This window comes from Petromyzon marinus, chromosome 75 (assembly GCF_048934315.1).
Source record: "Petromyzon marinus isolate PM22_M1 ecotype Great Lakes invasive population chromosome 75, UKy_Petmar_22M1.pri1.0, whole genome shotgun sequence".
Taxonomy (NCBI): Eukaryota; Metazoa; Chordata; class Hyperoartia; order Petromyzontiformes; family Petromyzontidae; genus Petromyzon; species Petromyzon marinus.
Genome location: NC_133741.1, coordinates 2,275,581 through 2,347,669, shown reverse-complemented (window position 1 = coordinate 2,347,669; position 72,089 = coordinate 2,275,581). Strand labels below are relative to the sequence as shown.

Below are 72,089 nucleotides of genomic sequence, written 5' to 3'. Positions count from 1 at the left end.
TTAGAAATCAGGTTAGCTTTACATTTGAATGACAGTGAATCAGCAGAAGAAGCAGTCATGTTGTCTACGTGATTCCAACCAGAAGGTAACATTTTTTGTGTTAACATTAAATGGGCTTGTAGGAAAGTCCTGTCTAAAGTATCGAGTTCAAATCGGAGTAGCCTTATCCTCTCTGAGATTAAAGATAGGTTGGCCTAAAGCAGAATCTGTTTAGAATTCGGAGAAGATACAGCAGCAGAAGTGAGTGTGAAAGCGATCGGTATTACCTTGTGATCGCGGCATCTTTTGAGGAAGGTCAGCGGCTCGATGAGCTGTGACTTCTTGTCCCGTTGTCTGTTAAAAGCTCTGACAGATAGGTGAAAGCCCTCCCCGTAGAGGTTATCAATTCTAGATTTAAAGCTTTCGTGACTGCAAAGATCCATACTCTTTGGACATTTAAGCTGTGTGAGAGGAAACAGAGCGCCTTTACAAAGGAATTAGCATAAAAATTAGCATTTAATTGGCGGACTTAGCATGATGAACGGTGTAGATGTGCAGGTCGGTGAGGGGGGGAGGGGAGTGGGGAGTTTACATATTGATGGTGTGAAAAGGGAATTTAAGCAGCTGTGAAAGTTTGGGATACCACTACTTGAAAAAATATACTGTACCATTGAAAATTAGTTTAATCTTTGGTTTGATTCAGAACATCTTTCCAATGGTTGCTTAATTTGAAACCATCCTCTCGGTTGAAATTGTGTCTGTGTTTGTAATTCGTCATTAATCAGAATAGCACCCCGATTTCAGACAATCTGAAAACAGTACTGGCTAGGGGGCTGAATTTTGCTGTCACCCCAAAACATATACCAGATGATATAATCTCTCAGGTCGATGTAGCCCTCAAAGGCGTAGGACACATCCAAGCAGACGTTGCGAGAGCTGAAATAGCCACTATTCTTAAGAATGCTAAGAAACCCATTAGTAATATCAGCAAAAATGAACGCTCTGAACTCGCGAATTTAAAAAACAGAAGTGATATAGTCATCCTTTCAACCGATAAAGGCAAGGCTACTGTAATTATGGATAAAGATTCATACAACAAAAAAATCCAGAATCCGCTCAACGATGGAAGTTACTCAAAAAGAAAAAAAATGACCCTACTAATAGCCTAGCAATAAAAACCAACAAGATCATCACAAGTTCGACCTCCCTAATCGACCCAACTAAACGTCCCTCCCTAAAACCTTCTGCTGCAAGACCCCGTAGATTCTATGGTCTTCCCATGATTCATAATGTAGGCACCCCACTACGACCCATCGTATCCACTATCAACGCCCCTACCTATAGACTAGCCCGTTTTCTGTCAGATACCTTGCTGCCTTTCACTGGCAAGACTGCCTCAGCAGTACTTAACTCAGCCCAATTGGTCTCTATGGTCAAAGACGTTGTACTGTCCCCTGACGATATCCTTGTCAGCTTCGATGTGGTCTCTTTGTTCACCAAGGTCCCAGTACCTGACACCATTGAAATAATTGAAAATTTGTTCCAACATGGACTAGACCCCGATACACCTGCACTGGTTAGGCACTACCTCAACAATACCTATTTTATTTGGAATGGCTCCTTCTACAAACAAAATGAGGGTACCCCCATGGGATCCCCCTTGTCACCAGTGATAGCCAATATTTTCATGGAGAAATGTGAATCAGACGCTATCCAGACTTCCACCCTCAGACCTTCCCTGTGGAAGAGATATGTAGACGACACTTTCGTCATTTGTCCACATGGCCTCCCGGCTTTGAACCTTTTCCTAGACCACATTAATTCCAGACACCCCACCATCAAATTCACCATGGAAATGGAGAAAGATGGCAAGCTGCCATTCTTGGATGTTCTGTTTGAGAGGAGACCTGATGGCTCATTGGGACATTCTGTCTACAGGAAACCCACCCACACAGATTCCTACTTGAAACCTGATTCCCACCACCACCCGACGCAAAAGAATTCAATCATCAAAACGTTATACCACAGGGCTCATTACATTTCTGACCAACACCACCTGACCAGTGAATTAAAACATGTACATCTGGCCCTAAAAAGGAATGGATACTCTGACCGTACCATCCGCCAAGCTGTTTCACACTACCATATATAGCAGGCATTACTAAAAAGATCTCCAAAATTCTAAATAAACACAAGATCCTGGTCCGGTTCAATACAGTACACAAAATCCATGACCTGATCCCTTCCGTGAAGGATGTCATTCCTGACTTACAGTACCCCGGAGTTTACAAATTGATCTGCACCTGTGGTGACTGCTATATCAGGGAGACGAAACGACATGTTTCTGACCGAATTTGTGAGCACAAATCAGATTTGAAACACGGCAGAACGAATTATTCTGCCGCAGCTGATCACTGTTACAACACTGTGGGTGATCACGATATAATTTTCTCCGATACCAAGGTTCTTTGCAAACCCACGGGTTTTTATGAGAGATTTGTTCACGAGGCAATTCAGATTTACAAACACAGACACAATTTCAACCCAGAGGATGGTTTCAATTAAAGCAACCATTGGAAAGATATTCTGAATCAAACCAAACATTAAACTAATTTTCAATGGTACAGTATATTTTTTCAAGTAGTGGTATCCCAAACTTTCGCAGCTGCTTAAATTCCCTTTTCACACCATCAATATGTAAACTCCCCCCTCCTCTCCCCCTCTCACCAACCTGCACATCTACACCGTTCATCATGCTAAGTCCTCCAATTAAATGCTAATTTTTTATGCCAATTCCTTTGTCAAGGCGCTCTGTTTTCTCTCACACAGCTTAAAGGTCGCGGTCTGAGCTTGGCTGTGTTCACTCCAGCGCTGTCCTCTAGACAGTCTAGTCCCTTCACCTGATGAAGGCCGAAACGTCGTGATTTTTTTTATTTTTTACCTACGTGACTTTACCGAATAAAACCAAAGAGTATAACATCAGCTAGTTGCTCTTAAACTAGTCCTGAAAACCTCCAAAACCAAGGTGCTATGCTTCTCACCAGGACTAAAGCAGGAAGTTATTTTTTCCCAATTACATTCCTTAATTATCAAATAGAGCACGTCAAGATCTCTAAGTATCTTGGGGTCATCCTTGATTCAATACTGAATTTTGAAGATCACATTGATAATATTGGTAAAAAGACAAAAATATAAATTGTTTTTCTGTATCGACACAAGCACTGCTTCCCCCCTATGTTCCGTTTGGAATTGAGAAACGCTACGATACTGCCTCTACTTGATTACTGTGACACATATAAATCAGCCCCCAATACTGTACTGAAGAAGCTTGACTCAATTTATCACTCGGCCTTAGGATTTGTATTTAACTGCCCATATAGGACCCACCACTGATCTCTAAATTTGATCAAACTTAACATCTCTTAATGTTCAACGGCTTGTGCATCGGATCTTATTTATTCACGATGTACTTACAAAAAAATCCGAAGACTACTTGCTGGATCTCCTCTCTGTTTTGAAGAACAAATGTGACCGAAGGTCTTCACTCATTTACCAGCTTCACACTCCTTATTGCCATACACATACTGCAGGAAGGGCCATTGCTATTGATGCCCCCAGGGTCTGGAATGCTATCGCCAATAAACTGCAACTTGAATCACTACCTGTGAGATCTTCACTCAAAACTGCTATAGAGGAGTTGTACACCCCTAGCTGTCACTGCTATTCAGTGGCCTGAAATCAAATGTTTCACTCCGGATGACCGCTGCCAAGTATGATCTTGTGTTTTGATTATAGTGTGCTGATCTTAACGGTGCATTGAACATTTTTGATACTCCTACTGATACTCCTGCTGTTATGGAGTGACTCATGCAGCCAGCTATGGCTGCAAAGTTTGGTAGTACATGTTACGTATATCGTTTCTTGTAAAGTTTCAATCACAGTTCCTATGATCACTGTTACATTGCTTTTATAGCTTTATTTTGGTGATTTCGAAAACTTTTTGGTTTAGCCAAATTTGCTTGTTGTAGTACAGAGTTAGACTGATAACTTTAATCTAAATTGTCTTATGGTTATTGTTTGACTTGCATCCCACTGGGATTTTTTCACACAGCATTGATATACGGTGCTTTTTCTGGAAGACTTTGCTGTTATTTTCTGGATTTTTCTGTTTGCGCGTAGTCACTTTAAGATGTTTCTTGTTCATGTTTTTGTTTGTTGCAGTTGCACCCGATTCAAAAGCCAAATGGCTCACAGGGCTATACCAAAGAAATGAAACTGAAAGTCTGGTGAACGTTTGTGGTATCGATTAAATGGATATAGGCCGATTCTAAAGAAATCTACAACCTTCGATTCCTTTGCACGATCTAAAGAATCGAATCTTGGCGCGCAAGCGTAAGTTTTTTTATCCACCGCGCGTTGGGTTTTATTTGAATTTTTATAATGAGGTAATGATCAAAGTTTATTTTTATTTGTATATGTTATGTTTTTAAGTTGAGAAATTTTTAAATATATTTTTCCCCCGGGCAACGCAGGGTGCTTCCCGCCAGTTTTTAGTCGAAGGGAAAATGTTGATAATGATGTCATTTGACGATGAAGTGCAGAACATTTACAAGTGTTTTGAGTATAAATCTTAAATCTGTATTACTACCTCTTTTTACTCGTATGTGTGTTGAAATGCTTTTTACACGCTTTTTATTAACTCATTCTGTATGTTGTTGTCGTTGTTGTTGTCCTTGTCATTGTTGTATCCTCAAATCTTGTGACTAAATTTTACCCCACTTCCCAAAGTGGTATCGACTGCAACCTTGGTATACTTATGTCATACTGATGACAACACTATATTCTATCATTAAAAATAAATATTTTTAAACATTGTTTTTTATACGTTATGTTTCGGCTTGGGTCTAATTGTCCACGCTCAACTCACGTTGGCTGTAAATCACCACGGGTCCCCTGACGTTATGGCAAGCTTCGGGCCACTTCCTGGAGTCGTGGAGTTCTGCCATTACTCGTACGGTACATTTCATTAAAGCGTGTTTAAAAAAAGTTTTAAAAAATATTATTTATTTAATAAGAGTTTACTGCAAAGGGATCCAAAGTATAGGTAAACCCATAATTTTTTTCTCAACTTCCTATGGCAATCTTGATTTGAAGCTTTCGTGACTGCAGGAATCCATACTATTTGGTTCTTTCGGTAAAGTCACGTAGGTATAAAATAAAATAAATAACGACGTTTCGATTGCAACACAAGCGGTCGTCCTCAGGCAGAATAAAAAAAATTCAGCAGTGGAACTGCTGAACTAGCGAGAGAGCAGCTACAACAAGGCTATATATGTGGCGATGGGCAAGCAAGCGGGGTCTGAGCTGAAAAGGAATTCCACCCCCGGATGCAAGCACCTCAGTTGTGTTAATCGGGGATTTGGGAGACAGATTTGGGAGGGAAAAAAAATTCCCTCATCAAAACACTACACCATAGGGCCCGTTGCATCTCCGACCAGCACCACCTAGCTGGTGAGTTGGAGCACGTACAACAAGCCCTCAGGATGAACAGATACTCGGACCATACAATCCGCAAAGCTGATTCCCCAGCCATGGGGAGTCAACCTTCTGAGGAACCAACCAAAACCATCACTTTGCCATACATAGCAGGGGTTACCAAAAATATTTCCAAAATCTTAAACACAGGATCCAGGTTCGTTTCAACACAGTACACAAAATCCGTGATTTAATCCTATCTGTAAAGGATGCAATTCCTGACATGCAATACTCTGGTGTCCACAAACTAAGTTGTGGTTGTGGTAGTAGTTACATTGGGGAAACGAAACGACATGTCTCGGACCGCGTTTGTGAATACAAGGCAGATCAGAAACACGGTAGGACCAATACCTCTGCCGTTGCTGATCATTGTTTTAACGCTGTGGGCTCACACGAAATTTATTTTTCCAAGGCGGAGGTACTCTGCAAACCTACCAGCTACCTTCAGATATGTGTTCATTAAGCCATCCGGATATATAAACACAGACACAACTTCAACCGAGAAGATGGGTACAAACTGAGCAATCATTGGAAGGACGTTATTAACCAGGTAAAGTCTTAACTGATTATGATGTTTCCATCCTACCTGCCGATGTCAGCTGTTATTTCCGACTCTCTGTCTCCCTCTTTGGATTGCACTCTCATGGTGCTAATCTCTCATGAACACTGCTGTTGTGCGCATATGCGGGCATGATACTCTTATGCGGCAACGGAAGCTCATTCATGCTAATCTCCCTTTCTAATCCCCCATTAACACAACTGAGGTGCTTGCGTCCGGGGGTGGAATTCCTTTCCAGCTCAGACACCGCTTGCTTGCCCATCGCCACATATATAGCCTTGTTGTAGCTGCTCTCTCGCTAGTTCAGCAGTTCCACTGCTGGATTATTATTTTTTTCTGCCTGAGGACGACCGCTTGTGTTGCGATCGAAACGTCCTGATTTATTTTATTTCATACCTACGTGACTTTACTGAAAGAACCAAAGAGTATGGATTCCTATGGCAACTTTGATTCTTGGTCAGAGTATATTAGTTGAAGGGAAGATAAGTACACACATAAATAACATGTATAGGTAATTACTATATATAGATGATTAAATATATATTTGCTTAACCAATAATATAATGAAAGTGTAGATTTGGTTTTAATTATTGTGAAGGTATTTGTAAAGTATTTGTAATTGTAATTATTACAGCTATTGTTAATGCATTTTTTATTTTTATTATAATCAAGTCGACATGTGCGTTTCAGTTGCTTCAAATATTTATTACTTATGTTAAGTTTTCACTTTTGATAAGTAAATATTGCTCCTCAATATTTGCAGATGAATGGTGAACTTTGTATTATAATTTACTAAGCTTTTTATTATTGGTTCCATATGACGCATGTTTTACAATGCCTAGGACCTTACACCTTACCTTTTTCCAGTGAGTACCATTAGTTGGAAAACTTTTTTTAGCTATCGTTGGTCATCGATTAAGATAATAGTGATATTAAAGGAGCGCCCGACGGTTTTATGTTTTAGTTACAAATGTCGAAACATTCTGATCAGCTGGTTACGGTTGAATTTTTGTTTTACTTTTGAGTGCACTTTAAAATAAAACTGTTGTTTAAAAAAAATGTTTTTTAAGTAGGTTATTTTTTGTCTTAATTTTAACAATGATTTTTTCACAAGGAAAATTGTTTATGAGCATTAACTTGATTATTCGTTGGATAGATTCGCAGAGCTTTATCCATGGCAAACTCTCCAATTGGTTGTTGAAGTCGTCTGCTTTCCAATACTGAGAAATGCTCAGCTCTCATTTCTCCAACTCGCAGTGCATTCAATACATATTTGCTTTAAGCGCGCACAGTGTGAATAATCTCCATAGATGAGTGGCTGGTTGGCGATGTTCTGGCTGACCATATATAGGAGTGACAGTTGTGTTTTTTGGTCTAACTGGAGGAAGCTGCATCAAATCGCCAAAGAACAGGACATTGATACCACCGAAAAATGTATCATACTTATTCTTCAGCTGTCGAAGACGCATATCAATCATGCATAGCATCTGATATGAAACCATTGATATGTCATCGATGATGATGCATTCAATGCCCTTCCATTGTAGTCGCATGGTTCTTAAGTAATGTCGGGTTAATGGTGACATGGTACCGCTTCAACCATCTCTTTGAACAGGCAATTTGAATGTGGAATTAATAGTTGATCCACCGATAAGGCGCGCAGCGACTTCAGTTAATGCATAGACTATGACAGCTTTCTTTGCAAAGCAACGGTTGATTTGATATTTCAACTATTTCAGTAAGAATGTTTTGGCCACTCCCGCTTGACCAGTGATGAAGACTTAAGTGTTCACGAGAGTCTTCACTCTCAGGGTCTTCATGCAAATGTATGCTAATGCTTTTTGCGACCATTGGAAACATTTCCTGTGGTCCTACATTCATTGCTGTACGTGTCGATTTGGAATTGTTTTTCATCCATTGGCACATCTGCCACCTCTTCTTCATCTTCCATTTGAACTGGTACATCTTCCTCGAGATTGTTGAGTGCATGAACTTGATTTAATGCGTTCTCCAGTTGTCCGTCGCGTTCACGATGCACTGCATATGGTCACTCATCTGTTTGAGCTGTTGTTCATTTGCCAGAAATGCTTCCTTTGCAGTATCAAATAATTGCAATAGCTAGTTAACTTCTGTATGGTTTGTACTGAACCAGAATAGTAGTTTTCACGATCTGTTGCAACCCCAAGTTATGGCACTCTAGCAACTATCATTGAGCTTGATGATCTCTTCCTCTTGCAGAGTTTTCTACCACTTCATCGATATTAACTTGAATATCGTCTTGTGCTTTTGCGTAATGTGGTTCTAACAACATTGCAAACTCTACCAAGCACATATCATGATATTGCAAAGGACGCTTTTTGTATCATTCAAAGATGTTGGCGCAATATCCAGATGCCTGACCTTGTTCATTGAATCTCAACACTCTGCATGGCTGCTCGCGTTTGAGTATTCAGGAAGACACATTTTCTTGAACTCGCTCAAGAAATGAGATGACATAATCAGAATACACATTCACTAGCTCCAACCTGTCGATCCTTCATTATTCTCATGCAGATGTTGAACAGTTTGCACGACACATGATTTTCTTCAAATCGAATTTGCTGTATTGCTTATCTGATTCCTGGGGTAGGTTCAGATTTTGCAATGTACTTTGCAATATAGTACGCGATTGACTCATTGGAGTCAATCGCGTACTATATTGCATGGCTGGATGTCCATATTTCCTTTGCAGAGGCTGAGTAGTGTAGGATTGTAATTGTTAATCCATCAGTCTTCGTATCTTCGCTTCAGCAAGAATATTCGACCACCATTGCTAATTAAGTCATCAGATGTTTTAAGAGACGATGTGGGTTTCAGCACAAACGTGTCGTGGAAAATTGAAGCAGCACGCTATTGATGAGTCATCATTCTTCTTGCATATGTTTGTATGATGGTGAACCTGACACTTTTTCACAAGCTCATATAGCTCAGAAGTCTCGTCTGGCTTTTATGCTGTGCACACAATCAATTTTGATTATTCCCTCAGGTGTATTGAATGAGGGATGATGATCTTCTATCCACACCAGGATGTATAGATGTGGACTTGCACGGTTTTGGAACTCGATTCGCCACCAGTAATCCTTCAATCGACCAAACACTTAGTAATAACTTGTAAAGAATTTCATAAGTGCGTTAAATCGAATCGTGAAGTGTCGAGTGACTATGACAGGATACTGTTCGATCAATCGATGTGTGGCATATATGTTGAGTTCATTTTGATCTTCATCGGGTCTTTTATCAGCTATTAAGAGTGCCTTGTGCATATGAAGCCAATTCAAATAATTGCACCAGAATGTCCCGAAGTATGTTGGTAGTCCTATTGAACGTATTTGTCCGATAAATTAATTCAGCACTGTTTCCCAATATGCAGCTGATCCTCGAAGGTTCTTCAGGTAGAGGTGAGGATCTTCTACTCTACCATCTTGTCCTTGAACCTTCTTTCCACAAGCTGAGATGTTCGATTGGATGTGATAATACTCGAATATTGATAATGCAAAGAAGGGGTAGTCGTTTCGTTGAAATGGAGTATCACTACCCACAATTCTGAATTGAAAGTAGTCCAATGGAGTGATTCTGACAGGTCTTACTTACTTGAGTCCATTGCTTCCTTTTAGGAAGAGGTAGAACCATGCAAACTCTTCAAATTTCAAATCATGTGCTTTGTTGGCAATGTTGTTGGTTGTTTTAGGCCTTATTTCGTGAGTATTATCACAGACTTTGTATTCATCCTCCACATTTGTCTGATCACAATCTATGGAAGCCATGACTGATGTTTGTACAAGCATCGTTTCCACTTGTGCTGCCATAGTTTCTCACATTGCCTCTCGCAACTGTGGTGATGAATCTTCTTCTTCTCACATTCCTGGATTGACAATATAATTTTTTGGATGAACATCTATGAAGCTGATGGTGAATTAAAAATTTATTGATCCTGTTGATCGTCTGCAGATTCGTTCAAGTTCTTCATTTGTGCCACACGCAATTATGCATGCCCTGCCATTGCCTGCCGGTGCACCTTTCTGACCACATGAATGTGAATCAGTGTAGTATGTCATCGTAGTGCATAATTTCTAGTGATTTCGATCCTGTTATTAGTACGCCAGCCTGATGATTTGTGAACAAATCATTAAATGCATCGCCCAATGTGATTTCTTTTGAATCGCCTTCATTGACGGAGTCTTGTATCCTTACAACGAGTAGTGTTTGCTCATCATAAGCTATTGAGAATGAGTTGTTAAACATAATGAAGTCGTTTCTTATGGCATCAAAATGTTTGACTTCCAGGTATCCGTTAGCTGTCATTGCATATCCTAGATGCGAAAAGTTTGGCCAATCGAATGGTTTCATACATTTCATGACCCGCAATCAAGTTCACGTTCAATGTGTTTGTGGTCCATGCTTGGTGGCAGTATAGCATCTCTTACAATATTTGCCAACAACATTGCACACCTGCATTGGCCCATGTAAACACATCTTCATTGATGCCATGCAGCGCAAACAAATCTAGATCTTTCATTGATGAGCATGTAAGCATTTGCAGGTTCTTGCGGCTGATTTTGCCCCACTGGTTGTTGCGCAGGAATAGCAATGGAATGCACATCAGCGATGTTTACTTCTTCATTGATTTTCTTGTTTTTTTCGGTAAAGTCACGTTATATTGATATGCCTCCAACTAAACATAGTGTAATATTACAATGTAAAGTCTAAGGTACAGGGTAGTGTATAGTAACGCAGTGCATAATTCAATGTTGGGGTTTGTCTATGGCAGTGTATAGTACGGTGTATAGTCGTGTGATGTAGAAAAAAGTTTAGTTGGAGGCATATCAATATAACGCATGTTAGAGCTTATATTTGGCTGTGTATACGATATTATACAGTGTAGTTTAGATTGGAAGGGATAATATTGTAATGTATAGTAGTCTAGTTTATAGCATAGTTGTAACGCAACACAGGCAGAGGAACGCACCGTGGTTGTTTCTCTCTCTCCCCCCTCCATTCCGAGCATAGATGGACTCGTCCATCTGAACAACGCTCGCCGCTTTCCGTGGTGCGAGCGTTAAGGAAAAAAAACGCCATTTTTTTCGACATAGAAGTGCATGTATAATGACATTGTTGGTAGCTCAGCTTATTGGAGAGTATATTGAGTACATTGATTATATTAATGTAGTTAATATTTATTTTTTATTCATCAGTTTACTATATGGTAGTCATTATATAGTGTAGTGTATACCCAGTTACTTCATGTTAATAGCTCATCTTATTGGAGAGTATATTGAGTACATTGATTATATTGATGTAGTTTATATTTAGTTTTTTTCACATCGGTTTATTGTATGGTAGTAGGGTATTTGCAGTTCTTTAGAAACTCCTTTTATGTTTTCCACATAATGCACTAGCTTGATACGCGGTGGTTTGGGCTGCTGCAGTTCTTTATTATTAAAATTACTGCTAATCCTACATAATACACGAGAATAATATAACTTGAGACTCCCCACCGCCTACACATGCCACAAGGAATGACTAACCCCATATCTGCATTTGTCATCAATATGCTAAATCCCTCTTGATATGTAAACACCTCTGTCAAGGCGCTCTCCTCCTCCCACCCAGCTTAAAATACGCTGCCAAGCCTAGCAGTGTTCATTAGGACGCTGTCTTTCCGACAGCTCTGATCTTCACCCGAGGACGGCTGCTTGCGTTGTGGCCAAAACGTCGTGAGAATTTTGTTTTATTTTTATTCTTTTATTTCCCTTCTACGTGACTTTACTGAAAGAACCAAGAATATGAATCCCTGCAGTCACGAAAGTTTTAAATCGAAAATTCTTCATTGATTGTTAAATCCCAATAAAGTGGATTGTTTTGAATTAGCCATTTGAGTGGATTGTAAACCTGTTCACAATGTATAGGGAATACACGTGTGATGTTGAGATTTTCAAGATGTTCTGATGACAACTATTCCAGTATTAGCCATTTCTTGTGGAAGTGTGTCACCAACTTCAAAGATGTCTACAGCAAAGAGCACTGCCTGTCCACGGAAGCCATATTGACTGAATACTCCAGTGAATTTGATGATGTTCACAAAAGGTATAACTCTTGATAAGAGACGTTATTCTGGCTGTGGTAAGACTCGAATAACATCTGCAATTTCACCAGGATCCGAATAATTCCAGTGAGCTTTTGGCGGTGCGGCTCTATTGTTACTGCTGATGTGTGGCTTGCAACAGGAACACATTTGCAATGTTTGCTTTGATGACAATTCGGTTGGAAGATAGTGCAATGCATTTTGATTACCTCATACTATGTCAATATTATTAGGATAGCAGCGTTTTGTGCAGACTTCACAGATTTAATTGCAGAATGTATTTAAAAGGCAATACTCAACCGATCTGTCCACAATAAACAGCTTAATGAAATAGAGAAAACACCAATATAAATGTTAAAAGTTCGCTTTAAATGGGGTTCGAGCCAAAATGACGTCACGGACCCTCTCAATGCATTTTCCCATTGGATACACTACATAAAAATAAACTTTTGTAAAGACACCAAAGCGTTGAATGTTACTGTTGACCTTAAATAAGGAAAAATACAATACTACCAAAAAAACCTCTCGACTTCTAAGTTGGTTTTCATATTTTTTTTCACAAAACCTGCTCGCAAAGCACTCATCGAATAAGGCTTGCATACAAAATATCACTTACTTTAAACGGTGCAAGTAATTGATTGATGCCGACTTTGCATCAGGCATGCATTGTCTGGATCCGAGTATGTGTGCTAAAGTTGGGATCGATTGGACAACGGGAAGTGGACGAAATGTCGGTGACAAGATTTGACCACGGCATACAGAGGAATGAAGTTTAATAACTCGATTGGACAAGGTGAACAGGGTGACATTTTGATTACAAGATTTGACAACATTCAAACAGGAATGAAGTTTAATAAAAATGTTTTTCACAATTTCGTTTAACTCACCGTCAAGAAGTACGTCAATGATGCGGCGCCTGCTGCCATATCATCGCTTGCTGCTTTTATTGAGTATTTTAGAAATGAATCTGCCTGAGACACGTGGTGCTTGCTTTTTTGGCGAGATGATTCGAGAGTGTAGGGACCGCGGCGTTTTTGACCTACACAAATATATAATAAGGCGTCCATACAAAATGTTAATTGCTTTAAAGGAGCCAATTAATTTATTGACTGATGGTGCTTTTGATACAGGCATGCATTGTCACCAGAACTGAGTATGTGTGCAAAATTAGGGATTGATTGGACAACGGGAAGTGGACGAAATGTAGATTACAAGATTTGACCACGACACAGCTTTCAAGTTAAGTAAAACCGTTGAAAAAAAAGGATAATCATCACTGGTGATGGCCGTGTAGGTACCCTCTGACTTTCTACGATTTTTTAATTTAATCGAATATTTACCTCAACACTACCCAAAATTTAACTAATAGAACATATACTGTACCACATCATCCTGTAGTTTTTTTACAGTTTAAGTTTATTTCATGAGTAATTTACTCTACGTACATTATTAAACACAATTACACTTCAATTGTTTATGGTCTCAGCCAACAGCAATTGGAGAAGTCTAGGCCTAGTGTAATGCACGGTAAACGAACATTTCTGATAGAAATAAGAATAAAAATGTAGTGGTATAAACAATTGGATACAGTATATTTTACATTAGTTTAATTATGGATAAGGTCGATATTCTATTAAATGAAAGAACCATAAGAGGTGCAGAGCGTATATAAAGCGATACGATACAGGTGCGTTAGAAAACGGATGACATCGCGATACAGTACTGAGAGAAAACAAACTAGTAATCGGGTAGGGAAGGCAAAACTCTTTCTGGCTATGGGATTTTATCTCTATTATGGGAGAAAACTGTTCAGTTTCTGACATACGGAAATTTGGGTTGTGGATCTCTGTAACCTAACCCTTCGGTAACCCAACCCTTCTGTAACTAGGGGACTGCCTGTATTTCACTTTGACACTCAATGACTTCATATGTACATAAAGCTCATCTCTGATTGGATGACACCGACACCCGTATGCATTTTTTAAATGACAGTAGCCTGTGAATAAGGCGAATGCTTTTGAAAATCGTCTCAAACCCCTGGTTACACATCTTCCAAGGTGCTATTTCACACGTGCTGGCCCCTCCTACTCAGCTTTGTCCAAAAACTCCACCCACACCTCCACATCCACAAACTGCTGGGGATTGCCTCGCTCTCCCTCATTATCAGAATGCTCCTCCTGCTTCACGCTGCATCCATCCACTTGTAGATTGGGTAATGGAGTCGAATCTTGCTCTTCACATTTCACCGTCACTTCTTCACATTTCACCGTCACTCCTGGCTGTGTTTCCAAGTTGGAATTTTCTTCTGATTCTCGTTTCATGAGAGACGGGCTCATTGCAGCATGTTGACTTTCACAAGTCGATTTCACTTTCTCCTTGTGGATCTTCTCATGCCTCTTTAGCTTTCCTGATAATATAAACTCCTTTCCACACACAGTGCACTTGAAGGGCTTCTCACCTGTGTGTGTTCTATTATGTTTCTTAAGATATGCTGACTCTGCAAATGCCTTACCACATACACTGCACTTGAAGGGCTTCTCGCCTGTGTGAGTTCTCTGATGAATTGTAAGAGATTTTGAATGAGCAAATGGCTTGCCACACACAGTGCACTTGAAGGGCTTCTCACCAGTGTGTGTTCTCTGATGAATATTAAGAGTTTCTGAACGCGCAAATGGTTTGCCACACACAGTACATTTGAAGGGCTTCTCGCCTGTGTGTGTTCTATTATGTTTCTTAAGATGTGCTGACACTACAAATGCCTTACCACATACACTGCAATTGAAGGGCTTCTCGCCTGTGTGAGTTCTCCGATGAATTTTAAGAGTTTGTGAACGAGCAAATGGCTTGCCACACACAGTGCACTTGAAGGGCTTCTCAACTGTGTGTGTTCTATTATGTTTCTGAAGATTTTCCGACTCTGCAAAAGCCTTACCACATACACTGCACTTGAAAGGCTTCTCGCCTGTGTGTGTACTTTTATGAATATCAAGAGTTTCTGAATGAGCAGATGCCTTCCCATACACAGTGCACTTGAAGGCCTTCTCGCCCGTGTGTGTTCTATTATGTTTCTTAAGATATGCTGACTCTGCAAATGCCTTACCACATACACTGCACTTGAAGGGCTTCTCGCCTGTGTGCGTTCTCTGATGAATTTTAAGAGTTTTTGAATGAAGAAATGACTTCCCACACACAGTGCACTTGAAGCACTTCTCACCGGTGTGTGTTCTCTCATGAATGTGAAGAGTTTCTGAACGAGCAAATATCTTGCCACACACAGTGCAATTGAAGGGCTTCTCGCCCGTGTGTGTTCGATTATGTTTCTTAAGATGTGCTAACTCTGTAAATGCCTTACCACATACACTGCACTTGAAAGGCTTCTCGCCTGTGTGTGTTCTCTGATGAATTTTAAGAGTTGTTGATTGAGCAAATGACTTTCCACACACATTGCACTTGAAGGGCTTCTCACCGGTGTGTGTTCTCTGATGAATATGAAGAGTTAATGGTTGAGCAAATGCCTTACCACACACAGTGCACTTGAAGGGCTTCTCACCGGTGTGTGTTCGCTGATGAACAAGAAGAACGTCTGAATGAGCAAATGCTTTCTCACACACAGTGCACTTGAAGGGCTTCTCACCGGTGTGTGTTCTCTGATGAATATGAAGCGTTTCTGAACGAGCAAATGCCTTGCCACACACAGTGCACTTGAAGGGCTTCTCGCCCGTGTGTGTTCTATTATGTTTCTTAAGATATGTTGACTCTGCAAATGCCTTACCACATACACTGCACTTGAAGGGCTTCTCGCCAGTGTGTTTTCTCTGATGTCTCTTCAAGTTACCCATCTGATCTGTGCTGCATGGACACTGGATGCATTGGTGCTTTTTACTTCCAGCCTTTGCCGAGCCTCTCTTCTCCATGTGATTGATTCGGTCTCCCTCAGAATCAGAATGTTCCTCCTGCTTCACGCTGCCTCCATCCACTTGTAGATTGGCTTCTGGAGTCGAATCTTGATCTTCACATTTCACCTTCACTTCTTCACATTGCACTTCTTCACATTTCACTGTCACTCCTGGCCGTGTTGCCAAGTTGGAATTTTCTTCTGATCTCCGTTTCATGAGAGATGGGGTCATTGCAGCATGTTGACTTTCACAAGTCGATTTCACTTTCTGCTTGTGGATCTTCTCATGCCTCTTTAGGTTTCCTGATAATATAAACTCTTTCCCACAGACAGTGCACTTGAAAGCATTCTCACCTGAATGTTTTTTCTGATGTCTCTTCAAGTTACCCATCTGATCTGTGCTGTATGGACACTGGATGCATTGGTGCCTTTTACGTCCAGCTTTTGCTGAGCCTCTCTTCTCCATGTGATTGATTCTGCAGACACATACATATTACACACAACATACAGGCAGACCTCGCTTAGTGCTAACCTTCAGAGTGCAGATTTGTTACAGCGCTCTTTGTCTTGGATATTTTTGTTCTTAATTTTTGTAAGTTTACAAAGTGCTCAAGAGTGAGAACACGCAGCAGCGCGAGCCAAGCAAACGTTCCCAGCCCCATTGTTCGCTCGGCCAATGAGAGAGACGCATGCTCCAAGCCAACCAGACCCCAACCCCCGCGATTTAATGATCACGGTTCGTGGTCATTGATTATATTTTTTAAGAAACATTGACTCGTTTAGCCAGTTGAGAACTCACACGACCAGGATAGAGTCTCAGGCTCCATCTAAAAAAACCTCGCCACACAAATTTAGATTGAGGGCTGCACTAAGATCAGGAATCAGGGAGGTCCTGAAGCCTTTCTGTTAGAATGACCCGGACTGGAACCGCAGCAGCTCCTTCAACCTCGTCTCCCTACACTGACTTGAGTGTTTTTACCATTTGATGTTTTTTGCTGCTTTTATGATTTTATGTAAAGTGTCTTTGAATATTCAGAAAAGCGCTCACAAATAAAATGTCTTATTATTAGGATGAGTAAGTAGAATGCACTCGTAAGTATAGTACATAATACTGATGTTAGAAATCATTATTTTTTATTAAATAATGTTTAGCGCCTGTATTCTTATTCGCGCTATTACAGATACTCCAATGAAGCCCTCATATATTATTCATATCTGAACTGGTCCTAGGCCTCCCCTAGGTCAACTCGGCCTCAAATGAGTACCTGGTGCGGTGTGTAAACATCGCCACTCGGGAGGCAAAGGCAGTCCGGGGGTGGTGCTGGTCACCCACCCCTTCGTGTGCCGTGCCGGCCTTCATAGATGCTCGCTAACAATGGGTGAGTGTTTAAGTGTATGAGTGGGTGAGCGTGTTGGTGGGCGAGTGTAATTGTGTAATGCTTTGACGTCTCATTCCGACTAAAATTAAACGTCTGGACTGGTATCGTCCGAATATTCCAGTGTTGACAAGCGGCCTACAGATTACTCAATCGGGAATACGCGCAGAAGCATCGCCCCCCTCCCCCCCGAATGAAAAGCAAAAACTCGATGATCCTGAACTAGAGTATGGAGACTCTGAGAGGTGAAGTAGTCAGCCAGATGAAGACAAATTAAACTTAAGAGAATCAAAGCAAAGTCAGTCAGGCAAGGGCAGGAGGCAAGGCCTGCATGGCTCGGCCCCACGTAGTAACGTTCCAACCTGGACATCGATTCCATACTTGCCGCAACTCAATTGCTATCGCTACGAGAGAGAGAGGGAGGGAAGAGGCAAGGCTGTACCTGGGTGAACAACAACAACAACCAACATCACGATGTCAACTTCTCACCTCCGATCCGAGGGAGTTGAGCGCACAGAAGCAGCTCCTGGGATCTCGTGACGTCACACAGAAGCGCGCGGCAGGAGAGATGACATGACGTCACTAGCACCCACCGCCTCCCCGCAATTTAAGGGGGATGTGTGTGAATAAATTATGTTAACGTTTGGTGCCCATATATGGAGTGATTAGGCGTGGCCTCTGAACCAGTTTTCAGTTTCAAGTTTCATTTTTTTGGTATAGCCCTGTGAGCCATTCGGCTCTTGAATCGGGTGCAACCGCAACAGACAAAAAAAACATGAACAAGAAGACATCTTAAAGTGACTATGCGCAAACAGAAAAATCCAGGAAAAAACAGCAAAATCTTAGAGAAAAAGCACTGCACACCAACGCTGTGTGCAAAAATACCAGTGGGATGCACAACAACCACAAGACAACTTTTTAACTCTGTACTAAAACAAACAAAAAACTTTTCGAAATCACCAAAATAAAGCCATAAAAGCAATGTAACAGTGATCATAGGAACTGTGACCGAAATTTAACAATAAACGACATAAACAACATATAACACCAAACGCTGTAGCCACAGCTGTCTGCATGAGTCACTCCAAAACAGCAGAAGCATCAGTAAGTAGGAGTATCACCATCTTTCAATGCACCTTTAAAGATCAGCACACTAAATCAAAACACAAGATCATACTTTGCAGCAGTCATCCGGAGCGACACATTTTATTTTAGGCCACTGAATAGCAGTGGTAGCTAGGGATGTACAACTCCTCTAGAGCAGTTTTGAGTGCAGATCTCATAGGTAGTGATTCAAGTTGCAGTTTATTGCAATAGCATTCCAGACCCTGGGGGCATCAACAGCAAAGGCCCTTCCTCCATTATTTGTACGACAAGAAGGAATGTGAAGCTGGTAAATGAGCGAGACCTTAGTTCACATATTTTCTTCGAAACAAAGAGGAGATTCAGCAGGTAGTCTGCGGATTTTTTTGTAAGTACATCGTGGATAAATAAGATCTGATGCACAAGCCGTCGAACATTAAGAGATGTTAAGTTTGACCAAATGTAGAGATCATAATGTAGAGTCAAGCTTCTTCAGTACAGTACTGGGGGCTGATTTATATACGATGCCACAGTAATCAAGTAGAGGCAGTATGGTAGCTTTTATCAATTCCAAACGGAACATAGGAGGGAAGCAGTGCTTGTGTCGATACAGAAAACCAATTTTTATTTTTGTGTTTTTACTAATATAATCAATGTGATCTTCAAAATTCAGTTTTTAATCAACAATGACCCCAAGATACTTATAGATCTTGACTTACTCTATTTGATAATTATTTAAGGAATGTAATTGGGGAAAAATAACTTCCTGCTTTCGTCCTGGTGAGAAGCATAGCACCTTGGTTTTGGAGGTATTCAGGACTAGTTTAAGAGCAACTAGCTAATTCTACTGCTGTATCTTCACCGAACTCTAGACGGATTCTGTTTAAGGCTAGCCTATCACTAATCTCAGAGAGGATAAGAGTACTTCGATTTGAACTCGATAGGTTAGACAGGACTCTCCAACAATCTCATTTAATGTTAACACAAAAAATGTCGCCTTCTGATTGGAACCACATTGACAACATGACGGCTGCCTCTGCTGATTCACTGTCAGTCAAATGCAAAGCTAACCTGATCGCTAAATTCAATCGCCTACCAAAGAAGAGCCCAGGACCACATATTACAAAACTAGACGTTAACAAAATCGTTATTAATCAGAGTAACATCCCGATTTCGGACAATCTGAAAACAGTACTGGCTAAAGGACAAAATTTAGCTGTCACCCCTAAACATATACAGTAGAGGATATCATCTCTCAGGTTGATGTAGCCCTCAAAGGTATAGGACACATCCAAGCAGACGTTGCGAGAGCTGAGATAGCCACTATTCTTAAAAATGCTAAGAAACCCACTAGCAACATCAGCAAAAACGAGCAATCTGAACTCGCGAATTTTAAAAAGAGAGATGATATAGTCATCCTCTCGGCCGACAAAGGCAATGCCACTGTCATTATGGATTAAAACTCATACAACAACAAAATCCAGGAACTACTCAATGATGGGAGTTACTCAAAAATTAAAAATGATCCTACTAACAGCCTAACGATAAAAACCAACAAGATCATCACTAGTTCGATGTCTCTAATCGAACCAACCAAACGTCCCTCCCTAAAACTCTCCGCTGCAAGACCTCCCAGATTCTATGGTCTTCCCAAGATCATAAAGAAGGTACCCCACTACGACCCATCTTGTCCACGATCAACTCCCCTACCTACAAGCTAGCCCGCTTTCTGTCAGATACTCTGCTTCCCTTCACTGGCAAGACCATCTAAGCAGTACTTAACTCAACCCAATTGGTTTCTATGGTCAAAGACATTGTACTATCTCCTGACGATATCAACGTCAGCTTTGATGTGGTCTCTCTGTTCACCAAGGTCCCAGTACCTGATACCATAACAATAATTGAAGATTTGGTCCAACATGGACTGAACCCAGAGGTACCTGCGCTGGCTAGGCACTGCCTCACCAACACCTACTTTACTTGGGATGGCACCTTCTACAAATAAAATTAGGGTACCCCTATGGGCTCCCCCTTGTCACCAGTGATAGCCAATGCTTTCATGGAGAAATTTGAATCAGATGCCATCCAAACATCCACCCTTCGCCCTTCCCTATGGAAGAGATATGTGGATGACACTTTCGTCATTTGGCCACATGGCCTCCCAGTATTGAACCATTTCCTAGACCACATTAATTCCAGACACCTATCCATCAAATTCACCATGGAAGTGGAGAAAGATTGCAAGCTGCCATTCTTGGATGTTCTGTTTGAGAGGAGGACTGATGGATCTTTGGGACATTTTGTTTACAGGAAGTCCACCCACACAGACTCCTACTTAAAGCCTGAGTCCCACCACCACCCAACTCAAAAGAACTCTCTCATCAAAACGTTATACCATAGGGCCCATTGCATTTCGGACCAACACCATCTGGCCAGTGAATTAAAACATGTACATCTGGCCCTCAAGATGAACGGATACTCTGACCGTACCATCCGCCAAGCTGTTTCTCCCACCATACAGAAACAACCACTTGAGACTCTGATCAAAATCATCACGTTACCATACATAGCAGGCGTTACTAAAAAGATTTCCAAAATTCTTAACAAACACAAGATCCAGGTCCGGTTCAATTCAGTACACAACATCCGTGATTTGATGCCATCAGTGAAGGATGTCATCCCTGACTTACAGTACCCCGGTGTTTACAAATTGAGTTGTACCTGCTGTGACTGCTATATCGGGGAGACGAAACGACATATTTCTCACCGAATCCGCGAGCACAAATCAGATTTGAAACACGGCAGAATGAATTCTTCGGCCGTGGCTGATAATTGCTTCAACACAGCAGATTCTCATGACATTATCTTCTCTGATACCAAAGTTATCTGCAAACCTCCCGATTATTAACCAAAGATTTGTCCATGAAGCGATCCAGATATACAACTTCAACCAAGAGGATGGTTTCAAATTGAGCAACCACTGGAAAGATGTTATAAATCAAGTCAAACGTTAGCTGTCTTTTTATTGTACAGCCATTTCCACTTCTCAGTGGCTGTATGTCAAACTTTAGCTACCTTACAATTGGTCAGCCTTTCATATTCTTGGTTCTTTCGGTAAAGTCACATTGAAGGGAAACAATAAAATAATAAAATATATTGTATTTTGTTATTTTATTGTTTCCCTTCAACGTGACTTTACCGAAAGAACCAAGAATATGAATCACTGCAGTCACGAAAGCTTTAAATCAAAATGTACAGCCTTTTTCGTAGTCTTCATTTTAGTTTCCAAAAGGTTGGTGATTTTAGTTTCCAAAAGGTTGGTCTGTACTTGATGCCTTGCATCGCCTCCCCCCGAACCCCCCGGCAGCATAACAAAAGGGTTGTTTACCCGCTTGTGTGCAGTGCACCACCCCTCCCCCCGAACCCCCTGCAGTTTAACAAAAGGCGGCTTAATTCAGTCCTCCCACCCGCCCACGTTCCTTTCTGGCTCCCCCCCCCCTCCCGACCTATATAGGATCCAAGTCGTCTCGGAATTGTGCACTTGACACAGATATTCTGCTGTGACTGCTCCACCTGAAGACGGAAGCTTGTGTTGCCTCCGAAACGTCGTGATTTAATAGTTTTATTTTATTTTACCTACGTGACTTTACCGAATAAAACCAAAGAGTACAACTAGCTAATGTTGTAGTTTGCTGAAATCACCCTGGAGCTTAGCAATCACGTCATCCGGAGAGCGGCCAGCAGTAATCAGTATCATCTCAGCTGCAAAAATATTTACCCTGGAATGATCCAGGTCAGTACCCAAGTAATTGACATAAAGAGGGAACAAGAGGGGGCCGAGGATGGAACCCTGTGGAACCCCTTTTGTTATCTTAACACTGTTTGACCTCCAGCAATCTGTGAATACAGTTTGGGTGCGAGAAGAGAGGTAATTTTTTTACCATTCTACTACGTGTTTGGAGAAACGGAGGCAACTAAGCAGGGTGTTGTGGTCGACTATGTGATGCCACGACAGCGAAGCCACTCTGCCGAGGCCGGGGCCGTCGCTGTGCTGCTGCAGCAGAAAAGCCACCCGGCTCCCATCACAGCACTTCCCCCACCACCCCCCACATAAACACACACATGCACTCACGTAGGCCCTCGTGAGGGGGTCGCCTGCCCCTGAGTTTTTACCCGAGAGACCCCCTCGTGGAGGTGCTCCACGGTTTCTCAGGGCCAGGGAATTGGCAGCACCCCTCCCAGGCCGAATGACGCTGCGGCGCCGTGGATTAACTTAAAATTGTATGGCCACGGCAAACTCACTGAGAACCGCATTGAAGAAATTCCCAAGGCACACGCGGACCAGCAGGCAGGTGGGGAGCGGGGCGGCGCAGGCTGATGGCTATGATGCGGCGCAGGTTGATGCCTATGATGCGGCGCAGGCTGATGCCTATGATGCGGCGCAGGTTGATGCCTATGATGTGGTCGTGCACTCGGTTAATCAATGGGGGGGGGGGGGGCGGCGGGGCGTCAGACGGGAGGCTGCCGATTGGGTAAGGGGCCAACGGATCGGCGGTGCTTGGGCTGAAAGTTGGAGCATAAAAAGGAGTGGGATTGGGAAGCAAAGTCTCTTTGCGCTGGGGATCAACTGGAGTGAGGGATCGAGGAGTCGTCATCTTCCTGCTGCTTGAACGTCCTTGAGACGGGTCGTAGGGCAGCCGGGTTCAGTTTCCCAGCCAAAGTCACGTGCAGCCTCGCCTTTCCACGGCTTCCTACACTTCTAAATCGGAGCATGAGTACAGAGTGGAGAGGTGAGTCCGAGGAGAAAATTCCGTAGAGGGGTGAATAGGGAGAGACTAGGCAAATTGAGCCCTAAATAGCCAGGAGATAGGACAGACCTGCCCTGCTGGCCCGCACGAACACGAGTAGATTCATTCTAACGAAACCGAGAATAAAACCACCAGTAGACATTAAACCGTGTCGTGTTTCGATTTAAAGCTTTCGTGACTGCAATGATTCATCTTCTTTGGTTCTTTCGGTAAAGTCACGTAGAATGAGAATAAAATAATAAATTGATAAAATAAAATAACATAACACAATAATATTCTCACGACGTTTCATCAGAAGGCCGCTTGTGTTGTGGCCGAAACGTCGTGAGAATATTATTGTGTTATGTTATTTTATTTTATCAATTTATTATTTTATTCTCATTCTACGTGACTTTACCGAAAGAACCAACGAAGATGAACCGTGTCGTGTTGTTTCTGTGAGTATGGGGAGGGAGGGGAGTGCACGTTAACTTGTGAGCCTGTGCGTTGTGTGGTGTCTTGTGTTTACGCACGAGTGTATATTTTGCCCGCGCATGCGCGTTCGCCGTGCACGTTAACTTGTGAGCCCGTGCGTTGTGGTGTCCTGTGTGTTCTGTACGCGTGGGCGCTCTCGCCGTTGCGCAGCTCGTGGTTGGCGTGTACGAGAAGGGCACCGCGGCGTATTTGCGAGGTGGTTAGCGCAGCTATTTAAATCATGCCCCGAGGAGTACCAGCGAGGGGGGAGGAAGATGAGAGAGGGGGGGCACAGGAGAACGGGGAGTCGAGGGGCAGCAGCCCTAACAACTGTATCAAAGGCTTTGGAGATGTCAAGAAAAAGACTGGTGCAGTACTGCTTATTACACAATAATATTCTCACGACGTTTCATCAGAAGGCCGCTTGTGTTGTGGCCGAAACGTCGTGAGAATATTATTGTGTTATGTTATTTTATTTTATCAATTTATTATTTTATTCTCATTCTACGTGACTTTACCGAAAGAACCAACGAAGATGAACCGTGTCGTGTTGTTTCTGTGAGTATGGGGAGGGAGGGGAGTGCACGTTAACTTGTGAGCCTGTGCGTTGTGTGGTGTCTTGTGTTTACGCACGAGTGTATATTTTGCCCGCGCATGCGCGTTCGCCGTGCACGTTAACTTGTGAGCCCGTGCGTTGTGGTGTCCTGTGTGTTCTGTACGCGTGGGCGCTCTCGCCGTTGCGCAGCTCGTGGTTGGCGTGTACGAGAAGGGCACCGCGGCGTATTTGCGAGGTGGTTAGCGCAGCTATTTAAATCATGCCCCGAGGAGTACCAGCGAGGGGGGAGGAAGATGAGAGAGGGGGGGCACAGGAGAACGGGGAGTCGAGGGGCAGCAGCCCTAACAACTGTATCAAAGGCTTTGGAGATGTCAAGAAAAAGACTGGTGCAGTACTGCTTATTATCAAGGCTACTGTAAATGTAATTCAGAGAGTCTAATGCAGCAGTTGTGGTGCTGTATTTTTTTCGGAACCCAGATTGTTTTCGATGTAATAGATTGTTGTCAGACAGGAAACTGCTAGTTTGGTAGTTCAATAATTTTTCAACACTTTTCATCAACGGGGACAAAATTGAGATAGGTCAGTAGTTATTTGGAACATCTTTAGGGCCCCCTTTGTGAAGTGGACGAACATAGGAATTTCAATTTAAAGCTTTCGTGACTGCAAGGATTCATCTTCTTTGGTTCTTTCGGTAAAGTCACGTAGACTCTACGTGACTTTGGTTCTTTCGGTAAAGTCACGTAGACTCTATGTGACTTTACCGAAAGAACCAAAGAAGATGAACATAGGAATGTTTCTATTGTAGAGGTACTGATGCTTCTTTGATGGACAAGTTGAAAATATGGGCTATAGGTTTGTATATTAGGTGACCAACAGTTAGCAGAGCAAGGACGGGAATACTATCTGCTCCGGTAGAGGAGGACCCTTTGAGGTAGGACAGTTGTTTCCTCTAGAGCATTGTAGGAATTTGCATGCACAGGGGTGACTCCCAATACATTATCAAAAAGGTCACCAGCATCAGAAAAATGAAGGTTAAAATTGTTAACTATTTTTTGGGGGTCTGAAAAATATTCCCCATTTCGGTTAAGCTCAATGGGCAGATTATCTGTTTTTGAATGCCTTTTCGATACATTTGATTGTTTTCCAGAAGATCATGGCATTTCCATGTGATTCTAGGAGAGTGGAGGAAAAGTAAGCATTTTTTGCATACCGTACTAGTTTGAAATCTAATCAACGGAGCATGTTTGTTAAGAATTTGGAGAAACGTGTCCCTGCAGGTCTCCCAAGCCATAGTCAGGTTGGGGATATCACAGACCTTGTCAATATCCGAGTGAATGCTGAAGTGTCTCATGGAGTGCTTCTCAATCAATTTAGGGGGGGCTTTGGGTCTGGCTGATGATCTCACCCCAAATATGAAGGAGTGATCACTAAGGTTATTACCCAGAACACCAGTCAGTGCGAAATTGTGATCGGGCATTTGTCAATAGGACGTCAAGCAGAGATGACTGTCCCGGATTTTTTAAGGTTGGGTCTTGTCGGGACATTTATTAATTGAAATAGGTTAAATTCATCTGCAAAATTTGTGGCCACGGCCGGCGGGTTTAGCCAATTCCAATTCAGATCACCCATTAAAATGATTTCACCTTTAGGGAGGCCCCCAAGAAGCTCCCTCAGTGCATTTCCAGCTTCAACATCCTTACCACTAGGTAGTCTATAGCAGCACACTACCAATATCTGTTGATTTTTTAGAGAGAGTGTTCTGAGAGCCAGACCTTCAAAGCAATATTTATTTCACAAGGAATGAGCTGGTGAACATGCAATAGTACTACGGACATCTCTGGCAATTCCACCTCCTTTGGACCTTCGGTCAAGTCGAAAAAGGTTGTAGTTGTCAATCGTAATCTGCAAGTCATTGACGGCCGGAGTGAGAAATGTTCGGGTCCAGATTTGCCACTTCTAGTTTTAGTTGACTTAATTTAATCAAAAGCCCTCTGATGTTGACGTGTAGAACACCAACACCTTTTCTGCCAGAAAAATCTACAGAATTAAATTAGCTCTTTACATTTGGGCCAGGGTGAAGCTCAATACCTCCCAGAAATATATGAAAAGTAGAATTAATATTTTCCACAAGCATTTTCTGTTAAAGGATGAAGAGCGACGAACCTTGGACGAATAGCAGCTGCTTACATATGGCGACACTTTTAAGAGCAGAATGAAGTTAGGAAGGAGTGCTGGTGAAGTAATAGGAGAGAGATAGGGTTTAAAAAGATACAATGATGGAGTGTAGAAGTGGCTATAAGCTGTTTCACTAGCAGGTGTAGTGGCAAATGGAGCATCAAGTATGGACGAGAAATAACGAGGGCTGCCAGTAGTGGAGTTGTGTTTGACACTAGATATGGCCGGGAGGGACAGCAGTAGGATACACAGCAGAACTGCCATCTTTAAAATAACAAAGATCCACAACAGTTAAACACACAAGTGAAAACGTACAGGTAGGCCGAGCGCGAATAATGTCTTGCCGCACTCGTCGCACATGTACGGCTTCTCGCCCGTGTCCTTGAGTTTGTGGTGATGGTTAGCTCCAGGTCACGAAGTTGACTAGTCGCTCAAGTTTTTGCTGTTTGTAAGCACACCTTTGTGCGTTGCTATTTCTCTCCGCTAGCGTGCATGTGACCTAACACTTCACTCTTTTTTTTTCTCAAGGAGCATATTCGCGAACAGGGCAATAACCTGATCAAGCAGGTGAAGGTTAAAAATCTCAAGGAGCGGGTCAAGACGGTCGAGGGCTTCCTGCAGAAGCTTCGGCTCCTTGCTAACGAAGAGCGTTTCTGAGCAAACCAGGCAGCAGCAACTAAGGCAGACCCAAGGAGCAGCAGCTCAGGCAGGCCCATGGAGCAGCAGCTCAGGCAGCTGCAGGGAGCAGCAGCTAGGACAAACCCGGGGAGCAGCAGCTTTGGAAGACCCAGGGGGAAGCAGCACAGACAGACCCGTGGAGCAGTAGCTATGCTAGACCCAGGGAGCAGCAGCTCGGGGAGATGCAGGGAGCAATAGCTCAGGCAGGCCCCGGAAGCAGCAGTTCAGGCAGACCCAGGGAGCAGCAGCTAAGCCGTATACAGTAAAACCTTGGATTGCGAGCATAATTCGTTCCGGAAACGTGTTTGTAATCCATAGCACTCATATATCAGTTGTGATCACGTGACGCTCGGCAGACAAAGCGTATACGTACACTACTGGTATTGCAAGACCTCGCTCGTTTATCACATTAATATTTAACATGTAGGCTTTCGCGACCAATATTATTCATAATAAAGGTTTTTGGGTTAGATCGCGTTTATTTATAAATGTGTCGTAACCCTCCACCACCCGACACGGCCAATCAGCAAAAAAAGTGTCACGTTGACAAAAGACAAATAATTCACTACTTTAGCCCACCGGTGTGTTGAAGAGTGAATCCACATTTACAGTTTGAGTACGACGTTTCGCTGGTCAATACATCCAGCATCATCGGGCAATTCGCCAGAATGGTAAAGCCCTCGCTTGCTCCCGGTTTTATATAGAGCAGCAGGGTGACGTCATCAACTTATCTCAGGAGTAACTGACAAATTAGCCCGTGTTTTGCAAAAGCAAAATATTACAGTAAGATTTGGTACAGTACACAAAATTAAAAAAATAGTATCTTGCACTAAAGACGCATTACCTAAATTATCAACAGAAGGTGTATATCGGATTAATTGTTTATGTGGCAGCTGCTACATTGGACAGACGGGACGTAACATCAGCGTAAGACTAAAAGAACATCAGAGAAATATTAAATTATCTCAAACACAACTGTCGGCAGTGGCAGAACATGCTTGTCAACAAGGACACTCAATTGATTTTGACAATGTTGCAGTGGTGTGTAAAATAATTATTACTGGCAAAGACTAATTAGAGAATCCATTGAAATTGAGAGGAACAAGAATAACTTTAATCGCTCTGACAGCTACAGGCTTAGTGCGGCCTGGAAGCGTATTATTAAATAATACACATTACATTTTGATTTAAAGAATTACTAATCTACAACTCATTACTAATCATAACCAACGACTGATTACTAATCGATTATATAATTACAATACCCCCCCCCTCCGCCTCTAATCAGTGCACCTGATATGAGTTAAGTGATAACATCACCCTGCTGCTCTATATAAAACCGGGAGCAAGCGAGGGCTTTACCATTCTGGCGAATTGCCCGATGCTGCTGGAGTAATTACCAGCGAAACGCGTTCCTGTTCTTCCTGACGCACTACTGCAGCGCTCGTCGGTGTCTCGTGGGTTCTCCAGCCACCCCGGGGTGTGCGAGGGCCCCAGGCCGGGTGGTCTGGGGTGGCCTTGCTGCCGGAGGGTGGGGGAGCCACAGGCGCTGCGGGAGGAGTGACCCCACTGCAGCGAGCATGTGCAGATGGCGGGGATGGAGAAGGAGTCGCGGCGCACGTCGCGGACCAAGGAAGACGTCTGGGGTGCTGCGAGCGACCGGAGGAGCGGCGCGAGCCCGTCTGGTGCGGGGGTGATGTTGGGTGAGGCGCAACGAGGGAAGAGAGTGGAGGGGGTGGATGGGCTGGAGAGTGAGGGGAGGGAGGAGCGGGGAGGAGAACGAGGGGGAGCGCCGGGAGGATGGGGTGGGAGTGCCCCCGACCAGAATGGGGAGGAAGGGGCAGGAGAGGCGCCTGCAGCCCAGGGGCCGGGGGAGAGGCAGTGGAGGGAGAAGACCGCGGGCACTGGCCCGGTGGGTGCGGGGAGGCCCGGCGGAGGAGTGGGGAGGTGGTGCAGCGGAGCTGTGGCGGGCCTGACCCCGATGCAGGCCAGGAGGCACAACTGCGTGCGAGTCGAATTCAAGGAAGATGTGGAAGAGGGGGTGACCCTGGACAGGACGACCTTCTTGAGGTCGCTGGTGCTTGGGATGCTGCGGGTGGAGGTGGAGGACCTCTATTGCTTGATTGCTCTGCCGGGGGGGAGGGCGTTTGATGTGAGCTTCAACTCCAACATTCTGCTGCAAAATTTCCTTGCCCGTTTCGAGGAGAAGGCAGGGGAGAAGCCGCTAACGTCCATGAGGACGCGGTTACTGTCGGACCTGGAGACAAAGGTTGTGACCATGTTCCTTTATAATGAAGCATTGTATGATCAGGACGTGGAGGTGTGGCTGAGGCAGCATTGTGTGGTTCTGTCGGGTTGCAAGAGGGTGCTGGATGCGGCGGGGATATGGACGGGGGCCAGACAATGGAGGGTGCGTCTGAAGACGGAGGGGGGGGGCACTGAGGCACGTCCCGAGCGCATTTAACATTGGGGGGAACAGGGGCTATGCGGTCTATGCGGGACAGCCCAAACTGTGCAGGAGGTGTGGGGGAGGGGGGCACCTGGCGGCAGCATGCGTGGCACGCGTTTGTTACAGGTGCAGGGCGCTGGACCACACGGTGGAGGAGTGTGGGGAGCCGGCCCTTTGCAACCTGTGCGGCAGCAGAGGGCATTTGTATAGGACCTGCCCAGAGTCCTATGCTAACAGGGTGCGGGCATGTCGGAGTGGACAGGTAGAGGAGGCGGCGGAGGAGGTGGCCGGACGGGAAGCGGGCCGGATGCATGGAGGGGAAGGGAAAGGGGAGGTGGAGGAACCACGACCCCCTGGGGAGGGTGAGGGGGGGGGGATCTGTGGGGGAGGGAGCACCACCACCACGGGGGGGGGGGAGGGGGGGAGGAGGGGAGGGGAGATGGAGAAGAGGACTCGGAAACCCCAGTGGGAGACTCAGTGGAGGTGATGGGCGAGGAGGAGGGCGAGGAGGGGCAGCAGGTGGAGGAAGAAGCGGATGACGCATGGGAGGAATCGGGGGGGAGAAAAAGGAAGCTGGACAGAGTTCTGAAAGAAGCTAGTCCCCAGCAAGATGCGAGCCTTTCAGGATCCTCGCCAGATTCGGGGGAATCTGGGTGGAGGTGGGCGGAAGGGGGGGGGACGTTTGAACCGGGGGAAGCCCCGGAGGTTGAAGGGGAGAAAAAAGGTCAAGGAGAAGGCAGACAAAGGCAGACGGGGGGAGCGCGCACCAGAGTCCGACACGGAATAATGTACGCCTCGGCATGGACATATCTGTAGCATCTGTTAATGTGAGAGGAATGAAGGGGAAGGGAAGGAGAGGGGCAATCATGCAGTAGCTGCAGATCACCAGATGTGACGTAATTTTCCTCCAAGAATGTCACCTACCCTATACCCTAGGGTCTGAGGCTCTGCTGGACGAATGGAAGGGACACTAAATTTGGTCTGGCAGCAACGGGAACAGATGTACAGGCGTGGTTACCCTCCTAGGAAGAAGGGGAATGAGAGTGGAAGGGACCCAGGAAATAATACCGGGTCGGCTCCTCTGTGTAGATGCATCTTACCAGGGTGTGGAGCTACGGCTGATAAATGTGTATGCCCCGGTACGATGTATGGACAGGACGGAGGTGTGGGAGAGCCTGGCGGGCCTACTGGCCACCAGGAGGCAGGTCATTGTGGGGGGCGATTTTAACTGCCCGTTGTGTCTGGCGGATCTGTTGTCGGTAAAGGGGAGGAGGAAGTTAGATTCCTCTTCCAGGAAACTGAGGGAGTTGATGAAGGACTTTGGGATGGTGGATACGTTCAGGAGGGTGCATGGCACGCGGCCAGGATTCACGTGGGTGGATAAGAGTGGGGGCACACAGTCACGTATCGACTTTATTTTCGTCTCCGACAAGGTGAATGTGGGAAGTGCTGGGGTGGAACCTTTTCCCCTCTCAGATCACAGAATGGTGGTGGCGGGGCTTGTGATCCCAGGTGGGGTGAAGAGGGAGAAGGGTGTGTGGAAGATGAATGTGGGCTTGCTGGTGAATCAGGAGGTGGCGGAGGATTTCACGCGAGCATATACTAGCTGGAGGACGCTGCAGGTGTTCTTTCCTCACGAGGGTGCAGTGGTGGGGGCAGATAAAGGGTAGGATAAGAACGTTCTTTCAGCGTTATAGTAGGAGGAAGGGGGTGGGTAGGGAATTGAGACAGTGGAACGCTAGGTTAGAAAGGCTGTATAGACTGCTAGAGCTAGGGTTCCCGGTGGGAGAAAGGATAGAGGAGTTGAAAGGGAGGGTAGCCTCAGTCCTGGAAAAGAGGACTAGGCAATTAGTGTATAGGGCGAGGGTCAGGGCAACAGAGGATAGGGAACAGTGTACAAGATTTTTCTTTAAGGCGGGTAGGGAGGGAGACAATGAAATGAGGGAGCTGGTTAGTCCTACTAGGGGTAGACAGGTGACGACGGAAGGGATGATTAGTGTAGTGGAAGACTTTTATGGGGATTTGTATAAGAGGAAAGGGATAGATGGGGGGCGGCGGGAGGAGCTGCTGGGGGCATTGGGGAAGAGGGTTGAGAACCCGGAGGCGCTAGAGGAGAGGACTCGATGGGAAGAAGTGGAAGGGGCGGTGAAGGGGCTGAACAAGAACAGGACCCCAGGCCCGGATGGGATCCCAGCGGACTTCTATATAAAATTCTGGGAACTCCTGAAAGTGGATATTATGCAATTTTGTAGGGAAACTCTGGAGGAGGGGCGGGTTACGGACGACATGCGGGAGGGCCTGGTCACATTGATTTATAAAGGGAAGGGGGACCGTAGGGACCTGGGAAGTTGGAGGCCAATAACCCTCCTGAATGCGGACTACAAAATCTTGGCAAGGGTAGTCGCGAGGTGACTGGGGAAGGTGGTGGGTGAGGTGGTGGGGCCGGACCAGACGTGTGCGGTCCCGGGGAGGAGGATCGCGGACACTTTGGTGGTTTTGAGGAAGGCGATTGAAGGCGAGAGAGAGAGGGGGTGCCTGTTGGGGATCCTAAGTCTGGACCTGGACAAGGCCTTCGACCGCCTCTCTCATGAATTCATGCTGGCGGTGATGGAGAGGATGGGGGTGTGTGGACCCCTGGTGGAGTGGGTGGAGCGACTTTATGGGGGGCTCAGAGCCAGGCTCCTGATAAATGGGGAACGCTCCGGGATCATTCCAGTGGGTTCCAGGGTGCGGCAGGGATGCCCGATGTCCCCAGTACTATTTATCATGTGCATGGAGCCTCTGGCGCAGATGATAAGGAATGACCAGAGGATTAGGGGGGTGGTAATACCGGTGAGCAAGGAGCAAGGAAAGGTGGCCCTGTACATGGACGATGTGGCCGTGCTATGCAGGGACGTAGCATCGGTATTGAGGGCAATGGAGGGGAAGGGGAGGTTCTGCGCGGCCTCCGGATTGAAGGTTAGTGTGGGGAAAAGTGAGCTGATGGTTTATGGAGACTCGAGGCTTTTCGAGGGTCGGCCGCCGGAACTGAGTCTACAAACAGAGGGGATAAAGGTACTGGGGGTGTTCTTCTGTGGGGATAGGATGGGGGAAAATAACTGGGAGAAGGGGGTGAGGAAGGCAAAGGGCTGTCTGGGTAAGTGTGCTGGGAGGCGGCTCACGATGGCCGGTAGGATTATGGTGGTAATGACAGAAATATTACCATCCCTAAACTACTTGGCGCAGGTTTCCCCGCCAGGTGGGAGGGAGGCTAAGGCCTTGACCTCGGCGATTTTCAGGTTTATCTTGGGGGGAGGGATGGAGAGGGTGAGGAGGGCTGCGGTGTGTCTGCAGGACGGGAATGGGGGGAGGGGTGCCCCAAATGTGGGGTATACCCTGCAATCGACTTTTGTCTGCAACGCGCTGCGGCTGTTTTTCTCTGCGGAGCCGCGGGGCAAGGCAGCGTGCTATATGAAGTATCGGCTGACGTGGCGGTTGCCGGGGCTCGGGATGACTGAGATAGGAAGGAGCTCTCCTTTGGACTGGCCGGGGGGCTGGGTCAGCGACGTGGTGGGGAGCTACGTCGGGCAGCACGGCCTGAACTGGTGGGGGGGCCGGTGGGCTCCCAGGGAAGTGCGGGCTGCGGCGGAGAAGGAGGAGACCTGTGACGAGGTGGCCGGTGCGAGGAGGGAGATGCACGGGAAGATTTGGAGGAATGTGCTGTCGGCAGCGCTCACGAAGGAGCAGAGGGACCTGTCATGGCTGGCTGTCCGGGACAAGTTGGAGACGCGGGGTTTCTTGTACAGCCGCCAAATGGCGCATACCCCCAAGTGTCCGAGGGGCTGCAACGCAGACGAAACTGCATCGCATGTGATGGTGGCGTGCCCTTTTGCCCAGGAGGTCTGGAAGATGAGTAAGCCGTTGCTGGCCCGTTTCGCGCTGTCGAGGGTGACGGCACGGGACGTCATGTGGGGAGAGCTGTGGGGGTGGGGAGGGAGGACAGGGACCAGGTGTGGGCTGTAATAGGAGCGACGAAGGAGGCGCTGTGGAAAGCGCGAAAGAAGGAGCTGGAGGGGTCCCTGATGTCCCCGTTGGAGACATGTTATGTTGCGAGGAGATTGTTGGAAAGGGTGGTGTAGGTGGACCGGGTGAAAATGGGGCGCGATGCCGCAAGGGAACGATGGAAGTGACCGCTGCCCAGGGTGGGCTAGGGCGGCCGGGGGGGGGGGGGCCTCGCCGGCGTCCGGGGGTGAAGGGGTGCGTGGCAGGAAGGAGAGGCTGCCCCTCCAGTGCTGTGGCAGGGGTGACTCCAGTCACATGGGTCGGTGGCCGAGCGGGGCCTTCATGGCGCGAGCGAGGGGGCGGCCCCTCGGTCTTTGCTTTGTTTTGTTTTTGTTGTCTCCGCTGAGATACTGAATAAAATTTAAAAACCGTAATTACCAGCAAAACGTCGTACTCAAAAATTGTAAATGTTGTGAATTCACTCAACACACCGATGGGCTAAAGTAGTGAACTATTTGTCTTTTGTCAACGTGACACTTTTTTACTGATTGGCCGTGTCGGGTGGTGGAGGGTTACGACACATTTAAAAATAATGCGATCTAACTCAAACACGTTTATTATGAATAATATTGGTCGCGAAAGCCTACGTGTTAAAAAGATGGGTACAATATTAGCAATGATTGGAAGGACGTTATTAACCAGTTTAGGTCATAACTGGCTGTGATGTTCCTATCCTACCTACCTATGTTAGCAGTTATTTTCGACTCTTTGAGTTACATTCACTAACACAGCCAACCTTCCGGTGTGTTAGTAAATAGCGGCTTGCCATTGCATCGTCTGGGCCCTAGCCGAGCTTGGCCCCCGCCGAGCTTACATTTACACGCAAATTTCTCTCTCCTACACGCTCCTACATTAACATTAGCTGCCCCGCCCATCTCTAAACCTTTATAAACAGCTCTCTGATTGGTGTAGACTTACTGCCGGTGTCGGAGCCTTCTCCTACATTAACATTAGCTGCTCCGCCCATCTCTAAACCTTTATAAACAGCCTGCCTCAACAGATTTCCCTCTTTTTCACCTTAAGACGATTGCTTGTGTTGCGATCGAAACGTCGGGATTTAGATTTTTGTTATTTTTTTTTCTATCTACGTGGCTTTACCGAAAGACCCAAAGAATCTGAATTCCTGCAGTCACGAAAGCTTTAAGTCAAGATTTGTTTTAATTCATTCCGTCTTGAATGCGTTGTCAGCAGACATGCATTGCCCATCTAATATATGGGCAGTGATAAAATTAACATAATATATTCATATTCTTAGTTCTTTCGGTAAAGTCACGTTGAAGGGAAACAATAAGTCACGTTGAAGGGAAATAATAAAAAATATATATAACAAAATATATATTTTATATTATATATGTTATATTTATATATTTTATTAATAACAAAAAAGAGTAAAATATATATTTTGCTATATATTTATTAATTTATTATTTCCCTTCAACGTGACTTTACCGAAAGAACTAAGAATATGAATCACTGCAGTCACGAAAGCTTTAAATCAAAATATAATGTATTCGGTTAAAGCACTCAGTGGGCAGAGATTGGGGTATGTTATTCGTTGGTGACGTCATGTCATCTCCACCGCCGCGAATCTTCCGCGTGACGTCACGAAATGCCAAGAGCTCCTCCTGGATGCGTTGCTCGCGAATGATCCGAGGTGAGAAATTCCCATCGTGATGTTGGTTGTTGTTGTTGTTCACCCAGGTACAGCCTCGCTTCTTCCCTCTCTCTCTCGCGTAGCGATATTAATTGAGGAGCGGCAAGTATGGAATCGATGTCCAGGTTGGAACGTTACTACGTGGGGCCGAGCCATGCAGGCCTTGCCTCCTGCCCTTGCCTGACTGACTTTGCTTTGATTCTCTTAAGTTTAATTTGTCTTCACCTGGCTGACTACTTCACCTCTCAGAGTCTCCTTACTCTCGGTCAGGTTTGTTTTGCTTTCAGGGGATGGGGGGAGGCGATGCTTCTGCGCGTATTCCCGATTGAGTAATCTGCAGGCCGCTTGTCAACACTGGAATATTCGGACGATACCAGTCCAGACGTTTAATTTTAGTCGGAATGAGACGTCAAAGCATTACACAATTACACTCGCCCACCAACACGCTCACCCACACGCTCCCACTCATACACTTACTCAACCCACTGTTAGCGAGCATCTATGAAGGCCGGCACGGCACACGAGGCTGAGTCGACCTCGGGGAGGCCTAGGACCAGTTCAGATATTCGTCGCTGGCGTTGGCTGTGAGCGGAATTCTAACCCGGGTCGCCGCGTTTGTGGCACAGCGCGCTAACCACTAAATTGTCACTCATTCATCCACCTACTGAACCACTCGCCCACCCACACACACTAACCACCCTCCCACTCTAACCCACCCTCCCACTCAAGCACACACTCATCTATCCACACACTCTTACCACTGACCGTCCCACTCGCCCACACTCGCTTGCCCACTCACACTCATCCACCCACTCGCCCACTCTCCCACTCATAAACTCACAATCAGAAGTTTATTACCCAAGTAAAGTCCATTGAGATAAGAAGCTCTTTTTCAAGGGCAACTCGGCCGGCAAACATTGAAGCATTCCTTAATTACATATTTACAAAAACAAACTTAATAATAAGAGCAATTATATTTTGATTTAAAGCTTTCGTGACTGCAGTGATTCATATTCTTGGTTCTTTCGGTAAAGTCACGTTGAAGGGAAACAATAAATTAATGAAAATATTTTTATATTTATATATTTATTATTTTATTGTTTCCCTTCAACGTGACTTTACCGAAAGAACCAAGAATAAGAGCAATTATGTTATCCATAAGAGGTGTTTAGGTTAGATTGCGTAAATATTAATGTATCGTTAAACCCGCCACAACCCAACACATCCAATTAGTGAGGTTTGTCACGTAAACAAAACAATGTTCCAACCTGGACAGATTAAGTGCTTGCCGCTACTCAATTGATATCGCTACGAGAGAGAGGGAAGAAGCGAGGCTGTACCTGGGTAAACAACAACTAATATCACAATGTGAACTTCTCACCTCGGATCCTAGTGAGTGGCACGCAGACCGAAACAGAAGGATTTCTCTATAATACGGGTTTTTTGGGTTAGATCGCGTAAATCTGCCCACCACTCAGCCAATTAGTAAGGTTTGTCACGTAAAAAGAACATGCCAATTCATTACTTGTACAGCAAAGTGTTGGAGAGCCAAGCCACAGCATTTACAATCTGAGTACGATGTTTTGCCAGTAATTACAACTAGCTTCATCAGACGATAGCCAGATTTGTGGAAAGTCCACCTGTTTCGTTCCTTAAATAGAGGCGTAGTTGTGATGATAACACTTGTGAGCTCTTGTGTAAATTGGGGGGGGGGGTGGATTAATGAATCAACGTGCATTATGCATGCGCATTATACGAGCCCATTGATCTTGTACTTCCTGTCCAGTGTGTGCACAAAAATAGCCCGACCAATGGTAATCCCTATTGAAGTATGGTGGCCTGTATAGGCATGCATTTTAAAAAATGTATTATTTGATGATTCACTTGCAAGCAGCACTAAGTCTGTAGCTATCCGAACAGTTAACATTTTTATTCTCTCAATTTCGATTGATTTTCTAATTCGATAGATTATCTAATTAGTCTTGATCATTTGGCACGTGATAAATAACACTAGACTACAGCCAAAATGCTTCCGAAATCAATCTAGTCCAACTTTACTAATTCTGGGTCACTGAGAATAAAAATGATGCTTAAAATTGTTGATTGGCTCTAGTTTTCAAGATATGCTGCTGGGTCAGTATATATGACCCTTGACTTGGGAATGGCGGAGGATAAGTGAGTTATAAAGGGAAGGGACCTCAATTTAAACCGGAAATGACTAAAATACATCTTTGACTGGATCTATAAATTAATCTATGACTGGGTTTGGACAGTACTTGCTTTTTGAGCAAAACAATGATTGATGCAATCTGAACCTGGTATTGTGCCATACATTATATGAATTGCATCGTGTTATTCCGAGAAGCCATGGATGATGCAATCATAACTAGCCTTTCATCCCTCTGCTGAATAAATTGCTCTATATCAGCTCTATAAATCATGCAGTGTCGTGCTTTCTTATTTGTCAGTGTTTGATTTTGGAAAGGGACACATTTCTGTTTAGCCAAAGGGAGCAGATATGCCTTGTACTTGTGTGAACAAAGCAGATCACTTCTGCTATGTTTGTGGTGACATGACTTTTGCATCACAAAAGCACAGTATAACCACTATGGTTAAGAAAGCCTATCACCTTTATTGTGGCTGCAAATTGTAGATCAGGACAAAACGTGGGTCCCACACATATGCTGCAACAGAATCATTATCACTTGAGTCAGTCCAGGAAGAGGATTAAACTTTTGGTCCTGAACCATCACGGTCACATGATCCAGAATTTCTCCTATCCTCCTCTGAACCACACCTCATAACACAAGGGGAACTGAAGGACCTTGTCAGGGATTTGGAACTACCCAAGAGTAAGGCAAATCTGTTGGGCTCCAGATTGCAGCAGTGGAATCTCCTGGCAGGTGATGTTAGGGTTACCATGTTCCATAACCGTCAAAAGGATCTTGTCCCATTCTTCATGAAAGATATGGTCTTGTAGCCTGCAACAACATCGATGGTGTGATGGCAGCCCCCAACATCTTTCATGATCCAGATGAGTGGAGACTGTTAATTGATTAATCGAAGATGAGTCTTAAAGTTGTTTTGCTGCGTAATGGCAATTTTTTTACATCAATTCCAACTGGTCATGCAGTCCATATGAAGGAAACCTATGACAACATGAAACAACTTTGAAGGTGCATAAACTATGACCAACATCAGTGGCAGCTTTGTGGCGATTTGAAGGTTCTAGATTTGAAGGTTTCGTGACTGCAAGCATTCATACTCTGTGTTTTTTTTCGGTAAAGTAACGTAGGTAAAATAAAAGAAAACTAAATTAAAACACGACGTTTTGGAGGCAACACAAACTTCCGTGTTCAGGTGGAACAGTCACAGCCGAATATCTGTGTCAAGTGGACAGCTCTGAGACGGCCGGGATTATATACAGGTTAAGGGGGGGGGGAAGAGCCAAGAAGGGACGTGGGTGGGGGGGAGGGCTGAGTTAAGCCGCCTTTGGTTATGCTGCAGGGGGTTCGGGGGGGGAGATTCACGAGTACACGCAACCCACTGAAAGCAATGGAAATGGCTGTACAATTATAAGGCAGACAAACTTTGACTTGGTTTATAACATCTTTTCAATGGTTGATGCTGCAGGGGGTTCGGGGGAAGAGATGCACGAGTACATACAACCCACTGAGAGCAATGGCTGCACATTTATAAGGCGGCTAACGTTTGACTTGATTTATAACACCTTTCCAATGGTTGCTCAATTTGAAACCATCCTCTCGGTTGAAGTTGTGTCTGTGTTTGTATATCTGGATGGCTTCGTGGACAAATCTCTGGTAATAACCAGGAGGTTTGCAGATAACTTTGGTATCAGAGAAGGCAATGTCATGAGAACCCGCTGTGTTGAAACAATCAGCCACGGCCGAAGAATTCGTTCTGCCGTGTTTCAAATATGATTTGTGCTCGCGGATTCGGTCAGAAATATGTCGTTTCGTCTCCCCGATATAGCAGTCACCGCGGGTACAACTCAATTTGTAAACACCGGGGTACTGTAAGTCAGGAATGACATCCTTTACGGATGGGATCAGATCACGGATTTTGTGTACTGTATTGAACCGGACCTGGATCTTGTGTTTGTTTAAAACTTTTGGAAATCTTTTTAGTAACACCTGCTATGTATGGTAATGTGATGATTTTGATCGGAGTATCAGGTGGTTGTTTCTGTATGGTGGGAGAAACAGCTTGGCGGATGGTACGGTCAGAGTATCCGTTCATCTTGAGGGCCAGATGTACATGTTTTAATTCACTGGCCAGGTGGTGTTGGTCAGAAATGCAATGAGCCCTATGGTATAATGTTTTGATGAGAGAGTTCTTTTGAGTCGGGTGGTGGTGGGAATCAGGCTTCAAGTAGGAGGCTGTGTGGGTGGACTTCCTGTAAACAGAATGTCCCAAAGAGCCATCAGTCCTCTCAAACAGAACATCCAAGAATGGCAGCTTGCCATCTTTCTCCACTTCCATGGTGAATTTGATGGATGGGTGTCTGGAATTGTAGTCTAGGAAATGGTTCAATGCTGGGAGGCCATGTGGCCAAATGATGAAAGTGTCATCCACATATCGCTTCCACAGGGAAGGATGAAGGGTGTATGTCTGGATGGCGTCTGATTCAAATTTCTCCATGAAAACATTGGCTATCGCTGGTGACAAGGGGGAGCCCATAGGGGTACCCTCATTTTGTTTGTAGAAAGTACCATTCCAGGTAAAGTAAGTGTTGGTCAGGCAGTGCCTAACCAGCGCAGGGACATCAGGGTTCTGTCCATGTTGGACCAAGTCTTCAATTATTGTTATGGTGTCAGGTACTGGGACCTTGGTAAACAGAGAGACCACATCAAAGCTGACGAAGATATCGTCAGAAGACAGTGCAATGTCCTTGACCATCGAAACCAATTTGGTTGAGTTAAGTACTGCTGAGGTGGTCTTGCCAGTGAAGGTAAGCAGAGTGTCCGATAAAAAAACGGGCTAGTTTGTAGGTAGGAGAGTTGATCGTGGACACGATGGGTCGTAGTGGGGTACCTTCTTTATGGATCTTGGGAAAACCATAGAATCTGGGAGGTCTTGCAGCCAAGGGTTTTATGGAGGAAGTTTGGATGGTTCGATCAAGGAAGTCGAACTAGTGATGATCTTGTTGGTTTTTATCGTTAGGCTGTTAGTAGGATCACTTTTAATTTTTGAGTAGCTTCCATCATTGAGTAGGTCCTGGATTTTGTTGTATGCATTTTTATCCATAATGAAAGTGGCATTGCCTTTGTCGGCCGAGAGGATGACTATATCATCCCTCTTTTTAAATTCGCGAGTTCAGAGCGCTCGTTTTTGCTGATGTTGCTAATGGGTTCCTTAGCATTCTTAAGAATAGTGGCTATCTCAGCTCTCGCAACGTCTGCTTGGATGTGTCCTATGCCTTTGAGGGCTACATCGACCTGAGAGATGATATCCTCTACTGGTATATGTTTAGGGGTGACAGCGAAATTTAGTCCTTTAGCCAGTACCGTTTTCAGATTGTCCGAAATCGGGATGTTACTCTGATTAATAACGATTTTGTTAGCGTCCAGTTTTGTGATGTGTGGTCCTGGATTCCTCTTTGATAGGAGGTTGAATTTAGCGATCACGTTATCCCTGCATTTGACTGACAGTGAATCAGCAGAGGCAGCAGTCATGTCAACGTGGTTCCAATCACAACGGGACATTTTTTGTGTTAACATTAAACGAGATTTTAGGAGAGTCCTGTCCAAACTATCAAGTTCAAATTGGAGCACTCTGATTCTTTCTGAGATAAGTGATCGGCTAGCCTTAAACAGAATCCGTTTAGAGTTCGGTGAAGATACAACAGCAGATGCGAGTGTGAAAGCGATGGGTATTACCTTGTCACGGCATCTTTTGAGGAAGGTTAGCGTCTCGAGCTGTGACTTCTTATCTCGTCTGTTAAAAGCTCTAACAGATAGGTGGAAATCCTCCCCGTAGAGGCCATTAATTCTAGATTTGAAGCTTTTGTGACTGCAAGGATTCATACTCTTGTTGTCGCGGATTTGAAGGTTGTTGCTCTCTTGGATACACAAAGTACTGCTGTTTTCTCTGCAAATGGGATAGTTGCCTGAAAGATTCCCACTACATCAAATAGATTGGCCACTCTGACAGTCATTGGAGCCTGAGAGGATATGTGTTCAGCATCCACCACTTGTTGAATCAAGGAAGATTTTGTTACCACCCTTACACATCAAGCTGGGTCTGATGAAGAACTTTGTCAAAGCCATGGACAAAACAAGCAGCTTTCAAGTACTTCCGTAGAAAATTTCCAAGGTTAAGTGAAGCTAAGATGAAGGAAGGTGCTTTTGTTGGTTCTCAGATTCGGGAACTTCTTTGAGATTATTAATTTGACGGTGCACTGCGTGGCAAGGAAAAGACAGCATGGAAAGCCTTCCAGTTAGGGGCAACAATTTTTTTGGAAACAAAGCAGACAACTCCAGGGAGTTGGTGGAAAACCTCCTCAAAGCCTTGGTTGCAACATGTCACTAAAGATACATTTGTTGCACTCTCATCTAGATTTTTTTTCCCACCAAACTGCGGAGCAGGGAGCAACGAGCATGGCGAGCGATTTCACCAGGACATTGCAAAAATGGAGAAACGCTATCAGGGCAAATGTAGCCCATCAATGCTTGCAGACTTGCTGGACAGTGACAAGAGATGCTCCATTTAAAGAATACAAGAGACAAGTCAAGACGCACTGAGTAGACACTGAATAAGGACTAAGCTATGTGGTTATACATAATAGTTTTTTGCCTTTTGTTTCGTAATACATTTTATGTATATAACCCTTTTGCTGATTTTTAAAGTGTTATATGAACAGGACAGGTGACCTGTTATAATGTAAAGCAACCATAAACACATGAAAAGACCGAGGTTTACAATTTATGAGTAGAACTCTACTATATACACAATGTACATAGACGTCAAATAAAAAAAATATATCTTGGGAACAGTAGCCAATAAGTTGTTTTAATTGTCATGTTTGAAATCAGTACATCAAAATCCATAACAAACAGCACATTTCATCTCTGAAGCAGATGACGTCTAAAAAATTGTTGACCAGTTTAATCAGCACGAGACTAAAAGAACAGCAAAGAAATATTAAATGCTCCCAAATACAACTGTCAGCAGTAGCAGAACACGAGTGCCAACAAGGACACTCAGTTGATTTTCATGATGTTGAAGTTCTGTGCAAACCTAGCTACTACTGGCCAGACAAAGTGCAGATCTGTTAACAAATAGCCTGGTAAATAAATATAACACTTGTAACTAATGCAGACTTGATGCGTGTGGTAAAATATACCACCAGAATGTGTGGTTAATGCAGACTTGCAAGTGGTGTCTGTTTGCAAATTGGATGTATGTACTTCATTTCTAAACATTTTTTTAATTGCTTATCTATAATCTATTTTGTTTTCCTGTCTTACCCAACCATGTTTTTTTTGTTGTAAAAACTCATTCACCCACTAGCTCAGAACCAGGGTAGATGGCCAAACTATGCGGGGGTAAAGGCCAGTTTGAAGTGGTGAGTTTTCAAGACAGATTTAATTATATTTAATGACTCTGCCTTACTAATCAGGCTGACCGCTTCATTTGACCAGAGTGGTGAACCTGGAATGCTGGATTGGTGACGTTTGCAAGGCAGTGGGTTCAGCCTGCTTGAATAGTGCGTGGGCAAAACCTGCCCTGTCACTGAGAAAGGAGGCAGACTGACCAGTAGCTTCCAAAGTCGATGTGGGTGCCCTTGTCCTTATACAGCCAAAGCTCGCTTAGCGCTCCTCCAGATGTGTTGTTCCTGGAGAATTGAGCGCCAATCGATCAGTGCTACAAGGGGTCATCATAAGCCCATTGTATACTACATAGGGATGCGTTCCTGACAATGTTATAGCTTTAGTATGAATAATATGAGGGCTTCATTGGGGTATCGGCAATAGCACTAATAATAGAAATACTAAACATTTAATAAAAATAACGATTTATAACATGAGTATTATGTCCTATACTTACGAGTGCATTCTACTTTACTCATCCTCTAAGGTAATGGAGGGAGACAAGGTTGAAGGAGCTGCTGCACTTCTAGTCTGGGTCATTCTTAGAGAAAGGCTTCAGGACCTCCCTGATCTCTGGGTGAGGAGTCTGTGACTCTGTGTGATGAGTTTGTGGGTCTCTGGGTGATGAGTTTGTGTTAGTCTATGGCTCTTTGTGGCCATTTTATGGATCTTGCTGTTAGTATAACATCAAGCCCTTAATCCAGACACAGTCTGAATCATTGGATTGCGAGCCTGGCCTTGCGCATCCGTCGGCGTGCAGACGCGTGGATCACTGATGGTGACCTTTTCCCTGGCGGTCAGGATGAGAGGATGGGCTGGTATGCGTGCAGGAGTGGTTCATTACACAGTCCCTGGTGCGTTGACCAGCATCGTCTGGAAGCCTCTGACTGCCAGTCCTGCTACAGTTGTCTCTACTCTCTTGTTCTACAACTGTATCTAATACTTTGGACTGAACCTCAGCCACAACTGCTTTATTTTCCTGATATACAGAATTTAAATCTACTTCCAACTCGACCTTTCTACGTGTGGCAATAGCAGCTGCCACACATTCTTACTCAATGCGGGTTCTTTTTAGCTTCATGGCTGCCTCCCTTACACTATCGGGGGCGCGCATGCGTGCAGCCTCTGCTTTAGCACTTTCCATGGTATCATCTGCACCAGTCTTCGATATGTTTGATTTCAGTGGTTTTTCAAGATTTTGCAGCGTGCTTCGAGGAACCAACTCTCAGCCTTTTTGATTCCTGTCCAAAGCATGTTTCCACCTCCATGTTTGACGGTGGGGATGGTGTTCTTGGGTTCATAGGCAGCATTCCTCCTCCACACACGGCGAGTTGAGTTGATGCCAAAGAGCTCCATGTTGGTCTCATCTGACCACAACACTTTCACCCAGTTGTCCTCTGAATCATTCAGATGTTCATTGGCAAACTTCAGACGGGCATGTATATGTGCTTTCTTGAGCAGGGGGACCTTGCGGGCGCTGCAGGATTTCAGTCCTTCACGGCGTAGTGTGTTACTAATTATTTTCTTGGTGACTATGGTCCCAGCTGCATTGAGATCACTGACAAGATCCTCCCGTGTAGTTCTGGGCCGATTCCTCACCGTTCTTATGATTATTGCAACTCCACGAGGTGAGATCTTGCATGGAGCCCCAGGCCGAGGGAGATTGACAGTTCTTTTGTGTTTCTTCCATTTGCAAATAATCGCACAAAATGTCACCTTCTCACCAAGCTGCTTGGCAATGGTCTTGTAGCCCATTCCAGCCTTGTGTAGGTCTACAATCTTGTCCCTGACATCCTTGGAGAGCTCTTTGGTCTTGGCCATGATGGAGAGTTTGGAATCTGATTGATTGATTGCTTCTGTGGACAGGTGTCTTTTATACAGGTAACGAGCTGAGATTAGGAGCACACTCTTAAAGGGAGTGCTCCTAATCTCAGCTAACAAGCACTCCCTTTAAGAGTGTACTCCTAATCTCAGCTCGTTACCTGTATAAAAGACACCTGGGAGCCAGAAATCTTTCTGATTGAGAGGGGGTCAAATACTTATTTCCCTCATTAAAATGCAAATCAATTTATAACATTTTTGACATGCGTTTTTCTGGATTTTGTTGTTGTTATTCTGTCTCTCACTGTTCAAATAAACCTACCATTAAAATTATAGACTGATAATTTCTTTGTCAGTGGGCAAACGTACAAAATCAGCAAGGGATTAAATACTTCTTTCCTTCACTCTAGCCCGTAAGTGTCCACTGCACATTCTGTCAATATGTTCCACTTTCCTCTGTCTTATGCCAATATGCTCAAGAAGTGCACAACTTTCTGGCACCAATCTTTTAAGCCATTCTATGTAAGGTCTTCCTCTTTCCGGTTCCTTCAATTTTTCCGAGCAACACACTTTGAAATTTACTGGATAGTGCCAGTTTCCTTCTCATCAGTGCCTACATCAATCAGGTATTCTGTGTGAAAACTTTTTCCTAGTTCTACTTTAGTCACAAGTTAGTTGCAGTACGTATCCTCTAGTACAGTAAGGTCTCAGAGTATGAGGGCTCAGTATGCGGACCCAATCATATGTGACCGACTACGATTCATACTTACACTTGTGACTTGTACTTTTGCGACAAGTACGGGGTTAGAAGCGAGTCAAATCACCCCGCCATCATGTGAACATGTATTTTGACAGCGTGTAACTGTATCGCCTGCACAAGAAACGAGTTCACTCAGCTAGCATCATATACAGTACACTCAAACAGGCGAACCTCAACTTAGGCGAATTCGCGCTTACACCGTGGTACTTTGAGGCCTTACTGTAATATATTTCGAGTCACAATATTTTCTCTGCCAGTCGTTTTCATGTCTAAGTCTCACAGGCATGCAACGCTGTACTAAACAAGCATGTTCTTAAGGTGTTCAGTTTACTCTTGTTGCTGATTTACTTGCTGCTCCAGATTTCATTAAAGCCTGCCATTACTCCTTTCGCCTTTGCGATCCTCGCTCTTATGTCTTTTGTGCAGTCGTCCCATGTCTGTAGACTTCCAAAGTATACACATTACTTTTCATTCCCAATCTTGCTGCTTTCTAGTATTACTTCTTTCTCAATGTCCTCCCATCCTAATGCCATCATATTTGTTTTTTCTACATTAATCTTCAGTCCTGCCTCCTTTTCTGGCATATTCAGCATATGCACACTTTACTGCAGTAATGCGCAGCTTTTTTCCATCAGATCTGTGTTGTTAGCGAATCTCAGGTTATTAATTTTTTTCCTTGCACAGATATTCCTGTGCCGTTTTTCGGAATGGCATCCATCACTCTTTCCATGTATGTGACAAAGTTGTTTAGTGATAGTGGATCTCCATGTCTATTGTTGTTGGGAACATTCTGATATTTCCTGTCCAAACTTTAATGGTCCAAATTTTACTGCTGACTTTGACCTCTCACCTATGTCCTGCAGAATCTGCGGAATCAATATTTTTCCTACTCTGTATGATCCTAATATTGCCCACGTTTTAGCTGGCTTTGTCGAATCGAATGGTTTCTCGAACCAGATGAAACAGTTGTAAACCAGCCTATTCTTTATCTTTGCTTTCTCTGCTATGAACCTTAACATCAACATGTGATGGACTGTTCCTATTTTTCCTGAACCTTGCCTGTTCATCTGCCAAATAATCCTGCGGTTTTAATTGATTTAATAGTACTATTATTAGTATCTTCCCCATTAAGCTCATTTGTGCGATGGTTCTATAATTTTTACCCTCCGTGAGATCTCCTTTCTTGAGTATTGTCACAAGTTTGGGTTTTGCCCACTCCGGTATTTCCTTTCTCTCCATACTTTATTGCATAGCTCATGGACTTATTTTATAAGTTCCTTCCCTCCAGATTTGATCATTTCTCTACTCATTGCGTCCACGAATAAACTCTTGTTTTTCTTGAGATGTTTTTTGGCTTTTCTACTTAAAAGATGTCATCATTTGTAGCATTCCTTGGTGGTGGGGATATCTTTTCAAATTCATCCAGCAGCTCATTATTCTCTTATACAAATTGCTGCAATACTCAGTCCATATATTTTTAGTCTTTTTATAAAACATTTTTTGCCTTGGTTTCACTTCCTATTCGGGCTCTGGACTAGTTTTTCCAATTCCATGGTCTTGTGTTCTCCATGCTTTACATTGCACTACATGTAATGTGTATTTGTACAGCCAACAGGTGGGATGTACAGTAGGCTTGCACAGAAAGCTGCTATTATGTAAAATTAATAAAACAATGTCAGGCTAAGATCACTTATATCAGACTCAAATTGATTAAAAACAAACAAATACAACAGGCTGGCCCGATATTAAACATTCGTAAATATGTTTACCCAGGAAAGCCTCGATTGTTTATTTTGTGTGATATCAATTTCGTAACTGAATCGATGTCCAGTTTGTAATATGAAAACATTACGATGTGGGGTTTGGCTATGCAGGTCTTGTCTGCTAAGCTTGCCCACTGTCTGTTTTCTCTTGGAATTAGTCTCAGCCTGGGTTATTGCTTTACCTCAATGAGGAGATCTTTGCTGAGTCTCAAGACTCGTTTTCAGGAGGGTTCTGCCAAGGTTGTTGCAGTAGGCAGAAATTACACTGAATGTAATCTCAATTGAGTCATCCAGGTAATTATTTCACCAGTGGGATCTTTTGGGTCAAACCAACTACAGTAAAACCTTGGATTGCGAGCATTATTCGTTCCGGAAACGTGCTTGTTATCCAAAGCACTCGTATATCAAAGCACTCGTACATCAGTTGCGATCACGTGACGCTCGGCAGACAAAGCGTATACGTACTACTCGTATTGCAAGACCTCGCTCGTTTATCAAATTAAAATGTATTTAAACATTTTTTGCTCATCTTGCAAAACACTCGCAGATCAAGTTACTCACAATCCAAGGTTTTACTGTACGTTGTTTTTGGGTTTAGCTGCAAGACACCAGAAAACCTGGATGAATCCCATGCAACATAGGAGAAGAACATACAAACTACACTCCCTCACACACAAGATAAAGACAAAGACAAAGATGCACCCTACAACTTGAACAGACTGTTGAGGCAAGTACTGTTAGCGACCACCTATGAAGGGCGAAATGACACACCAGGAGGGTGGGTGGCCAGAAACACGCCCGACTGCTGTTGTCTCTGGCCGTCTGTAGACCATGAGTGTGTCATTGTGTCTCTGTGCGTATGAGCAGGGGGCAATGTGGGGAGCGGTGACGCATTGCTTCATGCACTTTGCAACTAACTCTTTGGAGTTTGATTCCCACTCTTAGCCAACATTGGTGGCAGTGAATAGGTAAACTGGTCCTGGGCCTCCCATGGTTTGACTTAGCCTTAAATGATTACCTCTTGCAGTTTGGAAACATCATTGATAGAGACAATGACAGCCGGGTGTGGTTCTGGCCACACCACATCCTATTAATGCCATGCCAGCATTAATAGGTGCTGGTTATCAGCACTTGCATCAACAGGATATTTTGTCTCAGTGTACTTTGTTTTCGAGTGTGTAATGAGTACGTGTATTGTGTGTGCATGTGCTCTGGGTGTGTAATCTGGGGAGTAGTAGTGCAGTGGTTGGTGTGCTGCACTACAAACCCGGAGACACGAGTAAAATTCCCACTCACAGCCACCACCAGTGATGATTATTTGAACCATTCCTGTTGCCTCCCCTAGGTCGACTCAGATTAAAATCAGTACCTGGTGTGATGAGTAAGCATCGCCGCTAGGGAGACAAAGACACCCATTTGTGATGCTGGCCACCCACCCCCTCATTGCCTGTGTCAGCCTTCATAGGTGCTCACTAACAGCACTTGTCCCAACAGTCTTTTATGGCTATACAAGGGGATCCTTGTCTTGTGATGTGTGTATTGTGTGTAATGTGTATGTGTCTATCTGCAGAATTAATCGCATGGCGAAAAGACCCTCGACACAGCCTGGTGATAAAACACACCAATGTGACCAGTGTATACACAGCACGGATCGCAGTGGACGTTTGATGCAGCAACAGAGCACACATGGCCGAGAAGCCCTTCAAGTGCACTGTGTGTGCGAAGGCATTTGCTCGTTCAGAAAATCTTCATGCTCATCAAAGAACACACACGGGTGAGAAGCCGTTCAAGTGCACTGTGTGTGGGAAGGCATTTACTCTTTCAAAAACTCTTCATATTCATCAGAGAACACACATGGCTGAAAAGCCCTTCAAGTGCACTGTGTGCGCGAAGGCATTTGCTTGTTCAGAAAATCTTCATGGTCATCAAAGAACACACACGGGTGAGAAGCCCTTCAAGTGCACTGTGTGTGGGAAGGCATTTGCTCTTTCAAAAAATCTTCATGTTCATCAAAGAACACACACGGGTGAGAAGCCCTTCAAGTGCACTGTGTGTGGGAAGGCATTTGCTTATTCAGAAAATCTTCATGTTCATCAAAGAACACACACGGGTGAGAAGCCCTTCAAGTGCACTGTGTGTGGGAAGGCATTTGCTCTTTCAGAAACTCTTAAGAAACATAATAGAACACACACGGGTGAGAAGCCCTTCAAGTGCACTGTGTGTGGGAAGGCATTTGCTCTTTCAAAAACTCTTCATAATCATCAGAAAACACACACGGGTGAGAAGCCCTTCAAGTGCACTGTGTGTGGAAAGTCATTTGTTCGTTCAAAATCTCTTCAAATTCATCAGAGAACACACACAGGCGAGAAGCCCTTAGAGTGCACTGTGTGTGGGAAGGCATTTGTTTATTCAGAAAATCTTCATATTCATCAAAAAACACACACGGGTGAGACGCCCTTCAAGTGCACTGTGTGTGGGAAGGCGTTTGCTCATTCAAAAACTCTTCAAATTCATCAGAGAACACACACAGGCGAGAAGCCCTTCGAGTGCACTGTGTGTGGGAAGTCATTTGCTTGTTCAAAAACTCTTCATATTCATCAAAGAACACACACGGGTGAGAAGCCCTTCAAGTGCACTGTGTGTGGCAAGACATTTGCTCGTTCAGATACTCTTAAGAAACATAATAAAACACACACGAGTGAGAAGCCCTTCAAGTGCACTGTGTGTGGAAAGGCATTTGCTCGTTCAAAATCTCTTCAAATTCATCAGAGAACACACACCGGTGAGAAGCCCTTCAAGTGCAATGTGTGTGGAAAGGCATTTGCTCGTTCAAAATCTCTTCAAATTCATCAGAGAACACACACAGGCGAGAAGCCCTTAGAGCGCACTGTGTGTGGGAAGGCATTTGTTTATTCAGAAAATCTTCATATTCATCAAAAAACACACACGGGTGAGACGCCCTTCAAGTGCACTGTGTGTGGGAAGGTGTTTGCTCATTCAAAAACTCTTCAAATTCATCAGAGAACACACACAGGCGAGAAGCCCTTCGAGTGCACTGTGTGTTGGAAGGCATTTGCTTGTTCAAAAACTCTTCAGAATCATCAGAAAACACACACGGGTGAGAAGCCCTTCAAGTGCACTGTGTGTGGAAAGGCATTTGCTCGTTCAAAATCTCTTCAAATTCATCAGAGAACACACACAGGCGAGAAGCCCTTAGAGTGCACTGTGTGTGGGAAGGCATTTGTTTATTCAGAAAATCTTCATATTCATCAAAAAACACACACGGGTGAGACGCCCTTCAAGTGCACTGTGTGTGGGAAGGCGTTTGCTCATTCAAAAACTCTTCAAATTCATCAGAGAACACACACAGGCGAGAAGCCCTTCGGGTGCACTGTGTGTGGGAAGGCATTTGCTTGTTCAAAAACTCTTCATATTCATCAAAGAACACACACGGGTGAGAAGCCCTTCAAGTGCACTGTGTGCGGCAAGACATTTGCTCGTTCAGATACTCTTAAGAAACATAATAGAACACACACCAGTGAGAAGCCCTTGAAGTGCACTGTGTGTGGGAAGGAGTTTACATTATCAGGAAACCTAAAGAGGCATGAGAAGATCCACAAGGAGAAAGTGAAATCGACTTGTGAAAGTCAACGTGCTGCAATGAGCCCATCTCTCATGAAACGAGAATCAGAAGAAAATTCCAACTTGGCAACATGGCCAGGAGTGACAGTGAAATTTGAAGAAGTGACAGTGAAATGTGAAGAAGTGACGGTGAAATGTGAAGAAGTGACGGTGAAATGTGAAGATCAAGATTCGACTCCAGGACCCAATCTACAAGTGGATGGAGGCAGCGTGAAGCAGGAGGAGCCTTCCGATTCTGAGGGAGAGCGAGGCAATCCCCAGCAGTTTGTGGATGTGGAGGTGTGGATGGAGTTTTTGGACAAATCTGAGTAGGAGGGGCCAGCACGTGTAAAATGGCACCTTGGAAGATGTGTAACCTGGAGTTTGAGACGATTTTCCATAGCATCCGCCTTATTCACTGGTTTCTGTCATTTAAATAATGAATGGGGTTATAGGTGTCAGTCAATCAGAGATGGGCTTTCTGTGCATATGCAGTCATTGAGTGTCGAAGTGAAATAGTCGATATGCAAAGCATTATGCTGCCGTTTAAAACATGAATTAGGAATGTATTTTGATGGTTACGTATTAAATGAATAAGCATGAATTGTAACTGTTGGACATTACTATTAAAGTGGCTGTCAGGTGTGGCCGTGCTTTTCTGGATGCTCTCAATTTGTTTTTACGATTGCTTTTTAAATATCCTTTAAAAAAAGAAAAGGTAAGCATTTTTGTAATAGTTACATTTGGCTTCATACACTAAATATATGTTCATAATATCAAAACAATTTGATGTCAGGCCTACTTACTGCACTTGTTTTGCTTTTAATCCCTTTGGGTTTCATTTAATTGGTCTTAGCCTGATGATACTTTTTTAATTTTATATGATGGTAACAACAGGGGTCTGCAAGTCTACTGTACATCCCACCTGATGGCTATACGCACCATTCATAGTATAGTTATTGTGGTTTAGAGTGAAGTGTATTGCTAAGTGTACAGTGCATAGTATGTGGCAAGTTTTGTGATGTGTGGTGAAATGTGTGTATGTATGGTGGTGTATAGTATGTCTACAGTGCAGTGTGTAAGAAGCCGGCTTCGGCTTTTCACGTGACGAATCGCACGCAATGTATCACTGCACTCATACGCGAGTTGCAGTCCAAAGGTGTTGAATGAGAGTAAAGTTCTGCATCTTAACGCTGCATGCCACTTGCAGTGAGGCGTATTGTACGCCATGCAGTTGCTGTAGCTGGTGTGAACTTACCTGTGATGAATCGCACGTGTAATTGTGCACTCTGCAATGTTGCTGTAATTGCTACGTAGAGCCAGGTGCTGGTGTTGTTTTACTATACGAATAGGTAATGTTCAGAGCATGCCACGCCCATCAGTGTGTAGACTTTTCAAAGTACAGGGAACACGCCCATTTCATATTTGAGGTATACTGGTGATATTCACAATTAAGACGTGGATATTAAAGTTAATTTTAATATTTCAAAATATAAATTGGTTATAATTGGTTCTAGAAAATTAACACTGGTGCTAAATCCCATCAAGAGGTACTGTGTGAAGTGGAGGGTGATAGCCGTGTGTCTGGCAATGATTGCAGGTATGATAGTTCACTTATTTACAGTTATATTTATTGCTGTTTTTTTTCACGGGAAGTTTAATAATACTATAATTTTGGCGACCTTACTCCAGCTCGTACGTCGGGCTTCTCGGCGCTTCGCGCCTCGCCCATTGCCCTCACTGATGTCCACTTCCCCCCCCCCCAAGTGTGCAGATACTACTGAGTTTAACACGCAAGCTTTCGCAACCAATATCCATAATACAGGTTTTTTTGGGTTAGATCGAGTAAATATATAAATGTCGTTAAACCAGCCACAATCCGACATAGCCAATTAGTAAGGTTTGTCACCTAAACAGAAAATAGCAATTTGTTACTAGTACAGCAAAGTGTTTTAGAGCCAAGCCACAACATTTAGAATTTGAGTACGATGTTTTTGCTAGTAATTACAACTATCTTCATCAGGCGACAGCCAGGTTTGTGAAGAAGTCCACCTGTTTCCTGAATTAAATTTCTGCTCACGGTCACCACCAGTGAAGATTAAACCATTCTTTGGACTTCCCGAGGTGGACTCGGCCTAAAATGAGTGCCTGTTGCCAGTGGCGTTACTCGGGGGTGCGGAGGGGGTGACACCGAAATGACAGACTATAAAATTTTTATATTCTTGGTTTTCACACCTGATGATGACTGTGTTACAGTCGAAACGTCGTGAGAATTTTATTGTTTTATATATTTTATTTTTTTATTGTTTCCCTTCAACGTGTCTTTTCCAAAAGAACCAAGAATATGAATCACTGCAGTCACAAAAGCTTTAAATCAAAATATAAAATTTTAGTGCAGTGTTTCAGCAGAAATGTATAATTTTTTTGTAAAAATATCCCTGTTATAACAACAAAAACATTTTTTGTAAGCCCAGCTTACATGTACAGTATTAATATACCTACAAGGCTAAAACTCTATTCTAATTTACTTTTTTGAACCTTCCAATGTGCTCCAGTCAGAGCTGTCATTATTTCCAAATTACAATGATGCTTCGAATCACGTTGTTTCGTCTGCACGTGCTACAAGCACGCACTGCTGTTTTAGTTGCCGCTGGTGTTTTTCTAGTCGCTGATTTTGTCACATTTTCTGGTGTTTTGGCTACAATATTTTGGTAATTAGCGTTTGTGAACCGATATCAATAACTTTTCTGAGAATAAAGTAGTAATTAAAGGAAAAGGAGAATAAGGCTTCTGCCCAGTTACGAATAATGTTTTAACTAATAATAATGCAATTTATAACGCGCGCAAATTTGCGGACGTAACGGCCGCAACTCAGAGGCGCAGTGCCTTGCTCAGAGTCGCTCGAAAGCATAGTTGTAGAGGTGAGTTCTTATGTGTCTCTTGAAGGAGACGATTGAGGTGATACTGCGAATGTGCAGAGCGTTCCAGACTTGGAGCTGCCACCGAGAAGCGCTGCATAGACGTGACCATCCTGGATCTTGGTATCAAGAGGAGGTCGTGAGTCGCGCTGCGCAGGCATCTGCCGTGTGCTGAGCTGCAAGTCGTCAATAATGAAGAAAGGTACGGCGGGCAGGCAGATGTGAAGGCATGGTGGCAGAGGCAGGTGATCTTGTATATGACCCTGCTGGTGATGGGTAGCCAGTTGAGGGCACGGAGACAGGCAAGTGAGTCGAGACGGGGATGAGTATGGCCAATGACGACGTGTGTTAGGTTGTTTTGTAGTCTTTGAAGTTTTTTTAGGTTGTCAGTGGAGGTCTGGACTAGGACGGAGTTGCAATAGTCAAAGCGAGACCCAACTATGCAACATGCCAATGTGTTGGCAATTTCAGTGGAGATGAGAGGTCGTAGGTGTCTGAGAGCCTTCAGGTGAAAGTTACATGAACTGATATGATTGGTTTGACGGTCGAGGGATAAAGTTGAATCTAGGATGACACCGAGGTAGCTGAAGTGATCGGTGAACCTAATGCTGTGACCAAAGATGTTTTTGTGTGTTGGGAGTGCTGATGAGTTGAGACGTTGCTTGGTACCTAACATGATTGCCACTGACTTTTTCGGATTAAGGGCTAAGGTTGTGTTGCAGTGAACCACTTGCAAAGAGGTAGTACATTCCGAGAGCCTCTCGAATCCAGATGCATCGCTAGAGTCGATGGCGGTGAATAGAATAGTGTAATCCGCGTATGAGTGGTGCTTAACACCGAAGTTTGCGATGAGCTGGCCGATCGAGGAAGTGTAGGCTGTGAAGAGCAGGAGACCTAGGACGGAGCCCTGAGGAACCCCGCATAATGATTTTGTTTCAGGCGATGTGGACGTGCCCACCCTGACTGAAGATTACCGGTCAGAGAGGTACAAAACTATCCACTTGAGTGCTGAGCCACATATACCAAAGTTGGATTTCAGGAGGGACGTAAGGAGCGAGTGGTTGATGGTGTCAAAGGCTGACGAAATCTCCAGACTTACAAGTGTAACAATGGAGGCGGAATCAATAATCATTAAAATGTCATCGAGCACTCTCATGAGTGCTGTTTCTGTGGAGTAGTTTTGACGGTAAGCTGACTGGAAGCAGCAGTAGTTTGGGGAGGAGGTGATGTGTGGTTTTAGCTGGGCGAGGGCTAGTCATTCAAGGAGTTTAGAGAGGTTCGAGAGATTAGCGATGGGACGATAACTAGATGGGTCATCTGGGTCAAGACTTGTTTTCTTTAACAATGAGGAAACCAGGCCAGATTTGAGGTTGGACGGAAAACACCCCATAGAGAATGAGGCATTAGCGATGTTCCTGATCATGATGGCGAGTTTTGGAGCATATTGCTTGAACAAGGAACCTGGGAGCACATCAAGTGGAGATGACTTCAATTGAAGTGATTCAATTAAAGAGAAAACGGCTGTTTGTTGACACCGGCTTGAGGGTAGTTCGAAAGGTGTCTGGGTGAATGCTTACAATTTCAGGAAACTGGAGCAGAGTACAATGGTGCGATGTGTAGGTAGACGTGCAGGAGTTTGCGATGGTGATCAGCTTGTTGGTGAAGTAAGTATTAAAAGAGGTGGCAAGTTTCAGTGAGGTCAGGTGATCGCTAAGGTGAGGGACAATGGTGCTACCAGGATGTAGAAGATTTTTGAGGGTTTTCCATTGAATGCGTGGTTTTCCGGTTGCAGTTTTGATGCGTTCTTCAATGTAGGAGGAATGTGAGACAAGGATAAGTTTGTTAGTTTTCCTGCAGGCAACTCTGTAGGCAAGTCGATCAGCAGGTAGACCACTGCGGGATGCGATACTTTCAATGCGCCTCCTGGTTCGCTTAGCAATGATGCATCTCTTGAGAGCCAGTGAGTGTCGTGGGAAGACTGCCTAGCGGTTCGTGATTTTAATGGAGCCAGTTTGTCCAGTGCCGCCCTTATGTCAGCTTCTGGTTGGAGAGCGCAGACGGTTGTTTCCGATGATGGGGATAACATTGAAGGCGAATTTGCGAGGAGGTGGTGTAAAGCAGAAAACAACCGCTAAGCCACCACCCCGCTGGTTAGTTGCGCGAGGTTTATCAAGAACCTTGTACCCCGGGGGGTGCAACTTCCAGAGAGATAGCTTGCGGGGAGTCTTGCCTGCACAAGGTCTCGGTAATGAGCAAAAGGTCGATGTGGTGGTCCGAGATGGTATCGCGAATCAGGGCTGATTTGTTGGTAATGGAGCGTGAGTTGAGTCGGCCGAGGTGGATGTGTGAAGGTGGATGTGAAGATCCGTAGAGGCGAGGCGTCGAGAGATTCGAGGAGATGGCTGGTTGAAGGTTGACCTGTGAACGGCGGCCCCTACCACCTCTGCATCCACGGTGCCGATGCAGTCTCTGACGTTGACCTCGAAGAAGCCCGAGGCCAGAAAACGTCCTCAGGAGCGCAGGTTCCAGGTGCAGGTGATGATGAGATGGTGCATGTCGAAGCCCTATTATATCAGCCCATGCTGTACCGATGGTGGTGATGAGGCAGCAGGCAAACCAGCTCTCTCGTGTTGAGGTGAGGACAGTCTGCTTCTCACGTCCCCACTCGCTGATGGTATTGAACAGTGGATGGAGCGTGTCGAGCTCCCACTTGCTGGCAATGCTGGGGCACACCAAGCTCCCACTCACTGATAGTACCGGAAGAGGTGCCTTGTGAGGACGTTGCTGGCAGGAACCGTACCCAGGGCGGCTGTTAAGCTGCACTGCATGAACAATGCAGCCAGCGTCCTCCAGCCTCGTGAGTCGGAGCAGCAGGCCTCGTTTACCCGCACTGCCCCTCAGCTGTGCGATGCGGCAGTTAAGCCGGGTTGTGTGAGACTGCAGCAGCCGGCATTATTCAGCTGTTTGTAGCACCGCGGGGCGCATGCAGTGAACATGGAGGCAGGCGGGGTTGAATGCAGGGATCTGCCACCACTCAAAACTCGGGCGACGCCAAATTAATATTGAAAATAAGAAAACAAAGAAAAATGTAGTGGAAGATGAAAGTAAGAAGAGCGGTGGTGAGTGGAGAAGGACGTGGGTAAGGCACGAGGTGTGGTTACGGTTGATAAACTGTGAGAGCCTCCCGGGACTGCAGCCAGCTGTTGCGCTGTCGTCATCTCGGGGGGATGTGCATCAACCAATGTAATTCAACGTAGAAAGATTTTAGGAAACAATTTTGCTAGTATTCATATAATCTAAGAAATATTAGATTTAAGCAATTTACAACTATATTGATCACATTCTATAATTAAAATTGATAATAAACATACATGTAGAACAATTATGTTACTTCTAAACTTCACTTTTTGTCTGTCTGTCTGTGTGTCTGTGTACAAAACTTGCGAAGGATTTGGCTCGCAGACCGTGAGGTTTACGTTTTAAAAAAGTAGCCAGGTACCACTCAATAAGCCCAGTGGTGAGCCAGCGCGATTCGATTTTTACATCCGTTAACTTTAAAGTAGTTAAATTAGCAATTTAGTGCTATTACGCCACTCAGCACATGCCAAAGCACGCACCTGCGCTTGCGCGACAAAGCTGAGCCGTGGTTGCCCCTAGCAACGCACACACACGTTTGGTGGAGGGGGGCAATTTTTCATTCACGTTCAAAATGCAAAAAAAATACACAGGACTGAGGTAAAATTTTCACTGTCATGTCCTCTTCTCCCCCCTCACCCCAATGTGTGCAGTTACTACTATAGAGTTGCTAGATGCTACTACTATAGGCCGTAGATACTACTGTAGAGCGGGCGCGGGGATCGTGGGTGGGGGGGGGGGGGTAGCAGCCCAACCTGCCAAGGTGCCACCTCGGCCAGCTGGGCAATATAGGCGAGGCCGAGGCTCTGGACCGGACTAGGCCTCACCACTACACTCTGTAAAGTTAGTACTATTGTAGTGACATCGCGGGATGTAATTGGGTAATGCCAGCCCTAGAGAGGCACGGCGTGCGGTGTATTGACATCGCAGACACCTCTAGGATGTGGGTGTAGTACCGGCCCTAGAGGGGCTCGGTCAGCGCTGAGTGATAGCGCTGGATGGCATCATGCTTTGCGTGCAGTGCCAGCCCTACAGGATAGGGTGTAGAAGTGCCAGTCATAGGAACGGGGTTACTCTCGGCCATGGCACTCCGGTTGACCCGGGAGGACACGTGCCCGGTTAAGTCTACAAAGGGCCCCAGGTGGGGGGCTAGGGGTGGTCACGTGGTCTGGGTCAAGATCCTGCTCGAGGATTCTGGAAGGTGGTCGTGGCCAGGGGCGGAGCCGGCCACGCCGCAGAGGATATAAGCCAGGTCCCCCAGAGGGACCGGCGCTGTTGTTTATCCTGAAGAAACCGTCGTCTATGTTCAATGTCCTACAGAGTCTCCAACACGTGGACCAGGACCCAAGCTGTGGTTCGGTCCGTTGTAGCTAGTTGTTATGGTGTAATTAGTGGAGTTAGCCTGGTGGTCACCACCATAGGTTGTTATTCTGTTAAGGAGTAGTTACCACGTGTGTTGATTTTAATAAATGTGTTTCCTCCAAAGAATACGTCTGCGACTCAGTTGAACTCACTACACTATTATAGATTTTGACTTAAAACTTTCATGACTGCAGGAATTCATATTCGTTGGTTCAGCTGGTAAAGTCGTGTTGATGGAAAAAATAATAAAAAAAACAAGGTAAAAAATAATAATAAAAAACACGAATGTAGACTGTTGGCTGGTTCTGAATCAGAGTGAGTGTACTGGCAGTCTATACCGTAGACTGTAGCAATGGTTATTAAGCAGGGTGAGTGTACTGGCAGTCTATGATGTAGACTATAGCCTGGGTTTTACGCTTTGGTGAGCATATTGGCAGTATATAATGTAGACTAGCAAAGTTCTTCACTTCGGTGTGTGTACTGGCAGTCTATAATGTAGACTAGCCTGGTTTTTAAGCTTGGTGAGCGTTTTGGCAGTCTATAATGTATACTGTAACCTGGTTCCTAACCTGAGTGACCGTAGACAGTCCTAAATGTAGACTGATTCTTGGTTCTTAATAACCATTGATACAGTCTACATTATAGACTGCCAGTACACTCACCAAACTTAATAACCAGGCTACAGTCTACATTATAGACCGACTGTACAATCTGATTATAAAAAAACAGGCTACAGTCTACAAAATTGGTTATTTGTTTTTTATTCTTTAAATAAAATTTGTATATTTTTTATTCACTTTATTTTTTATTATTATCATTTTTCTATCTACGTGACTTTACCGAAAGAACCAAAGATTACTATTATAGAGTTAGTATAGCTTCGACTATAGCCAATATACACTGCTATAGAGTTAGTATAGCTACTACTACAGCCAGTACACTGCTATAGAGTTAGTATAGCTACTACTACAGCCAGTACACACTGCTATAGAGTTAGTATAGATACTGTAGGGGAGGATGACCCCCGGCTCTTCACTCGTGTGGGATCCGCTGCTCCCCTCTTCCTGGGGAGGGTTACTGCTCCCCGACTCCCCTCCTCTCGCCGCGGCCCCTCGAGTCCGCGGCCTCGCCGACTCCACGTCCTCTGTATGGGGCATGACTCGCGGCTGGCGCATAGCCACCTGGGGTCAATTCACACACTCTCTGCGCACACTCACGAATACGCAGCCACCTAAAATCCGACGCCGCTACTCTCCCGTGCCGCGCACCAATCGCACGCGTGGAACGGGGGGGGGGGGGGGCAGAGTTCAAAGGGCAGTGACGTCACTCGTACACGCGTAGCCGATTGGAGGGGGTGTCTCGGACATTATTTAAAAGGCTGTATGAATAGTCCCACGTGTACCTGGGCGAGTCCACCGTCGTTCACCGTGGGCACACGCCAAACAAAGGCCGTATGATTTAAAGCTTTCGTGACTGCAGTAATTCATATTCTTAGCTCTTTCAGTAAAGTCACGTTGAAGGGAAACAATAAAATAATAAAATATATATAAAACAATAAAAAATTATCGCGACGTTTCGACCATAACACAAACGGTCGTCATCAGGTGTGTCGGTTTGCATTAATTTATTTATTTGTAAACGGTTTATTTATTTATAATAAAAAATAACGCCAGCGCCACACGCAGCGATTTGGCAGTTTATTTAGAAGGACTAGTCCATCTATGTTCTGAAAAGAGGAGGGGGGAGACGAAAAATTAATGTATGCTGTCTGAAAGCCACTGTAAGCGTGAACAATCAATTAAGACCTGAAATGGTTAATCAAATCTTTCCAATGATTGCTAAGCCAGAATCCATCTTCTCGGTTGGAATTGTCTCTGTGCTTGTATGTGTGGATAGCCTCATGAACTAATCTCTCATGGTAGCCAGATGGCTTAAAAATAACTTCTGTCTTGGAAAAGTCAATGTCATGTGAGCCTACTGAATTATAACAATGATCTGCCATGGCCGAGATGTTGGTCCTACCGTGTTTAAGGTCTGCTTTGTGTTCACGAATGCGGTCCGAGACATGGCGGTTGGTTTCTCCAATGTAACTACTACCACAGAGGCAACTTAGTTTGTAGACACCAGAGTACTGTATGTCCGGAATCACATCTTTTACAGACGGAACCAGGTCACGGATTTTATGTAATGTGTTGAAACGGACCTGGATCTTCTGTTTATTCAAGATTTTGGAAATCTTTTTTGTGATCCCCGCAATGTAGGGTAAAGTGATGGTTTTGAAAGATTCGATCATGAGGCTATCCACATATACAAGCACAGAGACAATTCCAACCGAGAAGATGGATTCTGGCTTAGCAATCATTGGAAAGATTTGAAAACCATTTCAGGTCTTAATTGATTGTTCACGCTTACAGTGGCTTTCAGACAGCATACATTAATTTTTCGTCTCCCCCCTCCTCTTTTCAGAACATAGATGGACTAGTCATTCTAAATAAACTGCCAAATCGCTGCGTGTGGCGCTGACATTTTTATAAATAAATAAACACACCGTTAAAAAATAAATTAATTAATGCGAACCGACACACCTGATGATGACCGTTTGTGTTATGGTCGAAACGTCGTGAGAATTTTTATTGTTTTATATGTATTTTATTATTTTATTGTTTCCCTTCAACGTGACTTTACCGAAAGAGCTAAGAACATGAATTACTGCAGTCACGAAAGCTTTAAATCAAAATTTAACCGCCTCTACGGGGAGGGTTTCCAAATAACTTTAAGATCCTTCAACAAACTCCGGGATAAGAAGGCTCAGCTGATCGAGTCTCTCACCTTTCTGAAGAGATGCCGCGACTCTGGAGTAATACCAATCGCATTTACACTGACCTCTGCTGCTGTAACTTCTTCTAATGCGAAACGAATTCTTTTCAAAACTAGCTTAGCTCTTATCTCAGAAAAAATCAGACTTATACGCACCGAACTAGATCAGTTAGACAAGACACTCTACAAATCACGCTTATCATTGACGGCAACAATGTCCACATCGAATTGGGAACATGTAGACAATATGACTGCCTCTTCAGCTGCTACTATGTCGACCAAATGTAAGGACAACCTGATTTCCAAATTTAACCTCCTCTTCAACAAAAGACCGGACCCACACACCAAAAAGTTAGACGTTAACAAAGTCGTAATTAATCGCAGTAACAGTTCTATTTCCGATGGTCTGAAATCCGTTTTAGCTAAAGGTCTAAACTTTGCAGTCACACCTAAACACATACCAGTTAATGATATAATTTCCCAAGTAGACGTTGCTCTCAGGGGCCTGGGTCACATCGCTGCAGACGTAGCAAGATCTGAAATCGCTGCAACCCTCAAAAACGCTAAGATGCCAGCTAGCAACCTCAGCAAAGATGAGCGTTTTGAATTATATACATTTAAAAAGAGGGATGACATTGTTGTCCTCTCAGCTGACAAGGGCAATGCTACTGTCATCATGGATAAAATAGAATACAACAACAAAATTAAAGAATTACTCGACGATGGTAGTTATACAAAAATAAAAAGATATCCCACCAACAGCCTCGTCACACAAACCAACAAAATATTTTCTGATTCAACCGCATTAATTGATAAATCTAAACAGTTTTCGTTGAAACCTGCTGCCAGGCCACCAAGATTATACGGCTTACTAAAAATACATAAAGTAGATACACCCTTTCGTCCCATCGTCTCTACTATCAACTCCCCCACCTACAAACTGGCTCGTTTTTTGTCTGAAATCCTGCGTCCTTTCACTGGAAAAACCACCTCTGCGGTACAAATTCTACTCACCTGGTATCGACAATGAAGGGTATTTTCCTGTCCCCAGACGACCTGCTTGTCAGTTTTGATGTAGTTTCCTTATTCACCAAGGTTCCTGTACCTGACACCATCGCAATCATTGAAGACTTGGTTCATCAAGGACTAAACACTAATGTACCTTTCCTGGTGAGACACTGTTTAACCAATACATACTTCACTTGGAATGGAACTTTCTACAAACAAACTGAGGGCACCCCAATGGGCTCCCCCCTATCTCCGGTTATAGCTAACATTTTCATGGAGAAATTTGAGACTGACGCCATCCAGACTGCCACTCTGCACCCAACCTTATGGAAGAGGTACGTGGATGACACTTTTGTCATCTGGCCACATGGCCGGCCTGCTCTAGACCAATTCTTCGACCACATCAATTCCATACACCCAGCCATCAGATTTACCATGGAAGTCGAAAAAGATGTCAAGCTACCTTTTTTGGATGTCCTAATAAAAAAGAGACCTGATGGTTCAATGAGCCACTCTGTCTACAGGAAAGCTACCCATACGGATGCTTATCTGAAACCGGATTCCCACCACCATCCATCACAGAAGAATTCTCTCATCAAGACTCTGTACCATAGAGCCCAATGCATATACGACCAGGAACACATAGGCAGTGAACTCAAGCACGTACACCAAGCTCTTAAGGCTAATGGTTACTATGACTATACAATCCGCAAAGCTATCACTCAAACCATGAAGAAGGACCCTCTTGAGGAGCCTTTCAAAACCATCACTTTACCCTACATTGCGGGGATCACAAAAAAGATTTCCAAAATCTTGAATAAACACAAGATCCAGGTCCGTTTCAACACATTACATAAAATTCGTGATCTGGATCTGTCTGTAAAAGATGTGATTCCGGACATACAGTACCCTGGTGTCTACAAACTATGTTGCCTCTGTGGTAGTAGTTACATTGGAGAAACCAAACGCCACGTCTCGGACCGCATTCGTGAACACAAAGCAGACCTTAAACACGGTAGGACCAACACTTTGGCCGTCGCAGATCATTGTTATAATTCAGTAGGCTCACATGACATTGACTTTTCCAAGACAGAGGTTCTTTGTAAGCCATCTGGCTACCATGAGAGATTCGTTCATGAGGCTATCCACATATACAAGCACAGAAACAATTTCAACTGAGAAGATGGATTCTGGCTTAGCAATCATTGGAAAGATTTGATTAACCATTTCAGGTCTTAATTGATTGTTCACGCTTACAGTGGCTTTCAGACAGCATACATTAATTTTTCGTCTCCCCCCTCCTCTTTTTAGAACATAGATGGACTAGTCCTTCTAAATAAACTGCCAAATCGCTGCGCGTGACGCTGACGTTTTTTAATAAATAAATACACATTTAAAAGATAAATAAATAAATGCACACCGACACACCTGATGACGACCGTTTGTGTTATGGTCGAAACGTCGTGAGAATTTTTATTGTTTTATATATATTTTATTATTTTATTGTTTCCCTTCAACGTGACTTTACCGAAAGAGCTAAGAATATAAAGGCCGTATGGTCGGGCGTGCATACAATGGCCGCCTCAGCAGAGTTACCCGCGCGCAAATCCCCGTACCACGACGAGCAGACTCACACCACCATGCGCTCGTTCCACACTCGCAGAAACCACACGATAAGGTTTATTTATCACCAACAGTTTATTCTCGGCAAGTCCGAGGCTAAATATTTCGTAGCCCGGAGTCAATATTAGTAGAATAACTAACCTATTCCCGACGGTCTAAGACCCAATCTGTCCCGTCTATTTCGAATTAACCTCCCTAGGCTTTTACGCTTAAATCCAAACTCTCTCTTTCATACTCACGGTTCGCCTCGGATGCGCGGGCTGTCGAGGAGAGACGAGGCTGCATGAAATTCTTGCTGGGAGCGGGGCCTGGTTTCGCTGAGACTCGTCACACGAATGACCCAGTGGCCGGCAACCTGACTGCTCTGATGGCTGACTTGAGGAGACCCTGCATCGCTCTCTTCTCCCATTTTATCCTTCTCGACATCAAAGGTCTGCCCGGCTAACCCGCGATACCCCACCGCCATTGGTGCACCCGCCTCGGTGCCTTCACCGACGTCCGCTTCCCTCTCTACCTATCAACAGGGGCCGCCGCTGGGCCATTGCCATTGGCCACGGCGTGCAAGCATACTTTTCCAGCCAATCAGATGCTTCCCCTGGTGCTCGTGTGGACCTAATCGCGGTGACTGAGTAACCTCGTCGTGACCATGCAATTGCACGTCAATTCACGGCTACGCGGTGTAATTCAACCTGGGGGAAGTAGGTCAATTCCCTGGCCCCAGGAAACTGTGGGAGATGTCCCTACGAGGAGTGCCCCTGGGTGAAAACCTGGAGACCAGGTGACTTCCTCACGAGGTCCTACGTGGGGGTGTGTGTGTTGTGTGTGCTCATTTGGGGGGTGGTGAGGGAGAAGCAGCATCGGCCCGGACGCTCTCCCGTGGTGGCGTTGCTGGGACGGCTCCGACAAAGCGGCTTCGCTGCTGTGGCACCACACTACTACTACAGCCAGTACACACTGCTATAGAGTTTGCATAGCTACTACTACAGCCATTACACACTGCTATAGAGTTAGTATAGTTATTACTACAGCCAGTACACACTACTATAGAGATAGTATAGCTACTACTACAGCCAGTACACACTGCTATAGAGTTTGTATAGCTACTACTACGCCAGTACTCACTGCTATAGAGTTTGTATAGCTACTACGACGGCCAGTACACACTGCTATAGAGTTAGTATAGCTACTGTTATAGCCAGTACACACTGCTATAGAGTTAGTATAGCTACTACTACAGCCAGTACATAATAACGTAGTGATAGTAGATACTGCTTTCGAATCTGTAGATACTACTATAGAGTTAGTAGATATTACTATAGTCAGTATATACTACTGTAGAGTTAGTTGCTACTGCTATAGAGGCGATATATACTGTTATGGAGTCGGTAGATACTACTGCAGTCAGTATAAACTACTGTAGAATCACTAGATACTACTAAAGAGTCAGTTACGACCATAGAGTCGGTAGATACTACTGTAAAATCGATAGATACTTCTGTAAAGTCGGGAGATACTACTGCAGAGTCGGTAGAGGCTACTGCCGAGTAAGTAGATACTGCTATAGAATAAGCAGACACTACTATAGAGTTAGTAGTTACTACTATAGTCAGTGGATACTACTATAGAGTCAATAGATACGACTATAGATTCAATAGATACTACTATAGTCAGTAGATCCTACTGTAGAGTCATAATTTACTACTATAGAGTCGGTAGATGCTACTATAGAGTCAGTAGATACTACTACAGTCAGGAAATACCACTACGGTCAGTACATACTGCTACAGTCAGTAGATACTACTATACTGTCGGTATATACTACTATGGTTAGATACTACTATAGATTAGTCGATACTCCTGTATAGTTGGTAGGTACTACTATTGTCAGTAGATACTGCTATGGTCAGTAAATACTACTACAGTCAGTAGATACTACTGTAGTGTGGTGAAATACGTGGCGCACACTGTTGGCCGAGGGCAACCGAAGACAAACACGTGTGCAACATGAGGTTGCACGAGCAAACTGACACCGAATTTGGGAGAGAAGCTGGTGCAGACAAGGTCGGCCCGGGGTTGCATGCTGACACCAGAGGTGTTGCCAGGGAGACGTGCGATAAGAGTGTGATTAATGGCCTGATAGGCGCCAGCCTGTCTGGCCCTAAAGAGACACAAAGGAGGAGCTGGTCAATTGGGAGGGGGATATAAGGACGTGCGAGAGAACCAGAGTGGGAGTTCGTGTTTCTGGGGACCAGAGAGAAGATGTCTCGCCGCTGCCACGCAAGCTGGGAACAGACCTCAACACTCACGAGTCGCCGGGCGGGTGATGGTGAATTCCCCCGCTCGAGACGGACGAGTGAGTGGGTCTGAGAGAGCGTAGACAAGGGCAGCAGTGGAGTGGGGGTGCTGTGTGCAAGCCTCTGTGTGAGAGCTGCTGAGTGCAAGCCTCTGTGTGAGAGCTGCTGTGTGCGGAGCCTTGAGTGCGGAGCTGTTGAGAGCGAGAGCTGCTGTGTGCAGGTTAGCAAGGTTTAACGTAGATAAGGGTGGGAATTGGTTAACAGAAGTGACCGTATAGACAGTGATAGGAGTGCCTACAATTGGTGCAAGAATAGGCTAATAAAGTGTAAGCAGGTGACCTGTTACAACGTGTCAGTTTGAGTGATTTTACAAGACACTACACTTCTATAGAGTCAGTAGTTACTACTGTAGAGTTGTAGTTGCTACTATATTCAGTGTATGCTACTATAGTCGGTAGTTACTATTATAGAGTCGGTAGATACTACTATGGAGTCGGTAGATAGTACCGTAGAGTCGGTAGATACTATTATAGTCAGTAGGTAATAGTACAGTCAGTAGATACCACTATAGTCAGGAGATACTGCTGCAGAGTCGGTAGATACGACTATAGAGTCAGTCGTTACTGCTATAGAGTTAGTAGTTACTACTATAGTGAGTGGATACTACTATAGAGTCAACAGATATGACTATAGATATAGTAGATACTACTGTTGAGGAGTTCCCGACGATGACTCGGAGATGGCTTGAAGGTAAGGGCTTTCGCCAAAGGTTTATTAAGTATATTACAATAACACAAAGGGGTTGACAACTTCCCAGGGGTTAGGGGTCCTACACTAAGTCCTGGTCCAGCCCGGCTAGCTCCGCTGCACGGCAATTGGCAAGACGTTGTGGGCTCGTCACGTGTCGGGCAGGTGGTGGGCCCTGGGCGACATGGCCTGACTGCACTGTTCACAAGTGCCTGTTGGTACGTCCCGCAAGCTGTATAAGCAGTGGCGTGGTCCGGTCGAAGTGGTGCGGGCCGGCCGGCCTCAGTGCGTTAGGATTTGGTTCGGTCGCCAGAATTGGTTCGTGCATCCGTCGAGGCTTAAACCGTTCGTTCATCCCCACCGTGTCCCCTCATCTCCAATCCCCGCGGGCCGAGTGTCGGGTGTGCCGGGGGAGCTGGGGGGTGGGGCTGTTGAGAGGGTCCCTCAGGGTGGTTCTGTCGTCCCACCCACAGGATCGGGGGTCGTGACCCTCCTGATGCCGCCGGCCGCTGCACTTCCAGAGGGCCCGCTGCGCAAAGGGCGGCCGTCACCTGTCCGCTCTCCGTCAACGCCGCCACCCTTGACAGCACGACTGCACCCGCCCGCCGGTGTCGATTCTCTCCCAGGACCTTCAAGGGAGCTTAGACCCACCTCACCTGGAGGTCCGGCCACGTGTACTCGCTCGAAAACCGCGCGGTTCAAATGACTCTTTCACACGTTCCAGTTGATTGCTCTGATTGTTTATTGTGCAGTGTGTGTGTGTGTGTTGGGGGGGGGGTTAGCAGGGGGTTCTGTAGCAGTTCATGCGCGGATTTGTTTTGTGATTCACCGTTGTGATGGTTCGTGGTTTTTTTTTCCACATTCGTCCATGGTGTACATATGTTGCTCGCATAACTTATTGTCGCTCGCTGGTTATTTATTGATATTCTGTTGTTGGAAGGCACACAGGTTTCGGTTTTTACATAGTCACAGCCGGGATGGCTGTATGTTACACACGGGGGTGATGTAGTGACATATGACGCCACTACTATATCGGGTCTGCACACACATGACGTCACTACTATATCGGGTCTATACACACATGACGTCACTGCCTGGGCGGGCAGTGCGGAGGCTGTTGTTGTTTGCCATGGAGGTCATGGCAGGCCGTGGCACGCTGGGTGACCCCTGCCAGACACGTGACTGGATCAAGGTGGGGGCCAGGGTCCAGGGGGGGACCCTGGGGGTGACGTGGTCAGGGTCCGGAGCCTTCTCGAGGGTTCGAGAAGGGGGGCGTGGCCAGGGTGTGGCCGGCCACGCTGGAGAGGCATATAAGCGGGCCCCGCTGAGAGAGCGGGGCTTTTCGCACCCGGGATGAAGACGCCTAATGAGGACTGAAGACGAAGAGGTCGGGGTCAAGGTCCACGTGGCTGTGCCACGCTAGTTAATGTACCCGAGTGTAGGGATTAGTAGGTCGGTGGTCACCACCCTATGTATAGTGTGTGTAACAAGTGTTAATAAATAGTGTTGCCTCCACGGAGAAGTGTGTGCCTCAATAGAACCCATTACACTACTATAAAGTCGGTAGTTACTACTATAGAAAGGAAATTAAGGTAAATAGCAGTGAGTAACAGAATAATAATTAGATAGAAAGTTAATTGCAGACAGGAGTGGCAAAGGCTCCGGCGTTCCCAGCCAACCCAGATGTCGGTGGTCGAGACTAACACCGGAGTGCAAGCCTAATAAAGGATCACACCGAATAGTAAACCTAAGCCTACCGTGGACATTTACCAATGATGTAGCAGGTCCACAGGAGATGGATAGATTGTTGCATTGCGATCGTTCCCAAGATTATCACAGTTTGGAAGAGGCCTTCACCAACGAGTGATCGTTGAGGACGAGGCTCGACCACCTCCATCTCTACTATCACACCAGTTCTACCATCACTAGCATCACTTACATAACTGGCATCACTAACATCTCTACCATAACTTAAACTCACTATCATCACCATCATTTTAACCAGCACTAATATGATTTGAAGCTTTCGTGACTGCAGGGATTACTCTTTGGTTTTTTCGGTAAAGTCACGTATAAATAAGACATTATAAAATAACACAATAGCGTACGACGTTTCGGTTGCAACACAAGCAGCCATCATCAGGTACAGAAGAGCTAAATTATGAGAGAGGGGAGACGCATAACCTCAGATGTATATACAGACACCCAAGTAGGAGGAACTGACATAGATACAACAGGGGACACAGAGAGAGAAGCATACCAGACAAACAGGGTTTAGCAAAATTTTTTAAACCATGTAAAGCAACACAGACGGTCGGTCAAAACACAATTAACGCATAGTCCGGTTGATCACGCTATTTCAAAAGATTGCTAAATTGCAAGTAAAGTATGAAACTCAAAATACAGACCGCGCGCGCACACACACACACACAGACAACCAAGTAGAGCGAGCCAGCACAGAGACAAGCACACAGTAAAGTTGCCTTAAATAGGCAGAGAAGGTAAGGCTGAGTGACAATGGGACAAAATTAGCATGAGGTATGCATGGAGCAAAGTGGGGCGCGGCAGCACACTAACATCACTACAACCACAGCATCCCAAACGTCATTATCATCACATCCTGTCTATCATCTTTACAATCACCAGAATTACTAAGTAGCAGTGACGTCACCACGTTTCCTGTGCCAGGCTATGCACACTTTCAGGCCACGTGAAGTGTCGAACGCTCGCTGACAGGAGGTCACGGGACAGATCCATTAGCCATGGGTTGGCTGACTGAGATAACTGGCAGATGCATCATCTGTGCCCCCGACTGTGCCAACTTGCTGTGCTGTGGCCGCCCGGCCCTCTGCTCATTGTTGTGAGCATCGCTCCTCTGCTGTCAGCTGAATGTGTCTAACTGGCAAAGATGTTCCATTAGGGGGTCCACATTTTGCAAGCATAGAGAAGAGAGTGCATGATTGTGGAGCCACAGGCATTAAAGTCACCCAACAGGATGACTCTATCCCGAGGGGCCAGCTTGGCTAGCACTTCTGACAGGAGGTCATAGAAGGCATTTGGCTCTTCGACCGTGACTACATTCCTTTACTGATGTCCATCTTCGGTGGGGGTGTTGGCCACCACCACCATTTCTCACCTACAATTAATGGTTAGACAAGCCCAAAGTAGCCTGGGATTTGCAGTTTCCCACACCTCACATTCCCACGCCACCCTTCATTCTGTTGTTCAAAATAAGAGCCACTCTGTGTTGTCTGGCAGTCTCCTGCCCCGACTAGAGCAATGTCCACCCCTCATAGTGACTGGAGCCAGAACCAGTTCACCGGGCCTCCTGAATACTACAGAGATCCAGGATGTACGGGTTCAGCTCCTAACAGAGGAGTAGTAGCCTCTACTCTGGATTGAGTGTTCGACCATTCCACGTAGCCTCTCACAGTGGCTTTTTTCCATTTTTGGAGAAACCCCGAGGGTGTGGGTTCAGTCTCCTGGCTACGCCAAATGGTATATAGCCAGGTGTTTTAGTGGTAATTGAATTGAAGGTGGAGGGGTTGCCAGCCCCTCACACCCGTCCAGAGCCCCCGTTTGCCACTGTGGTGGCTACGAGCGCCATGAGGGGTACAGCCGATAGAAAACGGACCTCGCCCTATGGCATTACAGCAACGACAGCTTTACCATCCAGCACCATAGAGGAGGTAGGGGGTTATTTTTTGATCATCACTACCATCACATTATCCACTAGCATCCCAACCATATCTATCATCACCAGCATAGCGTGAGGGAGCCAGACTCTCTCTCTCTCTCCACTGCTGCCCTGAGGCAAAGTTGTGCTCCGTCCACTGCTGCCCTGAGGCAAAGTTGTGCTCCGTCCACTGCTGCCCTGAAGGAGAGCCGTACTCTGTCCACTGCTGCCCTGAGGGAGAGTCGCGCTCTCTCCACTGCTGCTGCCCCGAGATGTCGCGGGCGCTGCCCCAGAGCAAGGAGGCGCTGCTGCAGTCGTTAAACAAGCGGCTCAAGGACGACGTGCGCTCCATCCTGGAAAACTTCACGGAGATCGTCAAGACGGCCAAGCGTCGTGAATAAAGAGTCCCCTATGTGGGCTTCAGTGAGGCCGTCTGGTCGGGCAGCAGAGACAGGAGAGGCCAAGAAACGACATTCCAGTCGTGGGCTGAGCTTAAGGAGGGCTAGCTCGAGCACCATCCTGCGGGGAGGGGGGGGGGGAAGGAGGCGGTGCAAGTGGTTCAGCCGAGCCCACAACAGCCAAGAATATGCTGTCCCTGTCTGGGGGAGGGGGCTGTTCAACCCTAGCACATGGGCGAGAAGCCGTGCATGTGTGACGAGTGCGGCAAGACGTTTTCTCGCGCTCGGCCTACAAGTCTATATATTTTTTTCTTTTCCGCTTGTGTGTTAATCTGTGTGTACCCGGGATATTTTAACGATGGCAATTCTCCTGCTGTGTATCCTACTGCTGTCCCTCCCGGCCATATCTAGTGCCACACTCAACTCTACAAACGGCTACCCTCGTTAGTTTGCGTCCATACTTGTTGCTCGATTTGCCACTACACCTGCAAATGAAACAGCTTATAGACACTTCTACACTCCATCATTGTATCCTTTTAAACCCTATCTTTGTCCCATTACTTCACCATCACTCCTTCCAAACTTAATTCTGCTCTTAAAAATAACACCATCTGCAAGCTGTTGCTATTCGTCCAAGGTTCGCCGCTCTTCATCCTTTCACAGAAAATACTTGTGCAAACTATTACAGTGAGGGAAAAAAGTATTTGATCCCCTGCTGATTTTGTACGTTTGCCCACTGACAAAGAAATGATCAGTCTATAATTTTAATGGTAGGTTAATTTGAACAGTGAGAAACAGAATAACAACAAGAAAATCCAGATAAACGCATGTCAACAATGTTATCAATTGATTTGCATTTTAATGAGGGAAATAAGTATTTGACCCCCTCTCAATCAGAAAGATTTCTGGCTCCCAGGTGTCTTTTATCCAGGTAACGAGCTGAGATTAGGAGCACACTCCAAAAGGGAGTGCTCATAATCTCAGCTTGTTACCTATATGAAAGACACCTGTCCACAGAAGCAATCAATCAATCAGATTCTAAACTCTTCACCATGGCCAAGACCAAAGAGCTCTCCAAGGATGTCAGGGACAAGATTGTAGACCTACACAAGGCTGGAATGGGCTACAAGACCATTGCCAAGCAGCTTGGTGAGAAGGTGACAACAGTTGG

At 44.9% G+C, this 72,089-nt stretch overlaps 2 protein-coding genes across 4 annotated transcripts; one reads left to right on the top strand and one right to left on the bottom strand.

The window, feature by feature from the left end:
* Window positions 1-12,950: 12,950 nt before the first annotated feature.
* LOC116957498 (uncharacterized) lies at window positions 12,951-18,084 on the bottom strand. Its single transcript, XM_032979680.2, has 2 exons — window positions 17,955-18,084; window positions 12,951-16,565 (listed from the first exon to the last, which is right to left on the bottom strand). Exon 2 carries the CDS (start codon window positions 16,553-16,555, stop codon window positions 14,279-14,281), a length of 2,277 nt encoding a protein of 758 aa, XP_032835571.2. The 5' UTR covers window positions 16,556-16,565; window positions 17,955-18,084; the 3' UTR covers window positions 12,951-14,278.
* Window positions 18,085-35,254: 17,170 nt separating this feature from the next.
* On the top strand, window positions 35,255-51,601 carry LOC116957499 (uncharacterized). 3 transcript variants are annotated; one of them, XM_032979682.2, is made up of 3 exons: window positions 35,261-35,362; window positions 43,463-43,552; window positions 48,890-51,601. In XM_032979682.2, exon 3 carries the CDS (start codon window positions 49,006-49,008, stop codon window positions 51,271-51,273), a length of 2,268 nt encoding a protein of 755 aa, XP_032835573.2. In that variant the 5' UTR covers window positions 35,261-35,362; window positions 43,463-43,552; window positions 48,890-49,005; the 3' UTR covers window positions 51,274-51,601. The 3 variants fall into 3 exon arrangements, with proteins under 3 accessions (XP_032835572.2, XP_032835573.2, XP_075912376.1); XM_076056261.1 differs by lacking the exon at window positions 43,463-43,552 and adding an exon at window positions 47,918-48,046 and having other exon boundaries at window positions 35,265-35,362; XM_032979681.2 differs by lacking the exon at window positions 43,463-43,552 and having other exon boundaries at window positions 35,255-35,362.
* The last annotated feature ends 20,488 nt before the right edge of the window (window positions 51,602-72,089 follow it).

Bases quoted from the DNA above. Each gene is read 5' to 3' on its own strand.
- LOC116957498 (XM_032979680.2), bottom strand. From the start codon at position 16,555: ATGGAGAAGAGAGGCTCAGCAAAAGCTGGACGTAAAAGGCACCAATGC.
- LOC116957499 (XM_032979681.2), top strand. From the start codon at position 49,006: ATGGCCGAGAAGCCCTTCAAGTGCACTGTGTGTGCGAAGGCATTTGCT.